Here is a 57,807-nt window from a genome sequence, read left to right on the forward strand (position 1 = left end):
ACCATCCAGCCATATTTTCGAAATTGATGATCAAACGTACAAAAAAACAGTTTATTATTATTATTATTATTATTATTATTATTATGAAATTAATTTATTATATATATATATATATATATATGGTTTTGGCAGGTTTCCGGCAGCCCCTGATGGCTTGCTGCGGCCACGGGGGTGCGCCGTTGAATTACGACAGCCGCATTTCGTGCGGGCAGAGTATAGTCCTGAACGGAAGTCGAGTGACGGCTGCGGGTTGCGAAGCGGACCGGAAATATGTGAACTGGGATGGGATTCATTACACTGAGGCTGCAAATTGGTACGTTGCTTCCCAGATTCTTACCGGCAAATACTCTGATTCGCCACTTCTACATAAAATGCCTTAGGAAGAAACTATGTACGGTCTATTTGGTTGTCGATTGTTTATTTTTATCTCAATTATTTTGTTTTATTTTATTTTTCAAATTTATTCAAAATGGAACCACATGTAGCGATAGTGCTTATATTTATATGTTCATTTCGTACTGCAAAAAATTATGTAGGTTTTATTTGGCAGAGACATTAAAAAATAATATTATTTTAATATTGTACTCCCTCCGTCCTAAATACCATGTCCATGTTGCCGTTTCTATTAGTCTCACGTACCATGTCACTTTTCTTTTTTGGAAAATAATTACACACTTTAATCTCATTTTAAATTTTTAAAATTTTTTTTTTTTTTATTTTAATTAAACTAATTAGTTATCTTAATCTTAATTTATAATTATTTATATTATAAGATAATTATTTTCACTAATACATTCTTAATTATCTACTAATTACACCTCTCATAAAATACCGTGTCTACAATGTAACAAACACGGTATCTAAGACAAGTGAGTAATAAAGTAGGTGAATAGTAAAAATGATATTATAGAAATTCATTAATAAATTATTAAGTAAAGGGAGTAATAAAGTAGGTGAATAGTAAAAATGATATTATAGAAATTCATTAATAAATTATTGAGTAAGTAAAAAGAAACAGTGACAAATTGATTATTATACGTTAAAATATGAATAATAAAATTGTAAGTCGATAAAGTTGTTTATTTTAAATAAATTGTGTATAAATTTAATGAAAAAAAAAACAATGACATAATTTTAGTATGAAAATTTTATTTAAAAACTATTTCATAAAAAGAAATCAAATTTAAAATATAATAAAAAGGAAAAATAAAAAACAAATCATGTATCTAATATCAAAAGAATTTCATTCAATACATAATACTGTATTTGAGTTTGTATTTTATACATCTTATCTTTCTTTTTTTTTTTTTCTTTTTTTTTTTTTTTATATGTTGGGTGGACTTGATAAAAGAATTTTAAGAGAAAGATAATACTATTACATTATAAAATTACTATAAGAAATATATAGTAAATTGAATAATAATATAGCCAAGGGTCACATTCAAAAGCAAATTTTACTTGGTACATAAATTTATGGATTCTTTCTATTTGATTCCGTCTCATGTATCCTTTCATTTTTCGATAATATAATTATTTATTTTAATCATATTTAAAAAATTCATAATTTATAATTTTTTATTTTAATTAAAGTATTTTTTTGTCATCTTAATTTTAATATATAATTATTTTTATCATATCATAATTATTTTTACTAATATACTTCTCAATTATTGCCTTAGTTAATATGGGCAAATTAGCTGGAAGGAGTATACTCTATTGAATATATATATTTTTTTTATAACGTGGAAACCCGAAACGACTACTTCTCGAGTGCGCTTTTGTAACCCAATTGAACTTAATAATATGCAAACTAAGCGCCACAAGATAAGTGTGTTTTAGATAAGACAGTACCCCGGAGGTTTCAAAATAATGTTTATACATATAAAAGAGGATATGTATTTGTTGTCAAACAATTTTATTATTTTAATTATGATATTTACAAATAACAAATTACAGTAGTTATATATTATAAATAAATATTTTTATATTAACTAATCGTTTTTCATTGAAGAATAAAATGCAGTCTTAAATTTTAATATTTTGTATTTATTGTAATAATTATTTTATATATATATATATATCAGCCTCCCTTTGCCATAGTGTCAGTCCGTCTTAGGTTCCTTTCACTAGAAGATTGTCATTTACTTTTGGCACATTATTATTTTGTATATTAATATTATATTAATGGATCTTACAAAATAGTCAGAAATGACAAAAATACCCTTAAGTTATTCAAGTGTTAGAAAGTAAACTAATATTAATTAATGCAAACAATAATCTAATTTTAAAATATACATTACTAAATACATAATTAATTCAGCAGACGTAATTTTAATATATATATTTGTTTAATACAAATATGTATAATGCACTTAAGCTATGCAAAACACCATTTTTTCACAAACATGCACTTTTTGGCGGCCACGGACAATAAACACAGCAACAATTACATCATCTTCTTATATTTTTCACTTGCAAAAAAGAACATGCAATTGCTTTTGAGTTTCCCTCTTAACAAAAGTTTAATATCCCTCCAAATTACAATTTTCTTTCCCTCTGTAACTTCATCTATAAATACATCATTAAAAGCAATGAAGTTGAAGGTAGATATAAAACTCATTACCTCAAATGATGAGAACGAAGAATCTAACGAGCGAGGAACTCAACAATATAGCGCAATTTTTGTTAGAAAACAGCAAAAATCGAAGGCCCACACATGAAAAGATCAATGAAGCAAGAACCAAATTTGGTGTTTCACGCAATGTAATATGTAGAATATGAAAAAGAGCCATGCAACAACAAGAATTAGGTATGTCAATCAATTTAAATTCAATTATGGATGTGCTAACTTGCTATGTTTTGTACCGAAACTTTTGACATTCTCAGATTATCAAATCATCACCGAGTGTAGAGCATTATAATTTTCCAGGACATCTTGTTTAAATTTTTGTCTTGTTCATGATTAATGGGTAATTTAGGGACACGGGACTTTCGCTCTCAAATTATAAAATCATCATCGAGTACACGGGACAACATTAAAACATTCTTTCAAAGTATAGATCATTGAATGCTTGAACTTAATACATTGTTAAGAAATGTATTAAATCAAATAAGGGACCATGCTCACGTTGAACGGGCGATGACTTTATACTAGGTATAAGTCTCCAAAAAACTCGTTTTTATGCAACAGTGAGACACCTACTGATTCGAGTCACCAGTGGCTTAACAATTTCATCATTTAAGGATAGTCACACCAAAAATCAACAATGACTTGCCACACAGATTTTGTATACACACAATTAGGGACAATCAAGTAAGCCATGATTTTTTGTAACAAGTATATCGATTTATACCTCAGTTGTAGAGATCAAACCATCCAACATGTAGGATAGTAAATCATTTACCCAAGTGATTTTTAGTTTTGCTTACAAACAACAAGAGACGAAGATTAGTAAGTTTATTAACAAAAATCAACAAGCTACATTCAAAAGAAAGTTTTAGAACAACATTTTCATACTTTGAAAGAAAATGAAATCTACTAACCTCTGTAACGATACTCCAGTGGCTCGACGGCGAGAGGGCAGAATATACGAAACATATCGACGACAACTCCACGGATAGAAGAGCAACTCAATGGAGCTGCTTCGATCCTACCCTGGGTCAACGAAGAAGGCCTCTGAAATAGCGATCGCTTGGCTCGAACAAGGGCAACGCTGGAATCAACCTCCGGCTCCGAATCAAGGACGAATCCATAGAGCACCATGGAATTAGTGTTCGAAGTTGTAGATCCAGAGAAATGAGGGGCAGAAAAGTCATCGACGACAGCCGATTCGGATAAATCGTCAAAATCGCTAAAAAACTCCGAAAATCCATCGACATACCGTAAACGATTACTCTCGAGGGGGAAACGGCCCTCCACGGCTGCAGGGGAGTGTGGGACGAACGACATCACCGGCGAAATGAGTCGGAAAAGAAGGGGCGATAGCGATAGTGAAGAGGTGCGCAAGCATTACAAACTCTAATTGAAATGATGAGTGAAAGTGGGGTGGGTAGATATATAGGTAGGTAAGTGATATATGAATGAATGGGTGGGTATTAAATGTGAATTATTTTTGTTATTTGTGTAAATATGTAAAAGGGTATTTTTGTAATAAAATATAAAGATAGGATATTTGTTATTTTAGGTGTATGTAAAAGTTACTAAAAATAGGAAATGACAACGTTGTAATGAGACGGATAAAAATAGAAAGTGACAATCTTGCTGCGGGACGGAAAGAGTATTTTAAATTTATTTTAATTATGTACTCATATTAATTTTATTTTGAAATTATAATAATACTTTCTCCGTCCACTTACAATGTTTACATTTACTTTTGGCGCGGTGTTTAAGAAAAAATATTAATATTTTAATTATAGTGAATAGTTAAAAGTAGTGTAATGACATTTTTGCCTTACTTTTTTTTTGTAAAAATAATGATGTGATGTAAAGTAAGAATATTTGTGTAAAAAAAGTAGGGTATTTAATAAAATGTTAACTTTGTAATTGGACATTCCAAAATAAAAATATGTAAACATTGTAAGTGAACGAAAAAAATATTATTTATACCAAAATATAATGAAATAATACTAATAAGTCACTGTTACTTTCTTAATCATCTAAATTTATTTATATTTTTATAAAATATTATTTGTATTATTTTATTTTTATTTTTTAAATTCGTATCTTATCAAATGAGTACGAGAAGAACAAGGAAAGGAAGGGAAAAAGTATTAATTAATTATATTTTATTGATTTAAATATAAATTTTGTTTTTTTAATATTTTTTCACATAATTATTTTAATAAATTAATAAATTACAGTTTTTCAAGTAAAAAAAATATTATTTTTAATAATTTTACAATACAAACACACCTATTTCAAATCAAATGAGATAGCAGTATTTACGCAATTATATATTTATATTATTATGTTTTAAAATTTATATTAATAATTATATTCGATTTTATTTTGATTTGAATATTTAAAATATTTGTAAATATTTTTATTTAATTAAAATTTAATTATTTTTTAATATTTAAATTTAAATTCGATTCGAATTATTTGCTAATACTACAAATATTTTAAATAAATCAAAATTTTCGAGTCGATACGCAGTTTCGACCCGAATAGTGGCAATTCCAAATCCGCGTCGCAGAGGATCAGCGCTGCCGTCCATGACTAGTCAGCCCTCTTTCTCTTCCTGTGTCTATGTCTATGTCCCAACCAACAGCAGCAGATCTTCGAACGAAACCCGCGTCGCGTCTCAATTCCGCCTTCTTCACCTTCCCTGCCCCTGCCCTCTCTCTCCATCAAACGGACAATTCCAATTCAATTTACTCGCTCCCCTTTCAGATATATTCTACATCGGAGATTTTCATTTTCTCCTGCCGCCATGGTACTTCAGTAGGCAGCGGTTGCGGAGCTTTTGGTTTTCTCTTTGATTTTTATTTTACTGTTTGTTTAATTTTGAAGATCTTGGATGGAGGCAGCTGGAACGCATCGGCAATCGTTCGGTCAAACGGAGATTAATTGGGACAAGTAAGTTGGATTGATTTCGTTCTGCGGTTTGTTAATGTTTCCTTAGCGTCGATCGATTATTTGATGGATGGATGGATTTGGTAATTAGGTTTATTTGAATGGATGGAAATTGGTGAGTTTGGAGAATTAATGATGGAAAATGGTGGTGTTTATGTGCTTAGGATGGATTAATTTGTTGTTAATTACTTCTTCTGAGTGATTTCCAGCATTGAGAATGGAGGATTTTCTGTTCTTGTTTGTTTGTTATTAGGTAAGTTTCTGTTTATCACAATATAAGATTTTTATCTTCGTTCCTATCAAACTTCCATTCCATTTCTTTACCATTCTGGATGAGAATCATTACTATTATGTGTTTTTGAAATGTTTTGTATTGATATAGAAGTATATATATATTTAAAATAATATTTTATTTGAATATGTTTTGAAGAAATGATAAAATCTTATATTTGAAATTTGTGACAATTGTTTATATGATGTTTATTTGATTCTTTTTTACATTTTGATATTTTTGAGATGAATTATTGGTTCAATGTGCTGTTTTGGATTGAAAATGGACTTGAAGGAAAATTGTGAAATTGGATATTAAACTAAAAAAGAAAGCAAAGCCAAACTCTAATTGAACACACCACAAGTAAACAAAATATTTTATGTTGTTTTGGATTGTAATATACTTTGAAATGTGTTGAATATGAATGTTTTAAGTATTTTCTTCCAAAAAAAAGGTCCTTGAAAAATTGGAAATCATTACTTATCATAAGTAGAAAATTCTAAACATTGCGGACGTGTAGTTAACGACCTAAAGTTGAAATAAATTAAATTGGAATATGGATGGAGTTTGTCATACTCTATTAATCTGTTGGTGCTTTGGTGTGCATTTCAAAATTGTTTTCCTTTTTTCATATAAAGTTCGAGTAAAAATGTGTTTTGCTACATGATTCTACCTAATGTGTTTAGTATCTACTATCATTTGTTTATTTCATATTATGATGCAGTTTAATCAACAATTGATCGGTGAATTTTCTTATATTTGAAAATTTGCATCGATCTCCTTTCCTTTCCTTCTCTTCGAAAGGAAGAAAAAGTGTGAAATTCCCAAATTTAGGTGCTGTATTTAATGTGTGTTTGTATTTATATTATGTGTTTTGATGTGTTCGGTATGTGTATATAATGTATGTTTGGTTTGTGTTTGTATTTATATGTGTTTGGATGTGTTCGGTATGTATGAGTTTTGTCTTTGTGTGATTTGTTTCCAGAGTAATTAGATGTGGTGTTTTGTGAAATAAAATAATATATTTTCATAGAAAATTGTAGGTAGGGATGGTATACTAAAGAATTTGAAAAGAATCTTAAAAAACACATAGCCTTTGTGTTTTGTTTTAAATAATCGGCTGATGGATGTATTATGAGAGAAAATAATGCATTTTAAAGAAATTGTGGGGATTGCATTGAAAAAAAAAAAAAAAAAATCTTAAAGAGAACATAACCATTAAAATCTAACAAGATTAAAATTATGTCCTCAGTTTGTTGCTTCTTCCATGTTTTTTTCCCAAAAGCTTTTTAGGACAAATTTTGAATGAAAAATGGTTTATAAATACCACCTTTGAGTGAAAACTAAATTAATGTGATGATTTGAATGTAAAGTAAATTTTAAATATGATATATATATATATATATCTCTTTTATATATTTTGGACATTTCTCCCTGCAGGCTCGACAAAACCAAGTTCTATATAGTTGGAGCCGGGATTTTTTCCGGGGTTACAGTAGCCCTCTTCCCCATAACCGTAGTGAAAACCCGGCTACAAGTTGCCTCACACAACACCTCAGAAAGAGGTGTGTTTTCAGTTGCCAGAGGCATCTTGAAGACCGATGGGATTCGTGGTTTCTACAGAGGTTTTGGCACCGTTGTCACGGGAGCAATACCTACACGTGCTCTATACCTCACTGCTCTAGAGACGACAAAATCAGCCGTTCTGGAAGTGCTGGAGCCCTTCAAGCTGTCGGAACCTACACAGGCTGCTATGGCCAATGGGGTCGCCGGCATGACGGCATCTGTCTGTTCTCAAGCTGTATTTGTCCCGGTCGATGTGGTACGTATGCTTTCTTGATCACTTACTTTTAGCCTTTATATGATTCAGTTTCTTTTCTTGGCAATATTGATGGAGGAAATCATTACTAGGAAATACCACTCTTATTGGTTTCCTTTTAGGTGTTTTATTTCATGTCTACATTTATTTGATTGTCGTAGCATGACATGGATAAAAGTTTATGTTTGTTTGCGGGTTTGAGAGTTTGAGTTTGGATTTGGGTTTAGATATTAAAATTTTGAATTGAAATAATTGTTTGATATAATATAAATAAATTTTACGTGATATTTAGAATATAAAATTGATTTTAGAGTAATAAAAAAATAGTAAAGATTTTATAGACATCATCTATAAAATGTTAATGCGTGTTTCATGCCATTTGTGATTGTTTTCTTTTGTGTAAATTTTTGGTACTTAAATAATGGAGTTCGACATATTTTATAACATAATTAAGCAAATTTATTGATATTCAATAGATTTGTAACATAATTTAATAGTTGTTTTTTTTAGGACTAGATTAATAGATTTATATTATAGTTTAGTAGCTTCTTATCATTCAATATATGAATGTCAACATATCTACACTATAGTTCAAAAGTTTATCATTGTATCGATGTTTTATACCTTTCAATATCACAATAAATCAATTTAAACCAAATTCAATACATGAACCACTCCTAGTTCCAAGTTTATATTAGTTGTAGCCCTAGAAATTTTTCGTGTTACACCATTGTTTGTGTGTTTTAGTCAATACTTACGCGTAATCTTTAGCAGCCATAAATAAAAACTGACATTATCGGGGACTGATTTTGAATTGCGGGACTGTTCTAAATTTCACTACATTGCAAAAGGAACATAGATAATTATAATTGCAATATTGTGTCGAATGTTGTTCATTTCTTTTAATAAATGCTAAAAAGCTAAAGAATTTTGGTGTTTGTCAAAAGGTTAGCCAAAGGCTGATGGTGCAAGGATATTCAGGCCACGCGACGTATAAGGGCGGCGTGGATGTCTTGCGTAAAGTTGTGAAATCGGAAGGGATTCGTGGATTGTATCGCGGATTTGGTCTCTCCGTCGCCACCTATTCACCATCTAGTGGCGTTTGGTGGGCAAGTTATGGCGCCAGCCAACGCTTCATATGGAGGTACTTTTAATTTATTGTTGGTACCGAGCATGAATCAATTCTATGGCGAAAATATTCGCAACCAATGAAAATCTTATAGTAGGGTTTAAATTCCACAAGTTTTTACAGGTTCATTCTGGTTGTCACTTTATTAATTAATTTTTTTTATCGAACATTTCAAACAGAATATTGGATGATCGCAATGCGCCTCCAAGCGAAGCAGAACTGATGTTAGTACAAGCTGCCGGAGGGGTATTCGCCGGCGCTACAGCAGCATGCATAACAAATCCATTAGACACAATCAAGACGCGGTTACAGGTAAGGCTCTATTTATTTTCCAAATATGCTTTTTAGGCCTAAATTTGCTTCTTCGCTTCGATATGGAATTTAGCAATAGAGTAGCTAAATAGATCATTCAATTCCATTGCGTAGATTATATGTTTTTGGAGAAAAAATAAAAATAACTATTTTGGGTATATATATGCTAAATAATTTATTATGGAGATGAAAAACGATATAAAATGCCTATTGTATCCTCCTCAAGGTAATGAAGCACGATACAAGACCTACCGCGAGGCAAGTAGTTAGAAATTTGATAGCGGATGATGGATATAGTGGATTTTTTCGAGGGCTCGGGCCAAGATTTTTCAGCATGTCAGCTTGGGGAACCTCGATGATTCTAGCCTACGAATATCTGAGTAATTTCTCCTAACTAATTTATTTGATACTTCATTAATTGCCGAGCATCATCTATTCGTAAGTTCATAGTATTCTCTTTAGTACTCGTGTATTCTTTCATCAATGTGTCAAACTCCTAGTCTAGTTTAAAATCGAGCAAAAAAACCATGTCTACTCCCTATCAATTAAGTCATCTAAATATTATCCTAGAATCATCAAGCTTGAGTCTATTTATATATGAGAACTATTAACCCAATACGAGACTAATTATTACGATGGTTTTTGGATACGCAGAGCGCATGTGCGCAAAAGGCGAAGAGGCTTGAACAACAATGCTCGTGAAGGATTATTAGAGACGAACAAGGTAACCAAAATAAATGAAGCCATTCTTTAGAGATGTCGACAAACTCAGCATATAGAATTTGATTATTTGGCAAAACAATTGCCATGATTCTTTTTAACACTCTGTATTCGTAGAAACTATCCGATTGTGTAATTGTTCTATAGAATGTGCAATAATTCTATTCTACACTCGATAATGTTCAGTTATGATCCATAATGTTCTCTTCATGATCACTACTTATTTGTCATGTGTTTATCTATAAGAAATGAATCCCACATGTTTTCTACGCTTCAAGTTACACATGAAAATCAATTTAAATAGAAAACCAGAATGAACTAATAATCTAATCATATGTTGGGACAAAAAAAATCACAATACAACACAACACATCAAAGGTCGGAGACTATATTGTCTAGTTCTAAAATATTCGTGAATCTTTCTATCAAACATCGAAGCAAAAACAAGAAATCTTACTTAACCAAAACTGTCCCTTAAAAAAAAAGACTTACCCAACAATGTGAGGCTCATCCTTATCACTACAATCATCCCTGCTTAATTCCGCATACTCTTCCAGAGTCGAAGCAGTGAATATATCGCCAACCTTACTATTATCATTGGTTGGAGGTGTAGCTGAGCTTTGAGTTGTTCCTTTGTTCATCTGTGTCATGTAGATACGATAGTGAGAAGAAAATGATTCACCGGAATTATATCATTCAACAGATACAAGAAGTTGACATTATTCAATAAGATTCCAATCTGCAACTAAAAACGGTGGCTTCCATTTGTGCTCCTCATCTAATTCAAGATTTCTATTTTTCCCCAATTTTCAAGAACACTTGTTAGATATATAAATACATGTAAATATCTTTAGATTTCTACATTAGCCCACAAATCCTCTTAGCTTAAGATTCGCACATGTAAATACATGGACATCTGGTAATGAATAGTTCTTCGAATGTATTCCATTAGCCTCATTTTCACCCGAAAATCTAAAATAAAAACCTATCCTGGTTCAAACACAGGTACACAAAATACTAAAATTTGGCATATACCCAAGAACTAGTTTTGCTCTATCAGCTACACTATGATCCAGCCTCTTAATATAGATAACAAATAAATAGCATTCGAATTGCCATTACAATAGCAAAGAACTTCAATTCTATCTATAAAAAACCCCAAAACAAAAACTACAAAATCAATATTAATAAAGAATCGTTAGATGGCGTTCAATGAATAAAACTTACAGCTCGGAGCAACGTTCTCCTCTCCCTTTCCCTAGCATTCTTGATCGCCTAAAGCAATTAACAAATTCTTAAACTTAACATGCAACAATGTGATCGCCATGTAAATATTTAGAAGTTTCATCAGAAATTAAACGAGGAGAAAGTATGTAACAACACCATATGACCATAAACAATATGCTAACCTCTTCCAATGTCTTCTGCTCAGCTTCAACTTCTGAAATATCCCTGCAAGTAAAGAAATAACTCTATATGTTAAATATCCTTTAATGTCAATCACACTTCACAAATATTACATATGATTCAATTCAATTATGTTTCAAATCCTTCAATTTAGCTAATGTGATAGCAGAAGAAAAGTTATACCTCCCAACTATCTGGTCCACGCGACATGAACACTTTGCACAGACATTGTGCTCCTTAGCACAACCTACAATGGGGATTGATCATGATCAATTGCAGAGGAAGAAGAAAAACACACCACAATTATCATATTTGGTGCATTAGAAATTCCAGAAGAGAAATCAATTTACAACATACATAATGAAGATAAATAAAGCAATTACTGACAACTAACCAGAGCAAAGATTGTGGTAAGCTTGGCGAACATTCCTCTTCGAACACCTCTGACTACAATAAGTTTTTCAATAAATCAAAAAAAGGAGCAACATCGTCAATGCAATCTATCTACCGGATAATATCACAGAAAATATCCAAAACAGAAGAGTAAGTAATCACCATTTTGCAGGTTCAGTAAGGGGCTTATATTTTCCGTATCTCCGTTTCCATTCAATTTGGTCTTTGCAGCGAGGGCAGACGCCTGTTACGTCGGAAAGCGGCCTGAATCTCCCCCCTACCTCCTGCGATAATCGATTGGATTGGATTCAGAAACGAAGAAGCGAGTTTGTCTTAGGGAGAGGATTGATTGATTGATTGATTGATAGCAGGACTACGTACCGTAGGGTTGATCTTGTGGCCGGAGTTGGGCTTCCAGGCAAACTTGTTCTGGTGCTTCGGTGGCCCTCTTTGCTTGCCGCTCATCTCTCCCTCGCTGTTCTGATCTCTCTCTCTCTCTCTCTCTCTCTCTCTAAACCTAGCCAGTATATACAATAATTATATACGTATTATATCCAACAAAAATTAATCAATAATTTTATTTTATTTTTTGTAATATTATCCAAAAATTAATATATAGATATATTAACTTAATACCAAATTTATTTTCAGTTATCAATAATTTTTTTTTTGTAATATTATACAAAAATTAAAATATAGATATATTAACTTAATACCAAATTTATTTTCAGTTTTCTCCGTCCACTAAATTTATCTCATTACTAGTTTAATTATTACCCTTCATTCAACACCGCTTATTACCCTTCATCATAACACTTATTTACAACAAATACCACTTAATTTATTATATTAACTTTCTTCATTTACTTTAGTTTTAAATTAAATTTCTAAAAATACCTCAAACTACTTGTCGTTTTTTTAATAAAATATTCATTTTTTTTTATTCCGGTGGCAGGCCCAAATGAACTAATTTTAATGGACGAATAGAGTAATATTTTATTTATTTAAAAAATGAGCAAAAATCAATTTTGGGACAATTTAATACCATAGTTATCAATTTTGATCCCATTAATTTTTATTATTATTTTTTTTTCGACTTAAATGAAACTTTATCAATTTTAGTTTCATGATGGATGACTGAGACTGAACACGGCTTTGTTAGATGACTCAAAAGGATGACTGAGCGTCCCAGACAGTCAACACGGCCGTGTTGATTACCCAGCACTGAACACTGTTCTGAAAAAGACCGTGTTCCTATCCGTATTCATGCCGTGTTCTAAACACAGCCATGTTCATGATCATGCTCTCAACGTAGTCATGTTCTAGGCCATAGACTATATTCACGACCATATTTTCAATATAGTCCTATTAGGTCATATTTATTAGTATTATTTTCACTTCTTTATTAAATTTATTTGATATGTATTTATAATTCGACAAATATATTTTTTGTAATTATTTTTTAAAATATTAAAAATTATTATTTTTTATATATATTATGAAATAATTGTAAAAAAAATAACAATAATATATTTATATATTTTTTAATAATCATAATTATGATATCATAATTTACCTAGTATGATTTGTGTTGTCGAACCTAATTTGCAGACTATTAGGTTCGATCAGGAATTTACCCAGAGCGTAGCGAAGAATAGCAACTTTGGATTCCCACGTTATAAAATATATATATATATAGGCTAAATTGCATAAAATCCACCCGTGGTTTCATGAAATTGCACCAAATCTCCTATACTTCTAAAACTGCGCCGAACTCCCTTGTGGTTTCATAAACTTTGAGTCTAACCCCCTCAGTGGTCCTTATTTAACGGTATTTGACCTAAATGCGCTCAAATTACGAATAAATTTTAGAATATCAATTTATAAACCCCTAAATTTACAAATATATTTATTTTTTTAAAAAAATACTTCTTCCGCCAAACAATAAGTATATATTTATTTTTGGCGCGGAATTTAAGAAATAATAATATTTTAGTTATAGTAGGTAGGTAAAAGTAGTGTAACGACATTTTTGTCCTTATTTTTTTATATAAAAGTAGTTATGCGATGTAAAGTAAAGGTATTTAATGAAATAGTTACTTTGTAATTGGACATTCCAAAATAAAAATATATATACTTTGTAGCTGGACGAATGAAATATATTTTTTATTCTTATAAAATATCCCATCAAACATTATTTCCTACTCATGCATTTCTGTATATATATTTTTTAAAGGCGCCGAAAATCGTATTGGTTATAGCTTCTGAAGTTATTAAAATATATACTCTTTTAGTTTTAACTCCAAAAAAATTATATTTAAAGACCAAAATATTTTTATTTTTTACATAAACTTTATTTCTTTTGTAATTTGAAGAGCAAAAATATTAAAATATACATATTTACATACTTAATTTTTTCGCAAATCAATAAGATATTACTCCCTCCGTTCCAAACACATTACAACATTTCCTTTTTGGTATGTCTCAACACCCTGCAACATTTCTAAATTAAGAAATAATTAATTATATTTAATATATATTCTCACACTTTATCTCGTCACATCATCCTAATAAAAAAAATATACTATTCTTTCTCCATTACATCACCTAATTACTCAATTATCCTGCTTAATATTTCTCACATAAAATTTCGTGTCCAACTTAAATATAGCACCTTGTTTAAGACGGAGGGAGTATTATTTTATAATATATTGAATTGAATAGCATATTACTTGACATATGTAATTTGATAAATTATAACTAAAAATATTACTCCCTCCGTCCACAAACTAATGTCTTACTTTCCTATTTGGGACGTCCAACAACTATTTTCCTATTTTTTTTTAAACATAAATTTTACAATTTTTACCTTCATTCATTTATTACTTTTAATCTCTATCATACACTTAAAAAGACAAATTTGTTCATTCATAACAAAAAGGCAATCACCTAAAAACAGAACAATAGAAAATAGACATAGGGAATATTATTTTACCAAAAATTAAATAAATATTACTCCATATAATTTACTTGGTATTTCTTCGAAATTTGGCTTGAATATAGAATTTTAAAATTTTTAGTTAAATAATATTAAATGCAATATTTTGCAATAAAAATAAATAAATTTTCTAAGTCCAAGCCCATATTAACTTAAAATTAGACAGGCTGTCAATCGGATCAAACATACAATATGCAGAAATAGCTCAGACAACCCATGGCCCAGCGGGCTATGGCCATTTTTTTATTTAAATTTTTTTTTTATATAATTTTATTATCCTTATTTTACCGCATAGTAATAATTTTGCTATTATTTTTTTCTACTTAACACCATATTTATATCGATTCATAATAAATTTCTTATAATATTTTCACCCTACTTTTTACTCATATCACTTTAACATTATAATATTATTATCTTTTTAATTTTCTTGATCAACCAAAATTACATATAATTTGTCCAAAGAATATTTTAGAAGGAATTGAACATCCAAGAAGATGACAGATCCAATTGAACCCACGTTGAAACCCTAAATTAGGTCAATTTAAATATATTCATCTATTACTACCTCTATCCTAATAATATATCCACATTAATATAAATACAAATTTAAATAAAATACTATAATTAATAAATAAATTTTAAAAATATATTAATAAAAATAATTATAAATTAAAATTAAAATAACTATATACTATAATTAAAATTATAAAAAATATATAAAAATTATAAAATTTAAACTATAACTTAAATATATAATCGTATTTTCACTACACAAGACATTATGTAAAATGAACAAAAATCGAAAAAATTATGTGTGGCATATGTGTTTGTTCGGGGGATTTTAATCCAAATTCACTATTCATCCAATTTTTTTTTCCCAAAAATATCAAATCAAACACCTATTTTTTATTTTTTATATTATACTAAAATTCAATTTTACATTAAAAAAAATCACATTTATTTCGCACATCATACAACTATTCAAGTTCAAAATTTTCACTAATCAAATCCCAATTCAAAATCCAAACTCCCAAACAAACTTGCTTACAAATCTATTGCAGCCATACCAAAATTTTATTTAATATACACTTAAAAAATGATTCAAATTTGGCTCGGTAGCACACAAGTTGCATAGTAGGGGAGGAATATTCTTCAACTCAGGGGTATATGGGAAAGGCAAGTATTAATATATCATGTGCATACAAACAATATAACACAGAAAAGACACCAATATAGCCTTCCAAAATCAAAATTGTATGACTGTCAAAGACTCTAAAAAATACATTAATACTAATGATAATAAGATTCTTAACATTCTACTTAGGAACAATCGAGATTTACCTCAACGAATGGCCAGACCTTGCACTGCTTGAGTGGTGTCTTCCACAATCTTGTTAGCTTGTATGGTGTTAATAACATTCGCAATGTTTCCCTGAAAATATTCGGCACAAAACGTTATAAATGATAATAATAATATAAATAAATGAATTAAGAGCCACTTTAAAATTTCAAGCAATCTACTGTTATGTCTCATGTCAGGTGGGGATGACTTTAAAGTTCAGTCATACAATTGGGCATCAGGTATCGGGAATCCAAGTTACAAGACCAGTCCATGGTAGATAAAGAATAAAAACTCATGTATCATGTAGAACAACATTTTTCTTTTTTTCCTACGACTAATGACAAATTGGACACATTAGATGTCCGTCAAGTGTCAAATAATGCAACGATGGATAAATGCATGATTAAATTTTGATAGTTCTAGCAAGTTTAACTTGTGAGTTTTGATCGAGCAGGCCACATTGAGGCATCAAGATCTTTAGCGGCAAACATAATGAATGATATCTAAAATGACACAACAGAAGGTATTAGAGATGATGAATAGAAAATCATTACCCTCCAAGAAGCGAGCTTTGCCCGAAGGGAATCCCATTCGTGAATCCCAAACACACGCTGTGTGCAGCGGCTGTACCATAAGCAAAAAGAGTGTAGCTTTAGAAGTTATACCACATGGGATCAAATACAATATCAACATGACATTCTTACCTGATGATGACAACTTGGTTGATCTGATCGATTCTGCAATCTATTAGTTTGGCTGTAGTAGCCTTCACAACCCATGACTCCACCTCATCTTCGTTGATCTAAACAACCATGAAGATTAGAAAGGCCGATTAAGACATAATGCTGAAATGGAAATGACATTGAGAAAGAGAAAGGTTCCAAACCTGGAGTGTATCCTTAATCAAAGAGTAAGGAATTTGATTTGACCCATCCGCACCTAGATCTACCAAGGATAGCAACCTCATCTTAGAAACACATTCCTCATGCACAAGGCCTGCAGCATTCCAATGGAATTGCGTTAGTAAATTACTTTTTAAACATTCAAAAAATCCATTAAGCAAGATTACTGTTGTACCATAGTTCTTCAATAAATTAGAATTTGATGAATGGAACTCCAAATATGCATCAAGCCTCTGTGTCAGGAAGATTTTCAGAAGCTGGTATACAGGAGCATGTGTGCTGTCTTTCTCAAGTTGGGTAATGGCAGGCAACTCTAGTAATTCACCCTGTCCGGCAGAAATACGTAATCAGTTTATGACAGCATTAGATAGACTCAAAGTAATACAGAAACCACAGTCATATCTTACCTGAAACATGTCAGCAGCCTTAACAAATTCAATAATGGCATGGACAGCTTCTTCCTTAGCTTCAGCCACGACTGATGCGTCCTCACCGTTAAAAGTTTCCAGGTACTTGACAAGAAAATTGAAGGACTCTTTTGCAGAGCTGAAATTCACATTCGGTATACCAATTATAACACAATCAATCAGCCTTGTATCAACACCAACTCATACATAAAAATATTCAATATGTATAAGCACACACCAAAATAAATAAATAAATAAATACTAATCATCATGAATAGTTTTCACCTCTTGGTATCCCTCAAAATATGAGCAACCGCAAGAAACAGATCCCTCTTATCCTTGGTCCCAATATTCCACTCCCTCAAGAGGTTATCTATCTTCTTAAAAGTTGGTATAATATGCTCGGTGACCTTTCCATTAGCTGCCAAGTTCAGAGCCTTCATGTACACAAAGAACTGGCTATACGGATTCTCCAACAGGTTGTAGAGATTAAACAAGCTACAGAATAGAACATCACTGTAAGACACAATTCACAATTTTGTGTGCCCTCAAAGGTTAACAAGTGCTATGATGACTTACATCTTTAAACGCAGTGCTGGCTTTTCATTAGGCTGTTGGGTAACCTTTGTGGCTATAAGCTCTGCCATCTCATGCACTTGATCAAGGTTCTCAAGCCTCTTAACAAGGGAGCCGATAACAGTGTAAACACATTCAAGGTCTGCAATAAGCCATCAGATAAAATGACAAGTAGAAATTACAATAGAAGCTTATCCAGAAAACTACAATTTTTTGGGTGTATGATTCAGAACAGGTGGGATAGCAAATCAAGTACACCATGTAGAAAGGCCCAAATAAATTTTAAACAGCAAAACTTATGAATTAGAAAATCTAAATTTTTCAATGTAAACAAATCCAATATCGAAAGTTGATTAACAAACAAAATGTACTTATCAATGGGAAAATGGAACAAAAGATGATCAAACTATAGTACAACAAGTTATTTCTTTGAAAAATCAACCTGGTTTGCATACTAAATTGAGTGGTATTGACATCAAAAAATATTTTACAATTGAAAAGAAAGAATATATTCATCTTTGCTAGTAACTCAGCAAATATATGACCAGAAAGTTAGAGAAAACCTCAAATATTAAGTCCGTAGTTATTGAGTCACATAAGAATGATAAATTGTAAATAATTAATAAAGAATACCCTTCTCAGAAGCTTTAGAGAAAACAACATCCGCAGATGCAAGCATCAAAGAAGCTAAATCCAACCACCTATTCTGAACCATACACTCTTGAGCTTCCACAAACAATCTATTCACCTGCCCCTCGGCTACCTAACAACATCATAAACCAAACATTCACATGATATCTTGTCATAAATTTAACATAATAATCACTCAAATAAAAAGAAGATTCAAGCAAGACTAGTATAAAATTATCCATCAAATTTATCGATACAAAATAAAACCCATACCCATGCAAAAACTAAAACAATTACCTCAGGACCTGCATCCGCCCAGGACAACTCGGCAGTGAACCGGACAACAGCGAGCACAGGATCTTCTTCGGTAGTGGGCACAACAGTCGTCATTGTTAAGCTTAACAAGAAAAACAACAGAAATCCCTCCAACTGACTGACTGTTTATTTGGTTGGCAAGCAGAGAATTCAGCTGCTGTGAGAAGACCGCATTGTAGCAAGAGGCAGAGCGTAGATGAATAAAAAGGGTTAAGCTAATAGTGTTTTGCATCATATCTCCATAGCTCATAAATTATGAAATGATTGAATATAAATGCCAATAAACTAAATAATATTGAAAGTAAATTTAATAAAAGTGAAGAAATCACAGAGACTTAAATTCGTCATAAACCGGTAAAGGTGGGCACAAATTAAATTGCAAGATGAAGCAGATGACGGCATATATCAAATAAGACTGACAATTTCAAATTATACACTAAGTAGGTGTGATGGAAGTGATATGTCGAGCCAGTGCAAATTGTGTTCTTAACAATATAGGGCAACAGGAAGGCTAGGAACTAACCGCTAATTTTAAACTTGCAAAGAATGTTTATACGCCTGATATAATTGCAGCATCGAACAGCATGAAGTAATTACTTTCAGAGTATTTCGATCCGAACGGATTGGAACGATGCGATTGTGTTTGTAAAAGTCGAAAACCAGTGTTTGAATTTAAAGGTGGGGAATCATAGAAATTTTACCAAATCACCATGCAAAGCTGTTTATTCATCGAAAATGAGAAGATCTCTTTACCTACCGGAGGAAGGGGCGGAGATAGAATTCGACCAAATCGGCGAGAGACGGGAAGTGTTCTACTGATCGCCGGATGAAGAAATTCGATTAGGGTTTCTCATCGTGAAACCCTTAAACACAACGGGCCCAAAGGCCCATTTAACAATGGGCCACATTATTGGCCCATTTCGATTGGACTGAGGGAGTATTATCTTTTTAAGTGTGAGTATGGTCTTTGTTGCCTTTATTATTGTTTTTAAAATTTTTACTCCCTTCATTTCAATTTTGAGTCTATTAGATAATTAAGAAGTGTATCAGTAGAAATAATTATTATTTAGTAATAATAATTATAAATTAAAATTAAAATAAATAAATAATTTAATTAAAATTAAAAAAATTATAAAATTTTAAATTTAAAATATAATTAAAATGAATAATCATATTCTTTTTTTAAAAAAGGACAAGTTATGTCGGACGAAAGAAAAAAAAAAGGACAAATTATGTGGAAGATAGAGTACTATTTAAATAGTTACATTTCTTATTATTTTTAGTAAGGAAATATAGCTATTATTATTATTATTATTATTATTATTATTATTATTATTATGTTTTTGTTAGTTTTCTAAAAAATCGGTTATTCTTAATAAAATAAAAAAAGTAATTACATATTATTCAAAGTTTTTTGAAATTTTAATTTTTAAAATTTAACTGGAATTATCTATAAATATTGATTTATTTTGAATTATTTTAATTTTTAAAATAGTAAATGATATGTTTTAATATATTAAAATTTATATAGATTAATATTTAAAAATTAAAATATTATTATATACAATTTTATTCAATAATAAAATTATACATAGAAATAAGTAAAAATAAATAAATTATATATATTATGTAATATATATACATCTAAATAAATGAATTATTGTGATCCTATAATATGCTGTGATAAAAATAATAATTTAAATATTGAAATAAATATAATATAGATAAAAAATATAAAAATAATAATTAAATAAAATTAATGACAGCCAACAAATGCTCTTACACAATAAAAAATAATAGTAATAATAATAATAATAACTATCAACGGTGTGAGATACTTCACAAAGAGAATGCATATAATTTCATTAATAAATAAATATTATTTTTATTTTTTAAATTCAATTTATTACTATATTTTATTTTATTCATTTTACATAAAAAGTTTTTTTTTTTTTCATTTTAGTACGTTCTACGTAATTAGTCATTTTTTAAAATATAATTATATATTTTTATTGTATTTTAAAAAAATTTAAAATTTATATTATTTTTAATTTTTATTAAATTATTAAATTATTTAACTTATAATTATTTTTGTTATAAATTAATTATTTTTATTAATATATTTCTTAATTATTTATTATTTATATTTTACTTAAATGATAATATCTACAATAATAATAATAATAATAATAATATTATGAACAGGACTATGTGAATATTTCGCTATGTTATATATATATATATATATATTTACTATTTTTTAATTTCATTATCTTTATTCAATTTAATTTAGTATCGCTACCACTAATTTATTACAGTTTTCTTTTTTGCATTGTCCGTAATTTTATAATTCTTAGAATATTTTTTAAATTTTATTATATTTTATTTTAGATTGAATACAAATAATATCGTAACATTAAAAAATCAAGTGTTAATTTTGTAACATTATTTAGAACATATAAATTTAAAATATTATCGACAAGTGCTAAATTTGATTTTTTTTTCCTTAATAGTAATTTTAAATTTCAAAAGAGTCAATATGACATATAAGTTGAGTGGATAAAGAAAAAAAAAAAAAAAAGGGATATATTTTGTTGGCGGTGCTGCTAAGAATTGTGGTTGTCTAGAATGTTTGGATTTTGATTTAAATAATAAAAGTTTTAAATTTGAATAGCTATATAACGTGATACAAATAAATAAATATTGATGTGATATTTAAATATTAAATTAATTTTTTTAGTGAATTAAAAAATATTAATATTAATTTTATTGGTCAGTGAAAATACATAAGATAATTTTAATATTTTTCTAGATACATTTGAAACAATTTGGGTTTTTATGTTGAATATAAATATTTGAGTGTGTTTGGTTCCTAATTGGATTTTAATTTCAAAAGTTTGGTTAAAATAATTTATTTAATTAAATTTTTAATAAAAGATTATATAATTTAAAAATAAAATAAAACACGTATTTAAACATTTTAAAAATTATTTCAGTGAAAACATATACTAACATAAATAGAGAACACACCCTAACTGTTGGGTTTGGCTAAAACTTGATAATGTTATTCAAAATACTCCTTCCATCCCACTTACCATGTCGTCGTTTCTATTTGTCTCATGTCACTTTTATTTTTTGGAAAATGAATTACCCATCTTAATTTTATTTTAAATTTTTAAATTTAATTTTTTTTAATTTTAATTAAACTGATTAGTTATTTTAATTTTAATCTATAATAATTTATATTATAAGTTAATTATTTTTATTAATACATTTTTAATTATCTACTAATTATAATTATCCTAAATTTTCGTAATAAAGACACCTAACGTGGGACGGATGCAGTATCTTTTAGTAAAGTTTGACAAGTGAAGATTGTGGCCCATAATTTTTATTGCATCATTTTTTGTTTTGTGGCTATTTTATGATAACGAAAGGGTTCAATCTCTTAAGTTACACTTAGCTATTATTTCATTAACATATTGATTTATTAAATTATTCACAAAATTTGGAATAAAAAAAGAAAAAGTAAATTGCATGAGTGATATTTTTCAATTAAGAAAAATATAGCGACAAGAATACTCAAATCCAATTATAAATATAAACACTATGTAAAGAATATAGTAGAGCATCAACAAACATGTGTTAGAACTGTGCTAAATTTTATTATAAACAGCGTATATGAAATAGACCGGTAAAATAAACGAATAGTTCGCGAACTCAATTCGATTTGGATCGTTGAGTTAAACGAGCCGAACGCGAACATAAATTTTAGCTCGTTATGTTCACGAACGAGATCGAGATTGTTCGCGAATGTTCGATAGTATTTATTAGAAAACTAAATTAATAATTTTATATTTAATAAGTATATATATCTTTATAAATATTATATTTCATTCTATTTTTTTATTTAAATTTATTAATAAAATTATAGTTATTATTAACTAAATTTAATTTTTTTTAAAGATCAAATAAATAAAATAAAATTTCTCTTAACGAACCGAGCCATGTCGAACATGAAAAAAAAAATTGTTAAATGAGCAAATTCAAACAAAAATTTCAACTCGTATCTAACGAACGAACACAAGCTGAGCTCAAACATGATAAGCTCGGCTTTGTTCAGTTCGTTTACAACTCTAATGCACATTATGACACACATGAGATGTTTTATATATAGTGATAAATACACAATAATAATAAAAAATAGATCTAATACACTATTTTAGCACATAAAATATATAAAAATGATATATATATATATATATATCAATTGTTGAAATAGTGTAGTGCATTGGAATAAAACAAACAATACCCATGGAATAAGGCAAAAACCTATGCTAACAAATTACACACCCGATACACTTCAATTCAAGAACAACAATCATTGAAGCTTTAACACATTTTTTCTTAGTAAAGTATTCTATAACAATGTCCATTGTAAGTTTTCTATCGATGTAACAAGTATACACTGTCCACGTTCTTGCGATGCATGAAGTCAAAAGACATATGCTGAATGCAATGCAAAACTAGTTAGGCGCGTCACAATTTGGATAGTGCAGAGAAAATATAAAAATAAAAAGGAGTACACAATCAATGCATGTTGACAGTGCGCCGAGCACTCAACATTTCATTCTTCTGAATCTTAATGTACAGATTATTTAGGCCATCTATAAATTTGTCCGTAATTAACCCTACGCAGTTGAAGCGATTCACATTCATTTTCTTCTTTTGAAACTCTATATATGCATAATGAACTCTAGGGTGCGATGTTGGTGCTAGCAAAGTACATATAGTATAAAGCACGCAAAATCTCTAGCATGTCTTCTTTCCCCTTCAGAAGTGCTTTAAGTTTACTATCGTCTATATATTTCTTCTCTTTGTTTATGAGTTTGTACTCCCTAGCGAACTCATTGGCATATGGATAACACTTGTTAGATTTATTAGTTATAATTAGGAAACGTTTGGCACCACGTTGGATACTGTAAACATGAGCAATATCTTTGTTTGAAATGTACCATTCACCTCCATCTGGTAATATAAAACACTGTTTCTCCTCACCTCAAAAACTAATTAACTATAGTATTGGTCTATTGGAATTGAGTGGAAATTGACAAGAAGGAGGTCATTGTTGATTAATGTTGTTGATCCTTCTCGGAACACATGAAAACTACACGTACGATTCTCACGACTTGGATGTCTTCACCTTCTTCATCATTTTTTGTGTAGCAACAATGATGATGGAAAATATTGAACAAATAACAGGACACACATGGAAAAAGATGATAGCGAAGAATGGACAAGAAACAACAGACATGAAGAAAATGAATCGAAAATTGACAGAGAAATAAAATAATATAAAATAATTTAACTTCCGTAAATAAATAAAAAAAAGGCTAATAAAATCTTTTTACTTATTTAAACCAACGAAATACAATAATTATCATACATTCCCTGTTAGCATAATTTTGGTGTATAAAAAGATATGATTGTATGCTTAAAAATCCGTCAGCGATTGTTGATTTCATCGTTCAAACATAGCTCGTCCTCAGTAGTCGCGTTGTTTGAAAATTGGAAATATTGAGTTTAAAATAAAAATTCAAAACTAATCTATGTTAAGAAAATGAAATAATCGTTGATGTGGTAATTATCCATCAGTATCCGATTTATGAGATTTGAATTGTCATTTTATCATAATAACCCTGAAAAACGATAGCTTTAGGATGCTCTTTGATGACGATCTAATGGTCGTTGAGTTTGTAGAATATTGACGCAGTAAGACATCAAGACTCTAACCGTCATCACTATAGTAGATTTGAAGTGTTATATATTTTTAATAGAAATTGAATATCAATAATTATTTAGTGTGTTATTTGTGTGATTCTGAATTTTGAGCTATACAAATTTATATTGAAACTATTGTTTGATTTAATATAAATATATAAAAATATAATATTTTAAGTATAAACTTCAATTTTAATACATATTTTATTCATTAAACATTTTTAATTAATACTAATTTTTTATGAATAATATTAAAAATATAATATATAATATATATACGTTATATTAGCTCATAAAAAAATTATAATTTAATAAAAAAATTATTTATTATATTATCATTCAATGTCTAATATATATGTAACATTTATATAGAATACTGTACAAACACGCCCTAATATAAGAAATATAAAACAAAAAGTTAATTAAATATTTTTAATATATATTCATTTCATCCTAATTTAATATATATATTTTTAATAATTTTTGCCCTTGAAAATACTAACAAAATAAATATTTTTTTAAAAAAAATTAGGCATATTTTACTATTTAAATATGATTACTTTAACTATAATTGGAAAAAAAATATTTTTGAATGAAATATACAAAGATGATAAAAAGATAAATTGAGTTGGTACAAAAAATATATTTTTTTTATAATAATAAAAACTTATGTAAAAATCAACAAATACATAGAGCCATTAAATTCAAACAAATTGTCCCTTCAATTAAACATTAATACAATCTACACAAAATCGTTGTTTCGTTAAATCACGTTTCTCTTCAAGTATGATAATACGTCCGGATAGACTTGAGACCCGACCAGGTCCATTCCCGACATATCGAGGCTCGAGACAAAACCTTTAAAAGGGGCCCTAATAAATATTTATTTGCTTAAAAGTATACACAATTTTATTATCGAAAAATTAAATGTAACATTTACCAATTTTGAACAAATTTAATTGAAAAGAAAATTAAAAAATAAACAATAAAAATACAACTAAAAAAATTTACATCAACCCAACATTTGAGATCATCTCATCAAATTCATTCGTGTTATACACATTTTGTAGCAACACACTACCACCATTTTTTTTATATTTGGCTTGATTGCCACTTTTGTTACTGAGCTTCATTACAAAAGCTACTTCCACACTGCATGCCTACAAAATATAAATACAAACACATAAAATTTTACATAAATGACTTCTCATAGCATTTTTAGATGCAAAATCATTAATATATATCAACAAAAGTAATTTCTAGCATTTTTTTTCCCAATAGATAGCATAGTTAAACTATTTATTTTTTCTTAGAGACAAAATTGACCTCAAATAGTTTTCAATAATTTTAATTTAGAAAAACTTATGCTACTGTTACAGAAATTGTCAATAAAATTTGATAAACAATTGAAATATTTGAATACGAATTAATGACTCTACAAATTTAAGAATTTCAATAGATTAATTAAAGTTATTCGGTAAAGTAACTTGTATAACTATTATTTTAGTAATAAAATCTTCTAAATCAACACCGCATAAATCATTATGAGATAAAATAGTTAAAAAACAACACAATATTTTCCAAACTCATCATCATTTAAAGATTTAATTTTTTTTATAATTAAACAAAACCCCAAAAATACTACTATTAAGTTTATATAATTGTTCAAATATGCTATTTAAGAATGCAAATAGCCACATCTACCGTAACTAAAAATAATTAATTTTAAATTGTTTGATTGCATTCCACATTCATTTTCATTTTAATCAAATTGTTTATTTTTGTAAATATGACAATTTTTTAGGAATTTATATTCAACATCCATATGAAAAACAACTTTCTTGGCCATTTTCAAACTGGAGTCAAATCTCATATGTTTATAACTTTTGAAATATTTTTTACCATGTTATATTTGCTTATGACAATATCAACACAAATTGATTCAAATTGCAATATTAATTACAAAAAAAATGTCATACCAAACTATCATACCAAATAAAAATTTATAGGACTCGTTAAACTTTCAACTTCACTTTTTGATTTGGCATCATCATAAGAATTATATAAATCCACTAAAGCTAATCAAATATGAAGATTTTGAAATCTATTAGTTTTACCACTTTTAGTTTGATTCTACTATTGAGTATTTGACAAGGATTTTACAGTAATTAAATCAGACATATTATCAAGCAAAATTTTTTATATTTTTATAAAACTTGAAAATAGTATATATATATATACATTGTATAACTCCAAAAAAGGGCATGTTTCTTTAGCTTGAGTTTCTAAAATTTTACTGTGGAAACACTATAGAATGACTTTTTGGCGCGAGACCGAACCTTGGGGACAACATCTGCAACCTATATTTTCAGGATTTGACCAACAATTTCTTCCTATACATGAAAATCCAATTCCCCTCTCTCCTTCAATTTACAACTAAATCGTTGTTACTGCACCCATGTCGCATGAGAAGTATTGGTCGACGGCCGTAAAACAGACTCACCGGAAAGCGCTGTTACTGGCTAGGCTATCGAACGGAGTAGTACATTGGGTGGAGGCAATTTCGAGCTATTTTCCGACAGTGGGAGTTTATAAGAAAAAAATTAGAGGAGGAACAAGAAGAAAGAAGAAGAAAGAAGGAAGAAGGAGAAGAAGAAATAGGAATAAGATGATGATGCGAATGAAGGGAGGGGTGACGGCTGTACCAGAAATTGTAAAAAATGTTATTTTTTTTAAATTTTTTTAATATTATTATAATTGAAAATAATATACTATATTATTAATAAAAATTTCAATCTATTTAATCTAACACAATTATTACTTACCAAGTAAATACACATCAAAATCTTCAAAACCCAAATCAAATATATAAACTCAAAGGAACACATAATTCAAACATATTATAAAATTCAAATTCAATTTAAACTCAAATTCAAAATTTTCAAACTCACTCAAAATAAACATATCCTTAGACTATAATAAGCACATGATATGTATAATGTCATAACATTGATGTCAAGTATTTATTTTTGAACTCCTTGGTGCTTACCTTTTATGTTAGAATCATTATCATAACTTTATCCTATAATATTATCAAAATCAAGAGATTTAAGTACTTTTACTAATTTATTAGAAACTTTTAGCCCACTAGTATTATCTACTTTTAAAAATTCTAAAAAATAATCTTCATTTTTATCTTGTTATGTGACATACTCACTCAACATATAATCAAACTTATTTACTCACATAAGAGGTACAATTAAGAATAATTAAAAGATATTTTGATTCTTTAATATTTTTATGATTGAATTTCTAATGCTAGTAGCTCATAATAAAATTAATTTATTTTGAATTTTAGGGCCGAGACAATGATAATGAATTTTTTTATTTTGAATTCTTCTAACATGATATTGAATTATTAAATCAAATTCAACAATCATTTCAATTAATCCTAAAAAATTGTCATTACTACTATGATTAAGTTTTGCATTTGATGATCGAAAAATTAAATCATTTTTAGCACGATATTTGACAACATAAATAATTCTTATTAAAACTTGTGTTCAACATAGTCTTTTTCATTCATAATTTCTCGTTGCAATTTTTTATCAATTGTTTAATTATTTGGTAATCTTATTGTTACTTCATTTTAAGTGTTCATATTAATAATATGTTCAAAACTATTCTCATGTGATTTAAATTTATCTCCAAAATATTTTCAATCACTTAATTCATTATATGTTAAGTAACTTTTATTATTATTATATTTAAATAATTTCCAACAAAAATAATATATTTCATCTTTATATTTAGAATAGATTAGTTACTCAATTTCACTATTTTTCAAAATTTTAAAGTAATAAATATATGAAAAATGTCTATAAATATTATTAAAAAGAAATGTGAAATTTAATTTCCTTATTGGTTCTTTTTTTTTTTTTTTAATTATCAAAATTATTCTAATATCTAAGATTATAAAGAAACAAATTTCATCTAAAATATTATAAAGATGAACTTTAATAAATTTAATAAGCAAAAAACAAAATCAATATTATCATATAAAAAAACAAATATAACCATTCGGGTACCATAAATTCCAAAATATATTTGATAATTTTATTAAGCTGGACGAATTGATAAATATTATTTAAATACTCAGTCAAAATAGCACACCACAAAAACAAGAAAATTCACAATCAGATTGCCACTTAGGATTGAATTTAGGAGGTATTAAATAAACTAAAAAACAAACTTATAAAATTTATAAATCACTTGAAGAAGAATTGTGGAAAGTGTGAAAAAAAATGAGAGACAATATAAATTATGAAATTGATTAATTCAATTGATAGAAGAGATGAATTGTGTGATAAAAATACTCATAAGCATATTGCTATATAGTATATATCTTGCAACGGCAAGTGTGAAAATCTAAGAATCGTATTATTTTACAATGGTATACGCTGAAGTAGCTAAATTGATGATAGATGGCGGCAGCGACAGCTTCGGGAGAGACGAATGGCCTTGACATTAAAATAGATTGAGAATTTTTTGTTTATCTCTAACAATTCTATTTTATTTTTATATATACAATTTTTTTAATATAGTACTAATATCAACAACACCTATATATATATATATATATCAACAACACCTATAAATGAAATATTTGTACCAATGACTATTTTAAAAGTCTATATGCCCTTAGTAAGTGGCTTTCTTTGATCTTATTTAGATGTTTATGTAGAATTATTATTTTATAAGTTGATGGTAGTAAAAATGCAAATTAAGTGAGAACTTGTTATTTGCACCTAATTGCTTCCTCATATATATATATATATATATTTTAATTTTACATGTTACTTTTTTTCTTTTTTTTATGTTCATATATTTTTCTTTTTAAAATAAATTACAAATATAAAACAGTATCAACGTATATTTATATATATCATTTTATAGAGAATAATTATTTAAATAATATAAAAAAAAGTAAACTAAAAAATATAAAATATAAAAAAATATTTTTTTTAAAAAAATGGATTTTTTAAAACAATGATTGTTTGCACCGTTATAAAAAAAATATTTATATAATTCATTTATTCTATTTCTCTCATTCTCTCGGGTGACCAATTCGTTCAATCCATATCTTTTTTTTTCGTTTTCTCTCTCAAAATATATTTATATATAACATTTTCTCTATTTATTTTTTATTTTTTTTTCTCTCTTGTATCACTAATTGAGTCAACACATTCTCTTTTTTTATATACTTTGACCAAATCTCATTCCCTCTCTTTCTCTTCATCATGCCTTTATCAATTTGGTTATTGGTTCAACCGCTTCTTTCCCCCTCGCCCAATATATCACTTTAGTCAAACTAATCTCCTACGACTATGGACGGAGCAATTGTTGATTCTTCCATTAAAGAATTGAACATAACAAATGAAGCATCGATCTCCGAGAAGGGGAACCTTGGCTGGAACCTTGACTGGAGCGTCCAAATCCGGTCTTTAGTTACCGAATCACATACAGTCAATTTCGGACAAATTTTCTACTCCCTCCGTCCCAAATACCACGTCCACATTGTCGTTTCTATCCGTTCCACATACCGTGTCTACAGTGTAGCAGACACGGTATTTGGGACGGAGGGAATATTTTATTTGGTGAAATCGGGTACACAAAAATTTTGAGTGATTAGGGATTGAGTGTTGAACGGTTTTCAAGTGCAACCGGAATTGGGAGTGATTGGATTTGGGTGCCAGCCGAAATCGACCAGACTTTTGGGAAGTTTCGGGTTGTTCTTGCGGGTAATGGGGGAATTCGGCTCGCTTCCGAATTTGTTGGTATGCTGAATTTAAGGAGTGTGATCAGGGGAAAAATTGTCTTAAAAATAATTACGTGTAATTATATTAATTAATTATATAAATTTTAAAATACAAATTTTAAGCATTCATCGGATGTGTTGAATTTAAGTTTTCAACATTTAATCCATTCCTTTAACTATATATATGAAAAATAGAACTTTACTAATTTTATTTTATTTTTTCATTTTTGACTTTTTTAGTAAAATAAATTTATATTAAATATTCATAATAAGTATACTATAATAATATACTTAACTTCAAAAGATATTTTTTAATTAAAAAAAAATTAGAAATATATTACTGACAATCTTGATATTATATTATTAATAATCTTCTTTTTGTTTTTCTCTTTCTCCCAACCAATTCCGTAAAGAAAACAAAAACTTTTTTATTCTCTTTCTCTTCCAATTCAGTCATAGTCACATTTTATTTCTCTCATCTCCCAACTAGCAAATCCTTTTTTTTTTTTATTTTTTTTATTTTTCTCTTCCTCTTCCTCTTCCTCTCCCACGACTACAGTATAGAAGGAAGAGCGATTGTTGATTCCGCTTTTCACGAATCAAACAGATCAAATCAAGCATTGATTTATTCGATCATTCCCTCGATCTTTTAGAGGGTGTGGGGGAGCATTGAAAGGGTGGTTTAAGAAAAATTGCAGGAAAATGTTGATGATCGTGGACTTACGTCGATAGGCTTTCTATTTCTCCATGCTCTTTTTTTCGAGAAGGGTGCTTGGAGACAATGTGAACTGTCCTTAAGAAATTTAGATATAACAATAAAATAAGACTCCGTGATGATCAATTATTGCCGCCAATTAAAAAATATCCTGAACAAGTAACTTTGCAGTTAATCCTCATTGCTTCAACACATCAATAATATTGTCATGAACCACGAGAGTTAGAATTCACTTTTGTCCCCAACCCATATTTGTTATTGATTCCAAAATTAATGTGCTTGTAATGACATATGGTGTTTGAATCAATTATTTATTTATTTTTTATTTTTTTTTTAACGTGAGAATCCGCAGTTACTTGAAAATGCGCACTGAATAAACCCTCGACCAAACCTAATACCCTGTAATCATATCACTTGAATTTTGTTTATTGTATATTCGTAGTTCAGTTTAATGAAATAGATATGTTGTTTTTAGTTGATGTTTTATTACTACTTTGTCATGCTAGCAATTGTTATGAACCGATAATGTACAAAGTAGTGCATTTTTAATTGATATTTGTGTTAAAATTATCTATTATAATATGTGAAGTTTGAAAGACCAGTTAGATCTATATACAATTATCAATAGAATATTGAACTGCTGTAGTTTGATTTCAATCTTAAAGATCAATTATAATTAATTCTTTTTTATTTTCAGCAGCCGTAAAGTACCTTTAATGTATCCGATTAAATTTTGTACAAGGCCTCAATTTTTGTTTATTTTTCTTGTAGTTAATACTTTTATTTCATTCAAGAGATCATGATCGAAGATCCGACAATGATTATGTCCGATTGGTATAATGTCGATCCAGAGTCTTTTGGATGGTTGGACATTAGTTGTTTGGTAAATGAAGGTTATATTGTAAAGATATAAAATCATCTTTTGATTTCTTTCACCACATTTTTTAATTTTTAGACACGGACAATATTAATTCTTTTTAATATAGAAAATCACACAAATCATAATAAAATAACGATACTTTATGTTACGCAGTGTAGCGCATGCCAAAAGCCTTGGAAATAGCCAAAAGCCTTGGAAATATGGGCTCCTTCCTAGGTTGGGCTCTATGCAGTCGCTTTCATGACCCAGTCCAGGGATGGACTTGGATTCGATTCGAATTCAACTTATTTATTTAAAATCGAGTTTAATTATTTTGATATCATATCGGACATATGTTGAATATCGTATACTAATATTTTTTTCGACACGATTCCAATATATATATTTTATACTCTTGTAGAAATCAACATTCGATTTAATATATTATTTTATATATTAACTATATACTCTTCTATACTTCATATAACATGATTCTTCAAATCAAAACACTAAACAAACAAACCCAATAATTTTTAACAATATAATTATATTTAAAATATAATTTTAGTTTTATTCATTTATTATAATTCTATTATAATATTTTTAAATAAAACATATAAGTTTTAAAATATGGTGGATTCGAATAAGAGCAAAATTCAATTTTGAGTTAGATTTATAAAAATGATAAGAAGATGTTTGGTAGAGGAAAATGATTTTTTTTTTTTTTAATTAGCCAGCAATATAGCTTATTCTCATTTTTACATTTTCAAATATGAATTTTTTATTATATCAAATAAAAAATTAATTTTTATTCTCTAATTAATTATTTTTTTCTCATCTTCTACTCAAATTTTCTCTTCTACTATTATATTCTTTACTATCATTTTTTTACATTTCCATTATCTGTACCAAATGTATTTCGGATTACTCGATCCATGGATCTTATTTTGTATAGCTTAGGTCCGATTCGATCCTATTCAAGTTTCGGATCTAAAAATATTTATTGGAGTCGGGTCAAGGTCCGGCGGGCGACCCATACCCGACCATTGCCATCTCCTCTTCTCTTCCATTTCTCGTCGTCGGTTCGAATTCGAAAGCAGCACACTCGTCAAAACCCTAAACCTGTCAAAATTCCGAACGGCCAAAAGTCTTGCGCAAACGTGGCAACGCGACGCCGTAGCCTCAGTTCATGGTGCGCTCCTAACATTTCATTGTAATGTAACACAACTACGAGCCATTTTACTGGCCATGTACTCCTAATTTTACACTTCGAAGTTTCTTTGTATTGATATATAAACGCTATGTATGACGTCCTGCAGTTTGCTTTGTTTATATTTGGTGTGTTTTTCTTCGCAAAAGGTTGGTTCAGTTTCGTTTGTTTTGATGATGGTTGGAATGAGGGTTTTTGTTCGCTTGACTAGTTAGAGTTAATGTGCTTGTGAATATGAAGAAGGAAAGATACACCATGTGAATATAAGGTCACAGTGTGTAAAAATTAGGGATAAATCCTGCGATATCCTGGGGAATTTAGGGTTTAGGCTTTAGGACCAATTTGAATCTCACAAGGGTAAATGCTTTAGTTACACAGAGTAAGAGATTCTTCCAATGTAAAACTAAAACCTTAAATATGTACATTAGTAAAATTTTAGGGTAGACATGTGTTGTCCATGTTGATTGGTATAAACGAACGAAAACTTGAGGCTCCTGCCGAGTTGAGTACTTGTGTTGATTGGTAATTTTTCACGAATGCTGGTTTTATTGTTATCCTCTTGCATGGAAAAAAAATTATGTTAGGTGATGTTACTAAGTTTGCCAGCGATTTATAGACTTAAAGAAATAGTAGTTACTTTGTTGGTGAGCTCTGTGATCAATCCCCCCTTGCCATGGCCTGAGAAAGTCAAAACAACTGCTAAACATATACATGAACAAGAAGAGAGAAGGTTATCATTCTTAATTTCAAAAGTGGAGCTTTCCTTCTGTTGCTTTGTTCTTGTCTGTCTCTGGCACTGCTTTCTCGGGTTTGGTAATGCTCGAATATTTCTCTTAAGACTGCACTGGCATAGAACATGGCAACAGAATTTTCACGGTTGTTTTTAGTTTAACCTATTTTATATAGTGAGCTGTGTAATTTCTTTTTCTATAACCATTTTTTGTGTTTTGGTGGAAAATATAATCCAAAAAATGCGGGATTTGTTGTTGTCTACATCAGTAGGTGTGCTCCCCTGAATTTGTGCTTTGTATTTATGTTTATGGTTAATCACAGTATGCACTCATGTGTGTTGAAGTGATCTTTTACAATCTGAGGTTTGGGGGCTATTTCTTAATATTGCCATAACAGTGATATATTCTTACTACATGGACTTTTTTCTGATTCTATTTGTATGGTTCATGCCCTAAAATGCATTTGACTGAAATTGAAACATTATTAATCATGGAAAAATGTTTGTTGCAAAGTCCAGATGCTGACAATGCTGAGCGGAGTAAAAGGCTAAGGAGAGAAGATCAAAGAGGTTGGCCAGGGAAAAGAATGATAGATTGTGGAGTAGCTGGGTAAAAATCCTAATGTTGATGGAGATTTTACCGAAAGTGAAACACATAGAGGAGAAGAATAAAGATGACAAGAGGAATAGGAAGACTACAAGTAAAGATGAAGCTCAAGGCACAGTTCAGGGAAAAATAGGTGCAGGTTTTACAGCATATCCTTTAGAAGTAAAAGAAACTATTGAAACAAAAATGAAGCCTGGAATTAGTGAGATGGCAGAAAGTAAAGTAGATGTGCAAAGCATGGATCTGAGTAAAATGGATGCACAGTCGACGGAAAATCTTGTTGACAGAAATATAGCTGGCAAAAGAAAACGGAAGAAGAAAAGGAGAAAAAAGAGTCTCAACAATATGACAATTGGCAATGACGTCCAAACCATGGTGCAGAATACAATAGATGTAGCGCTAACAGAAAATATCACCAAAGGGAATGTGACTGGGAGAGAAGGGATGGATGGAATTGTTGGGAAGTCAACAGTTAAAGAAGTCGGAAATATGGGAGAGCATAAACTGGATACTGGGGTAACCGAAAATCTTGCTGCAGGGGATGTGACAAGCATGAAGAAAAAGAAAAGGAAACGAAAGGCAAAGAGTAAAAGCAAAGCTGAAAGTGCAAATCAGATTCAAATGCATGAGGAGTCAATGGATATTCTCACAGAAGGAACTGTCTCTGGCAAACGGAAAAGGAAGAAGCGAAGGAAGACAAAAGGTAAAGATGAAGTTCAAAGCATGGATCCGATTACAATGGATACAAGCTTAGTAGAAAATCTCACCGAAGGAAATGAATCTGGCATAAAAAATGAAACGATCAGCACAAAGGCAACAATAAAAGATGAAGTCAATTTGCACAATAATCAAATGGGTACAATGGCAGTTGGAAATTTTGCTTTAGGTAATCCAATATCCACTAGGAAAAGGAAAAGAAGAGGCAAGAAAAGGACCCCGGGCCCAGATGAGCATGAATCAATGTTGACTGGTGAAATGACGTTTGAACCCCCAACTCAGCTCTCGGAGCTGCGAATGAAGTGTTTTCCCAGTGGAAATCATTCTCCTAATATTCCTGTTCCTTCAGCTCGAAGAAAACTTCTTGTCCTTGATGTAAATGGTCTCCTTGCTGATGTCGTGAAACCACCCCTAAAAGATTGCAGAGGGGATAGACGCATATCTGGGCGGGCAAGTGAGGATTAGAGTTTCATGTTGTATATAAACTTATATATACCAACTATAGGATGAAATCATCTGATTGAATATGACTGCTAATTGCTTCCCTTTTGTAGTTTGCCGGAGACCCTTCTGTGACGACTTTCTGAAGTTTTGCTTTCGGAATTTTGAAGTGGGCATATGGTCATCAATATCCAGGTACTCTCTGAAATGTCATTGTTCATGTCATGTGTTCCTTCTTGCTTCTCTTCACTCTCTCTCTTTGTAGGATCGAACTCCAAAACATATAGTTCTACATCTCTAGAAACTTCTTCAAGTTAGTTCTGCCTTCTATAGCTTGTGTTGCTGATCTTGGAATACGGATTTGATATTTAATATACAGGGACATCATTCGTAGAATTGTCAAGTATTTACTGGGCGATTTTCAAGAAAAATTAATGTTTTGTTGGGTAAGCTTTCTATAAACCTGCCAAGTATTTTTTGTATGGAATAGAATTTTCGGTTAGTTTTTAGCACTTCTATACTACTGATTCCACATCTTTATCACTTCGATACTACTTGCACAAAAATTGTCTGTATGCTCGACAATTGGCATATTGAAGTGTAGAAATATTAACCATTTACGATTTATTTACACAGAGACAAGCTGGGTTGATGCAGCTTTCCACATAACACATCATTGAGCTTTAGTTTGATGCTTATGACCTTATTTTCTCGATTTTGTATTAGATCAATAATGATCAACTCAAATTGATAATGCAGGACAGGTCACATTGCACGCAAACTGGTTTTAAAACTCTTGAGAATCGTCATAAGCCCCTGGTTTGCAAGGATTTGCGGAAAGTTTGGGAAAATAAGGATCCTAATTCGCCTTGGAAGAAGGGAGCTTATGATGAATCAAACACATTGTTGGTAGACGATTCACCGTATAAGGCCTTGCTCAATCCGGTATACTTTTGTTATTACTTGTGTCTCTAGAAGGATCTAGATCTTTCAATTGTGTCGAGGTTCTTCATTCTCTTAAATTCGGGGTCTTGTTTCAGCTCCACACAGGAATATTCCCGTCTCCATACCACCATGTGGATAAAAATGACAATGCATTAGGTAATATTTGTTTTGCTCTGTTTCAAACACAATTTTCTTTATTCTTGATCTGCGACGATTATTTTATCATTTATTCGGCATTGCAGGCCCAGGGGGTGAGATTCGAGTTTATTTGGAAGAATTGGCGAAATCTGAAAATGTGCAGATGTTCGTTGCACAACACCCATTTGGTGTAAAAGCTATAGATGAAGAAAGTCCGTGCTGGGAATTTTATGCCAAAGTACTCGACCAAATTCATCGTTCCACAACCTCAAGACAGCGACCCTCGTCGAGATAGTTATCTACGATCTCGGACAGGACAGGTATTATAAGTTCTTGACAATATCTGATAGATTTATAAATGTTGCTAGGGAATAGCATTTTTTGCACTTAATTTGTTTGTGCTTTCAAACTTGCAAAGATATTATTGTGTCCTATAAATTTATGAATATATTTATATCCTAGATTAGATTTACTAATTTATTTATTTATTTGTAACACATCAATTTATGGGGTTCACATATATTCTATTTTCTGCATTGAATGTGTAGGCATTTACTATTTAAACAAAATACAAAAATAAAAGTAGATATGATTTTTCAACACTTTTGAAGGATAGTACAAATTATAAGTGAAGCTTTAGCAAACAAACTTTAATCTGTCTAAAATAAATATTTATTTTTTATTAAAAATATTAACTTAAAAATCTATATGCAAAAATCACTCAATTTTATTCAATTTTTTACTAAATTTTAAAAAACTTCATATCATGTCCAAAATTTTTCCTCCTAAAGTATATCTGGATGGTATTTTAGTTATTGTATTTTTATTGGCAAATTTGTCCCTTAATTGATTAAAAAAAAAAAAAAATAGTTATTGGATGTTCCAAATAAGAAAATTAATTTGTGGATGAAGAGAGTATTATTCTTAAAAAATATTCATATTAAAATTTAGATTTATATATATATATCTAATTTTAAAATACAAAAAAAAGGTAAAAAATTAAGTAAAAAATATATATATTTTAGTATTTAGTTGATAGTTACTTAAAAAAAATTTGATTTGTAGAAACTAAAATGACAAAATAAAAAATTTATTTATGAAAAATTCACCAAAATATCATTCCTCCCCACTTGTTATTATATATAGAGCCGGCAGTGAGGTGATTTGTGTCTGGAATTCGTGTCGGATTGAATATTTTAAACTGACAATCAGCTTATTACTGTGTTGACTTATGTTGACCTTTAAAAATAAAAAATTTTAATTCAAATTAAATTATTTTTTGTCCATATTTTCGAATTAGATTAGTTTTTATTGATTCAAGTATTACGCTAATACAAAGCTTTGCTATATATCAATACATCTGAACTCAAGCCAGATTGAAAATTTTGGAAAAATGTCTTAACAATGAATCAACTATAAATTATTTATGCAACCAAAAGCAGCAAATGAATGTAAGAAACTACCAAGAACAGAGATTTTGATTCCATTCATGAAATATATATATATATCGATAACAAAACTTTGATAAATAAACCAAAAACTACCTGCCTAAAGAGCTTATCAAAAATAAGAACACAGAGAGATTCTACCCTCAAATAAGAACAAACATCGAACAAAAATTCACTTAGATAATTAAAACATCTAACCCGACGAGGACATGCTTTCGCTAGACTCCTTGTATTTCACAAAAGAACCCTCTCGGTTTCATCCTCCTCTAATCAATTCCATCTTCATAGTCGCCAAACCAGAGAGAAATTTTCTCAATGCCGGCAAGTTTTTTAGGTTCCCTAAACTTAAAATGTACACCAGGCCTTCCATTCAATATAACATTACCCTTATCACTTCCATTGGCAGACGGCTCCGATTGTAAAACAAGATTCTCTGTAACTTCACAACTTCGATGGTATTCCGTATCCTCATCCACAAGCTTACTCGGGACAACAGGCAAAGAAACCTCCATTACTCCAAACGGAAGTGGCTTAGCAAGAAAGGGATTGCTCGAGCCCCAATCTTCCACACTGCCTTCTTTAGATCCGTTAAAGTTCTTCTGATTTTTACGATGGCCATTCGACAGGTCAATTTTGCTAACCATGTCTACATCCGAGGCATTCCCTTTTCCGGGACTTAAAAAGGCCTTGCAATCAGAAAACTTGGGCATCCAATGAGGTATATGTTTATCGTACCGAATTTCCTCTACTCGTGCAAAAGTTGTGCCGATTTTCCTCTTCTTAACAACCAGAAAAGATGTAAAAGATGGCACTGAGTGCGCAAACGGAATTTGCTCTGCTTTGAAGACATACCGAATCATGTCCCCAATCACTCCCGACAGCGAAAGGGAATGGCTAACATCCGAACTACCCGGAAAACCTTGTATAGATCCCAAATCCTCCAACCCCTGAATCACATCAAACACATTGCACTCACTCCTGTTAGCCAAATTGGCAGAAGATTGAGCTACTTTCCCGACTTCTGTAATGTACCGAGTTCCAATTTCCGCCAGCGTTTCCAATGCAGTTTGCTGGACGACCTGAAACCCTAAGCTCTTACAAACCTGAGCCACAGCCACTTTGGCAATAGCCTGAGGGTATTCGTTTCTTTGTTCCCTCTTTGATTCGGAGTTTCCTTTCCCATTCAAGATCTTTGCACTGCTCTTCCCACTTCCATCGCTCATATTCAACAACACTTCATAATCAAGTTATTTTAACCCTAACAGATTTGCCCCCAAAATTCAATTTTCTAGACTTAAACCACACAGAGACAACAATTATAGCATCCAAACAACGAAACCCTAAGGTCTCTCACGAACTCGTAAGCGCAAACGAAACAGTAAATTGAATCGGAATTATTCAGGCAAACAAAATTCCAAAATCAAATTTCAATAAACCGCGCGCTTACCTGAGACACCTAGGGTTCGTTCAATCGAACAAAATTGGGTCCAATCCAATCAATCTTCGGAATAATTATCAACGCCCGAGTTCCTCCAAAGAACACTATGAAAATCTTCGCGGGAATCAAATTGAAGAAGCAGTATTCGGAATCCAAAAACCTTCCCAAGAACAACGATGAATGTGGCGGCGAGAGATGGAAAAAAGTCCTATTAATAACCTCCTAGCAGCACCCACTTACCTCAACTAATTTTATTATTAATGTTATTAATAATAATTATTAATATTACTATCTAATTTAATCTAACATAATCTAACAATATCCGGAGGCTTTTGGCAAATAGCTTTTTTAAGAGCTGTTTGGCAAATTAGTTTTTTCAATAGCTTTTTGGATTCAAACGTTTTGAAATAGCTTTTCTGTAAAAAAATTTTTATTCCTTATATGTCCTTAAAAATTTATTATGCATTTTACACAAATAAATATATTTTAATTATTTATTAATTATATTAGAATATTTTATTATATTATTATTTTACTTTTATTTAAATTTAAAATAATTAATTTTTATATAAAAATTATTTTAATTATAAAATATATAAATTTATTAAAATCAATATAAATAAAATAGAAAATATAAATATTAATAATTTATTTTCATATTAAAATTACATTATATAAATTTTATACTAAAAATAAATTAAATTTATTGAAAATTATAAATATAATGAACTAATCGATAACTAATATAATAAATATATACACGGAAAATTTATTATTTTATATTTTACGTCATTTTCAATAGAAAAAACTATTTATATATTTCAATAAAAATAGATTATTTTTTAAATCTAACTATAATAAAAATAAATACTTTTATAATACTTTTACAATTTTCAATAACTAATAACAAAAAACTTCAAACATTCTAAACTTAAAAGAACATAATTGAATATATTAGAAACAAAAATAAAATAGAAATATCATCAATTGTCATTTTACGTATAAACAGCTAATATCAAACAGTTGCTTTAACAAACATTTTAATACAAATAGCTAATCAAATCAGCTAGTCAAACCAGCTAATTGAATCAGCTAACAGCTAACCGTTATCAGCTAATTGCCAAACACGCCCCTAATCTAATCTAATATAGTACTCCTTCGTTAGATTCATTTTCCTTTTCTGTCCGTTCCTTATTTTCATTTCTGTTAAATACTCCATCCGTCCCGCTAAAAAGTATACATATTTCTATCTTGGGACGTCCAATTATAAAGTAAACATTTCATTAAATACCTCATTTTTTTTCCACAAATATCCTTACTTTACGTCACATCATTACTTTTACACCAAAAAAACAAGGACAAAAATATCATTTTACTACTTTTAACTACCCACTATAATTAAAATACTATTATTTCTTAAATACCGCATCGAAAATAAATGTTTACTTTGTGTGTGGACGGAGTGAGTATATATTTAACAATCTTAAAATATATTTAACAAATTTAAAATAATTTAATTAAATTTCTAACTTAAGTATTCACTTAAAACCTTTGTTCTATATCTCTCGTCAATTAACAAATATTTTTATTTATTTTTAAAACTCTCAGTTGTTTTTTATAAAATTAATTTAAGGTAATAGTAAATAAATAAATATATTCTCTCCTTCCGTCCCGTAAGAATAATACTATTTTCTATTTTTGTTCATATTAAAATAAGGTATTATTTTTTAATTTAGTAATTGTTCTACAATACATACGTAACCTAATAAATACTCTTACAGCTTAAAAATATATTACACAAATACCATTACATTTATATTACACCGTACTAATAAGGACATTTTTATTTTTTTTACTACAAATTAATATAATATTAATACTTAAAATTCTACGTAAAAAAAGCAAATGATGTTCTCGTTGCGGGACAAAAGTAGTTATTTTTATTTATTTGTATTATATAAAATTTTATTCTCTACAAAATGATATTCGTATTGTATATATTTAATTGAAATTTAATGTTAAGAATATTTAAACACATGCTTTAATTTTTTTAAATCATTAAATAACTCATTTTTACTATCTAAATAATTAATCTATACTATTTGGAGTAGAAAATGTTCCACCATGTGCCACACTTTGTTAGAGATACTATATTTTAGATAGTGTAGATTAGAAAATTATTAATAGTAAATTATGATATTATATTATCATTTTTTACATGAGTAGTATTGATGGTATTTTAAATATTTTAAAATTATATTTCAAATAAAATATATATAATATGGATATCATTTAATATATAATAAAATTTTTTAGGATTATATTTCAAATAAAATATATACAATATGAATATCATTGTATAAATAATAAAATTTTATATAATACAAATAAATAAAAAAATATATTTATTTATTTATAATTAATTCAAAACTAATTTTATATATAAAAATAATATTTAAATATAGATAAAAACATTTAATTATTGAGAAAAATATAAAAATAAATGAATTTTGAGTTGGGACATGACTCCGCCAATGTGGCCTAAACTAGGCGGCCACTGTCCGCTATTGTTCTGCCAATGTGGCCTAAACTAGGCGGCCATTGTCCGCTATTGTTCTGCCAATGTGGCTGACAATGGCCTAGACTGGGCAATCACCGTCGGCCACTGCTCCACCAATGTGGCCTAGATTGGGCGGCCACTGTCTGCCACTGCTCCGCCTAAGTGGCCTAGACTGCGCGGCCACCGTCTGCCACTGTTCCGCCAATGTGGCTAAGCTGCGCGGCCACCGTCGGGGCTAGTTGATTCGGAAGGTTAGTTGTCGGCGACATTATGTTGGACGACGGGTCGCACGATAGCGCTCGAGCCGGGGGACGGTGGCCGAGCAGTGGCAGACGGGAATTTACCTCCTGTGTTGGCTTCTTGCTAGTCAGGCCGTGATAGGCGTCGGACGATCGGGACATGTCGGACCGTCGGGTGCCCGGCATAGGAATGGATGAAATACATCGGAAATTGTTGTGTCCAACCTTTATCGAACCGAAAAAATAAATTTGTTAAAATATTTTGGTACGTTGGCATCATTTCGGTACGACATCGATATGACTTGAAGGGAACTAAAGATGATAGCATGAACAAATATTTGGAACGACGTTGGTACAAATTTCACTCGGGCTTAGGGTAACGACGTGGTTGAGCGCTAGGCACGTTGGGTGACGGGACGTGTCAGGGTGGCCTAGACGTTTTCAGACAGCGTATACCCGGTGCTCGGCCACTGGGCGCCCTGTGATTGACAGTTGCTTAGATTAGGCAGCCACCGTCTGCCACAGCTCGGCCACCGTCTGCCATTGTGGCCGACAATATCCTAGACTGGGAAGCCATCGTCTGCCACTGCTCCGCCAATGTGGCTGACAGTGGCCTAAAGCCGAACGTGTCAGGATTAGATTACATGTCAGGATTAGGTTGGCCCCGTAGGTCAACATAGTTTTTCCGGTGCGTTTCTATCCTCACTCACACGCTCCTTGCAAGACTTTCCAGGGGTCACCAATTCCTCTAGGGCAACCGTGCTTAACTTTAAAGTTCTTTTCAATAAGGCTGCTCCTAAAAGGAAATGTATACATTATTAACCTGAATAGTATATGCAATCCATTTAATCTTTAATCAACTTTGAATGGTCTAATACCGGCTCATCTACATATGAGAGTTGGCCAAGCAACAACATAATTTCGGGGGTATCACAACAATCCTTTGTTTGAATTGTCGATTTTCATTTCTAAATTTATTATTATTATTATTATTATTTTTATGTATTCTTTCGGAACAATTGATTTCATTTTCACTACTGATAAAGTAAATGATGTTTAATTAATTAATAATAGTGAGGTATGATATTATTTTTTAAATTTTTATGTGATTAATAATATTAATAGTTTTAAGATAAATTTAATATATATGATTACAAATTTTTAGAATTTATATTTAAATATTCTAAAAATTATATTACAATAAAAAATATATGCAATATATATATTATTTTATAGAGAATAAAATTTCATATAATACAAGTAAATAAAAAAAAATAGATTTTTTTATTTATAATTAATATAAACTAATTTATAAAAGAAGTGGAATGTTAAATATATATAAAAATATTTATTTTTTAAAGCGAGGGATAAAAATAAAATGATTTTGAATGAGTCTATATGACGTATGATGTTATATGATATATAGTTAATTAAGTTGATTTATATTTGTTAAATATGTTTTAATTTAGTAAATTTTACCCAAAATTAAAATAAATCAATTAAAGTGAAATAGATAAAACTGAAAAATTGTATCAATTGAAATAAGACATATGAAGTATATATAAATAAAACTAGTATGATGTTTAAATGAAAAGATAATATTAAATGGAACATAATGATGTATATATGGCTGAGATATAATTTTTTTAATACTTAAATATATATTCTATTTTTCTATTTTTTTAAATGATATATGTTCATTCTAAAGTTAGAAGTTAGACCATCTCCCGATCCAATATTTTAATTTCTTCAATTGTTTTTTTTATCTAAATTTTAATTTCACTCTACTTCATTCTATATTTTTTTTTTTCTAAAAAAAAACATTTCATACATATTCTTTATTTTAAATAATTAAATAATTTTTGTTTAAACATATTAACTTCGAATATTTTTTTATAAATTCATGTTCACAGTATAGGTAACCAAAATTTTTTAACACATTTTTTTTACGAAAATTAATATATTACACACATTTTATTTTTAAATTAGATCATAATTCTTCACACTCCCCATAAAAAAAAAATATCTGTCAAATCAAAATATTTTCTCCGTGTCCCAGCTAAATTGTTCTATTTAACTTAAGCATAGAGTTCAATTATTGTCTAATTAGTAAGTAATTAAGAAGTCTATTACTGAAAACAATTATGATTTAATAAAAATAATTATAAATTAAGATTAAAATGACTAAATAGTTTAATTAAAATAAAATAATTATAAATTTTAAAATGTGATTAAAGTGTATAATTATATTTTCAAAAAATAAAAAAATAAATTGTGGGCTGAACAAAAATTAAAGTATGAGATAAATTAAGTGGGACGAAGGTAGTACAAAACAAACACACCTTTTGGATTTGGAGAGTTTGTCATCCAAAAGTGAGAGAGAGAGAGGGGTAAAATGTTAGCTATGTTTAATTGAGATTTTTATTTTTATTTTTAAAAAAAATAAACTTGAATATACTAATTTTCTAATAAAATTTAATATTAAATCTATTATTTAAACAACAAATCAATATTATACCAAAAATATGGATAAAAGAAAGGTGACGGTTACAATGTTGTACTTGAGAAATTAATACATAGTAAAAGCCCCTTAGTACGCGATATAAATACATATTTATTTAATATATTGAATAGCTACGAGCGATATTGAATAAAGATATTGAAGATGATTTTATTATTTTGTTATTACTTTGAATAGCTACAAACAATAATAAGAAAAATTTATAGTTATTTTCGTTACTTATGTTGTGAAATTTGATTTTAAAAAGTCACAGAAATTATACTATGATAATATCTGTAATAATTTAAAATGTTGAAAATATTTTGGTTATTTTTGCCGCAACTTAAAATAGTCAAGAAAAAATTTCGTGACAATTTTTGTGACGAAATAATCAAAAGACACGGAATAGAAATATCTTGGACATTTTCATTACACAAGCTGTTATTTTAAATAGTCACAAAAAGTTGTTTGTAGCTTTTTCAGCAAATATTATTTACGGAATAGTCAAAACAAAAAGTTATGACATAAATTTGTTACGAAATTACTTTCCGTGACTTTTAATTGTCATAGATTAAAATTTGCGACAAATTTCCGCAATTATCAACATTTTTTCTAGTAGTGATACAAATATAAAACAAAATGTTAAATAAAAGTATGTAATTGTGCTATATGAATGCAATATTGATCGGTCGTACATGTGTTGCATTTGTATTTCTTCTAACATATCCCACTACAAAAAAATAGTATATTTGTAATGGAATTCCGTCACTAAAGATCACGTAGCTAACGTAATTTCATCATTAATTCCGTCTTTAATATCATTAGTAGCGGAAAAAATGAATTTAAAGACGAAAAAATTTCGTTACAAAAATAATATTTTCTTGTAGTGCACATCATAGTCAAATACTATATATTTTATAATTGAATTCAACGCAAGTAATATTTATACAACACAATTACGTATATTTATTTATTTATTTTGACGAGTGACGTTTTTTTATTCAACACAACATGTGTTGTGTTAAATACAAATTTGTATTGTTTCTATATTTTGAATGTGATAATGACAATATCATAACACACACTTGTGATGTTTTTATATTTTGAATGTATTGAACTATGAAATCAAATCAATGTTAGTATTGATTTCTCTTACTAAGCAATGAAGCCAATTTGCTTAAAGAAATACTCCCTCCGTCTAGTTAGAAAACATATACTCTCTTCGTCTCAAAAAAGTTGTTTTATTTTTTTATTTTCGTTTGTCCCAAAATAATTGTCTCGTTTTCCTTATTTAGTAACTGTGGTCTCCACCTTATAATAAAATTATTCATACTTTTCCAAATTACCCATAATTATTACTCTAATCTACTTTTAAAAATCCTTCAAAAATCAAAGCCATTTTAATGTTTTACATTCTACTTTATACTCACTTTCAATTAAATACTACTCCCTCCGTCCCAAACACCCTGCAACATTTCCTTTTTGGTATGTCTCAAACACCATGCAACATTTTTAAAATAAGAAATAATTAATTATACATAATCTCTACCCCACACTTTATCCCCTCACATCATCTAAATAAAATAATAAAATATATATTTCTCTCTCCATCACATCACCTAATTTCTAAATTATCCTACTTAATATTACCCACCTAAAAACCCGTGCCAAAAGCAAATGTTGCACTTTGTTTGGGACGGAGGGAGTATTATTCATTAATTCCCGTGCCAACACCCAATAAGACGTCTCTTTTGGGATGGAGGGAGTATATTTTTATTTTGAAACGTGTAATTACAAAGTAAACATTTCATTAAATACATCACTTTTTTTCCACAAATACCCCTATTTTATATCACACAATTACTTTTACACAAAAAAACAAGGGCAAAAATGTCATTACATTACTTTTAACTACCCATTATAATTAAAATACTATTATTTTTTAAAAACCGCATCAAAAGTAATTGTTTACTTTATGTGTGAACGGAGAAAGTATACGGTACGTTCACTCAGCGTTTTTATTAATGGATTTGTTTTTTTTATGAATAGTATGCAAAATTGTATAAAAAATATAAAATAGTATATTATTTTAAGTTGAATATTCGACTTTTTGCCTTTTTTGTATAGATATTTTTGAATTTTTCTTTGACTTTGTATAAAATATTTAACGTTATTTATTATTATCTTTTGGAAATAGCCATTAAAAAATAGGCATGGGTGAACAAAGGGATGACAATATTACATAATTATAGTGTTAAAACATTCATGAAAAATAATGATATTGTATTATTGATCGTCAAAATAAGTAGCATATATTGGCAATATAAAACAGACTCGATAGATTCAAATCTAACTACTTTAAATATAATTTACTAAGGGTTTGTTCGATTGAAGGATTTTACCAAAATCCTACTATTCATCCAAAATTTTTCCCCCAAAAATATCACATCAAACACCTATTTTTTATTTTTTATATTATACTAAAAATTAATTTTACATTCAAAACATCACATCACACAACTATTCAAATTCAAAAATTTTACTATTTAAATTCAAAAATTTTACTATTCAAATCCTAACTCAAAATTCAAATCCCCAAACAAACACACCCTAAATCTAAAATTAAATATTTAAAATATCTCAACAAATAGTAAAAACCATAAACGAGTAACGATTTTTTATTTTAAAATATATTTTAAAAAGCGTGTGAATGGAATAGTGTAAGTTTTATTTAAAATAAAAAAACAAACACACCCCAAAAATTTAAAATATATATATATATATATTATTACAATAATACAATTATATATGAACAACCTCGTTACCTTATTCCATATTTCCAGATAAATATTACTACTATTACATTATTATCATTATATATATATATATATAAATACCCTTTTATATAAACCCTAGCCACTTCATCAATTTCAATGAATTCCATCGTCATTAACAAAACCCTAATTAATTTCATCAATGGCGTCCACCTTCATTTCAGTGGCTCTTCTTCTTCTCTGCGCCTCTTCCGTCCATTCGCAGAGACTCAGCGACGCTCAGAACGCAGTCGGTAAGTCGATGGGCGCAGTTCAGGTCATCATCAACGCGGCGCGGTCGGCCGGCTGGCGGCGGCGACAAGAAGAAAGTGGCGGCGTGTGTAGCCGCGCTGAACAAGTCCCTCACCGAACTGGAGAGCATCTCCATCGCACTCAAACAAAAATAGGGTTTCTGACGCACGTGCCAAGGCGACTGCGGCTCTCGGCGACGTCAGCACGTGCGACCGCCAGTTTGGAGGCTCCGCGCCGGCGCCGGCGCCGGTCAAGTCGGCATTGGCCGGCGCAGAGAAAACCATAAATCAGATTATTGCTGCTCTCAGTCTACAGTGAAGGGGACCCGATCCGATCGGACCCGGCCGGACCGGACCGGCCGGACCGAGATAGAATTAGTGCTTTAAGAAATATTTTTCACTGCCATTATTGTCCACCTACTAAATTTGCTTAAACCTAGAGCCGACAAAAACTGACCCAACACGATAATTCGACACGAAATAATTGAGTTTGAGTCAAAGATTTCGACCCAATTATGTATACGGGTTGACACGAACCCGACACGATAATAAACGGGTCGAGTTCAACTCGAACTCGATACGCCAACCCGATTATAATATATTAATATTGATTAATATATTTATTATATATATGTAAAATAATTATAATTTATTAATTTTTTTATAAATTAATTTAAACTAAGTTCAATTTTAAATAATTTAACATAATTTACGTTCAAACCAATAAAAACTAACATAACATGACAACACAATAAAAAATTATTTAATTTGAATAAAGAAATTCGACTTAATTATGTATACGAGTCAACATGAGTCAACCCGAACCCGACACGATAATAAACGGGTCAATACGAACCCGATACGATAATAATCGGGTTGGGCTAGGGTTGAATAATTTAACCAGTTTAAAGTATTTAACCCGATACAAACCCGACATAAATCGATCCATTGCCGACTCTACTTAAAACATATGTTGAATAAAAGAAAATTTTCTTAGGCTGTGTTTGTTTTGTGATATTGTAGGAAAGAAAAAAAATTTTATGTGAGGTATAAAAAATTGTGTATGGAATATAAAAATAATAAATGTGTATAGTATATTAATTTTTTTAAAAAAAACTTGTGAGAAGAAAAAAAGAGAACAAAGCCAGTTACTCCATCTTTTAAAAAATTTATTCAAATTTTTATTTATTTCAATGCAAAATTTACTATTTAAAATCAAAACATAAAAAATAAACACAACATTTGTTTTGGATTTTTATAAGATTTTAACTACTATTTATGATTATTTTTCTCAAAAATTTGTTTGGGAGACTTTCCACTATTTATCAAAAAAAATTTCTTCTAAAAATATCGAATCAATACCTATTTTCATTTTTTTACATTATATTAAAATTTATTTTTATATTTAAAACATCAAATCAACTTCTATTTATATCACATTATACAATTATTCCAATTCAAAATTTTTACTATTCAAATCTCAACTCAAAATCCAAACTCCCAGACAAATACACCCTAAATATATATTTTTTATTATATGAATATTAAAAATTAATTTTATATTCAAACATGTCAACATCTATTTATATCATAAGAAAAATTACAATAAATATCTTGTATATATTTTTAATTATAAAATAATTATTATTCCCTTTCTACTACGTACAATCTTAAATTCTTGTATCTAAAGTAATATGGACTTATTTAGTGACAGAGAGAGTAATATTTTTAAATACAAAATATCAACTAAATTAATATTATATTTAAAAGTGCATTATAATTTAAATATTACTCATTTTGTTTCATATATTATATCACGATTTTCATTTTCGTCCGCTTCAAATGTTATTTTTAGAAAAAGTTATACGTTTTAATCGCATTTTAAATTTTATAATTTTAATTAAATTAATTAAATATTTTTTTCTTAATTTATAATTATTGGTATTATATTGTAATTAATTCTACTAATATAATTTTAGTTATTTAATAATCATACTTTTTTTTTTTTTTTTCCCTAAAATCTCGTATTTAAAGTAACTTTGACATTATATATTTAGAGTTGAGAAAGTAGCATAATTTTTTAAAAATATAACAGATAAATTTGGGTTATGGTAGTAGTTTTCTCGGAAAAGATTAGTTTGAAATAAATTTTTACGACTAACAGCAAAATATAAATGAATTTTGTTGAAGTTTTTATTTTTTTTTATTTTTTTATTTTGTATTATGCAATTTCATAATTATATATATATATAACACGTATTTTACATGTAAAGTTCATATTTAATAACAATTTCATTAAAAATCAAAATATAAATAAAAAATAAAAAAACTATAAATAATTAATTATATTCCCATTTAATTTTGTATATTTTATAATAAAATATAGAAAGAAATTTACAAGGTGCTTTTTTCTTAAAATAATACTCCCACCGTCCCAGATACCGTGTCTGGTAGACACGGTATTTTAGGAGTGATGTAATTAGTAGATAATTAAGAATATATTAGTGAAAATACTTATCTTATAATATAATAATTATAAATTAAGATTAAGATAACTAATTAATTTAATTAAAATTAAAAAAAATTAAAAATTTAAAATGAGATTAAAGTGACATAGTATGTTGCACGGATAAAAACGGCAATGTGGACATGGTATCTGAGACGGAGGAAATAATAATAATTCTAAAAGTTCAAGGTTTTCTCTCTTTTTTTTTTTTTTTTTTATGGATTGATTGATTGATTTGTTCTTATTTAGATTATTAAATGTAAAAAATAATTTTTAAATAAAATGTTTTAAAATTAAAACAGAAAATCTAAAATATAAATCAAATTATATTTTGGGCTTATTAGGCAAATTATTTTATAATTATATATATAAAGGCAAATTGTGGAGTTTCCAAATGGTGCCAAAAACAAACACACACCACCATTAATATACATACAAAAATGATAAACACAAAACCCTAATTTCAATTTCGTAGATGACCTATCCTTTTCTTCTTCTTCTTTAGTTTTATCCTTTATTTATTTATTAATTTATTTATTATTTTCTCTATTTGATTAGGACCACACAGCAGTACTGTTGAATCCATCAACAATTCCTTAAACATTACTCTTTCACTAACTAATGTATTTTGTGATAATGTTGAATATATATAATTAATTGATTTATGTGTATATTAAATACTATTTTATTATTATTATTATTATTATTATAAGGAAAACAATTATTTTTGGTTCCAATATAATCAAAATTCATCAATTTTGGTCTCAACATGAAAATCTTATCAATTTTGGTCTCAATATAACCAAAACTCATCATTTTTTGTTCCAATATAACCAAAACTCATCATTTTTTGTCTTAATATAATTTTTTTTTTATCTATTTTAGTCCCAATATAATCAGAACTCATCATTTTTTGTCCAAATATAATCAAACCTTATCTTTTTTGCTCCCACCATCAACAAACCAATGAAAAATGCTAACGTGGACTTGCATAATTGTACAATTTCTTCAATATAAATATAAGATTTGATTTCTTTTCACGTCAATATTTTCCGTCGGTTTGTTGACGGTGAGATAAAAAAAGATAAGGTTTGATTATATTGGGACAAAAAATGATAAGTTTTGGTTATATTTGGACTAAAATTGAGAAAAATTTTACATTGAGACAAAAAATGATGATTTTTAGTTATATTAGGACAAAAATGATGAGTTTTGGTTATATTGAGACCAAAATTGATAAGATTTTTATATTTGGACCAAAATTGATAAATTTTGATTATATGGGGACAAAAAATAATTTTTTCCCTTATTATTATCATTATTATAGGAAACATTTTGGAGTAATTAATTTGTGGTTTTAAAACAAAATGTAATAGCTTTTATAGCCCCCTCTATTTTTCACTAAAACCATGTAACAGAGGGATGTGAACGGGGCGGGTTCGGGACGGGTTTTGCAGGCTCCGAGACCCGCCCCGATAGAAAATATTAAAACCAAAGACCCGTCCCGCCCCGTTTCAATCCGGCCTCAGGATCCGTCCCGTCCCGAATCTTTTAGGTCGGAGCCAATCCGACAAATCCGTTTTTTTTTTAAAGAAAAAAATATAATTTTTTAAAAATAATTTAATACTAAATAAAAGTATGCGTCAAAGTAAAAAAAAAAATTATAGTTTTAAAAATAAGAACAATCAAATATTGACAATAGTCGAGAGTGATAGCGGTTAGCAGTAGTCTTGATTATAAATAGAATTTTACGAGAAACAAATGCGAAAATAAATTTGATATAGAATTAAGATTCTATTTTATATTTAAAACTTTTTAAATAAATAAATAATACAATTTATATTGTATAAAAATTTTAATAAATTAGAATAATTATTAGAGTATCCGGTTTCGGTTCGGAAGGACGGGTTTTTAATAGAACCCATAACCCGCCTTAAACCTGGCCGGATCTAAAACTCAAAATCTACAACCCGCTATGAACCTGCCCTATTAAGACCCGGTCTGGGACGGTCAGGGGCTAACCCGCCCCGACATTGCTAATGTAATATATCTTTCTGAAGTTCTTCATTAGGATTTACAATATGCAACATTCTCCAATGTGATTTAGAAACTGTACTATTTCTCATATTTTAAAAAATATTGCATATAATTTTTTAAAAATTGCGCGAGACGCTTTCGTGGTTTTGAAAATATTGCACAAAATTCTTAAAATGAGAATTTTGTGCAATGTTTATTAAAACATGAGAAAGTTTCATGCCATTTTTAAATCACGAAAGAGTATGATGTAGAATTTTCAAAATCCAAGTGAGTTACGAACAATTATATCTATATATTTTTTAAATTATCCTTGCAAGCTTAAAATATGGTGTGTTTGGCTATGATTTGAGTTTTTTTATTTAAATAATATTAATTGTGATATTTTTATTGAAATATATGTATGATGAATAGTGTTGGTTTCAGTTTAAAATTACGATCAAACACACTCATAATTTACACGAAGTATCAATAATATATGATTTTCAGCTGGCATGCTCACATACACATATGGGTGTGTTTGTTTGGAGGATTGGATTTAAATTCAATTATTCATCCAATTTTTTCTCCCCAAAAATATCAAATCAAACACCTATTTTTCATTTTTTATATTATATTAAAAATCAATTTTACATTCAAAATATCACATCAAATACCTATTTATATTACATCATACAACTATTCAAATTTAAAATTTTTACTATTCAAATCTCAATCCAAAATCCAAACCCCCAAACAACCACACCCATATAGTACAATCACATAATCTTGTTCTTTAAAATTTCACAATGTATAACAAATAATTAATTTATATGACATTAATCAAGCTCAAGTTCAAACAAAACAATTGAATTACAATAAGTATATATTTATTCTAAACTATGATATATTAGAAAATCTAAACTATGATACATTCGAACATCTATTTTTTAAATTTTGAGCAACTAAAGAATGAAATTATGTGTTGTAATGTTTACTAACTGAGGCTTTGTTTAGATTACAAGTTTCAAACATTGGCACTATTAATTCTTTTAAAAATATCATATCAATTTTTATTTTATTTTTTTCACAAAATATCACATCAAATATTAATTGTTTACTTTTTTTAAAATTTTCAAAACTCCCAAAAATCTTGTCTAAATGGAGCCCAAATCTTTGAAATTTTAGGTTATTTTATAAAATGATACTAATATAGTCTAAATAATTAATTATTGAACTATATAAAAAAGTGAACAAATTATTTGATATTCTAAACTTTGCTTTTAGCTAATATATACTCCTTCTGTCATCCGAGCTCATTTGACCGAACACGAATTTTAAAAAAATTGATAAAAAGAGATTTTTTTTGCTTTTTAAGATAAAAAAAAATGGTATTTGCAAAAATAAATTTAAATGACAATAAAAAATGAAAATTAACAATAAATTTGAATTACAATAGTACATATATATATATATGTACGTATCATATATATAGGGAACATGATAAAATCATCACTAGGATCATATATATAAAGTATACTATAAGCTTCTGTCTAGGATCTGTTCTCATCACCAACATACATTCAATGGAAAATTCGAAAATATATATATATTAACAAATACAATATATAAATCCTATAAATATACATATGAACCCAATACACACACAGTGTGTATATATATATATATGCATATGTATATTGTGTACCTAGATCAAGAAACCTGATTAACCAATGGATCCCGAAATTGATTAAACATCGAAAAAAGAGGAATTATTGCCTTTGTTTTGTTGGATTTCTGAGTGCTTCTGTGCAGGAAGAATATTGCAGGAAGATATGGTGAAAGGAGAAGCCCTGAGAATGGCTGCCGCCGCCGTCTGATTATAAACCGGCAACGGAAAAGAATTCGACCATGATGAAAAGCTCATTTCCAGTTCATCATCACGAGTGTATCCGAAGATCTGCGCAGGCGAATTCGGATTGGGATTGATCTGGACCGTCGATTCTAGGGTTTGTGAGGGAGGGCAAATTAGGGCTAAATTAGGGTTCACGAATGGATTACTGTGGAGGATTAAGGAAGACGAATTCGGAATCGGTCTGGTTTCTTCACGATTTTCAGTCACTTGATCTGAATTTTTGTTGTTAATGTCGTCGTGATCGGTAATTAGGCTGAGGGTGGCGCGGCCGGCGGCGGCGGCGGCGGGGGGGTGCTTGGTGGTGGCTCTGGAATGTTGTAGAAGGGTCTGGAATGGGCGGGTGAAGAAGCCGTGGGGGACTTGGAGCGGCGGCAGCTCGTCGACGGCATGGTGGGCGGCGGCGAGGAGCCAGTCGACGACCTTGCTGGGCTGGGTGAGGCCGAGGCGGTCCTGGAGGTCGTAGAGCTGTATGGCGGTGGGGACGGAGAGGCGGACGCGGCGGTCGCGGAGGCCGCGGATTGTGAAGACCTTGCTGTGGCGGTCTTTGCCGCCGAGGGTTGGCGGCGCGCGAACGATCCGTGGGTCCCGTCGGGCGGCGGTCCAGCTGGGAGGCCGCGCTGCAGTGGTGGCGGAGGATGAGGAAGACGATGGGTTGTCTGAGGCTCTTGGTATCATGATTTGTGTGTGTTGAGAATCGACGGCTGAGATTGAAGGATATATGTATGGATGTTGATGATGATCTGATGAATGATCTAGAATTGGCTGAATTCTTGAATATATATATATATATGGATTTGGAAATAAGCCCTAAATGTGTTGGGGAGATTGATTGAAATGAAAATGGAAGGTTCTTTTCATACATATAGGTGGAGAGGCGGCCGGTTAATTTTAGTTAGTAAAAGTAATTATATATTAATATCAAAATACATTTAATATTTACTTAAATTATAAATATATCATTATATATAAAGTCAAATGACAGAAATATCAAAATTTTTTACACTTTTACTTACTAATAAAATATTATTATTTTTTAATTTACTGTATAATTTTAAAGGGCTCCTTTAAAATGGAACAGAGGAAATAGTATATAATAATTTTAGTTATAAGCATTGGTATAGATTTTATATATTTGAATTTTGGATTTTGAATGATGCTTGTACAATAAGCACTTGGCCAAATTACAAACATAGATAATTGTTGTTATTTGATACTTCTTCTATATTTGTTATGGCTTTTTTTTTTTTTTTTTTTTTTTTCTTGTTCATCGAAAAAAATATTTATGTTTTTTTTATTAGTAAAAAAATACTACTTTTTGTTTACTATAAAAAGAAATTATTTACATTTTCATTCACTTTTCTTAAAATTTGGCTTCCGGTCAAATGTGTATAAATTTTGATAACGGAGGAAGTATACGTTATGGTTATGGTTATGGTTATTTGTATTTGTATTTTTATTTTTAACTGAAAAGGTTAGAGTATAATAATTTATATAGACTGTTATGTATTTTTTTTTTAAAAAAATAATAATAATATTCTCTTCGTTCGGAATAATTATGCTATTTTTTTCTTTTTAATTATCAGTTAAAATTATACATAATCTATTTATGTAAATAATTTTATGTATTCATAATTTCACTACCCATACTTTAATAAATAATACTCCCTCCATCCTATAACAAAGTATCTATTTTTCCATTTTAGTCCGTCCCATAACAAAATATCCATTTTTTTTAATAACTGTACTATCTGCCTAAATTACAAATACCCTTACAACTTACAATATATTACACAAATGTCATTATCTTTATATCACACATACTAACAAGGTTATTTTAGTCATTTCGATTTTATTCCCACTATATCTCAATATAATACTAATATTTCTAAAACTACTGTGCAAAAAGCAAATGAATACTTTTTTGGAGGAGGGAGTAACTAATTTACTACTATTTATACTTACCATATTATTTTATTATTAATCTCTTTAATAAATTTTTTTCTAATACTCTCACTTGCTTTTTATCTACTCTATTTTTATTAAAATATTAGTATTATTTTTTAATTTTTATATTTGAACAATAATTAGTCGAGACGAGGGAATAATATTTTATTTGTAAACGTGTGTGCAAAGATTTTAAAGTTTTTGCTCTTTATATTTTATGTTAATAATGTGTGATAGTAGATTTATAATCTAGGTAAAACTTAAAAATATTTTGATATTAATATTATAGAATTTTTTTGTTTGCTTATGGTTTGATCTGATTTGAAATTACTGTTGAGTTGAATTTTTATTCAAATAATATTTTAATGTGATATTTTGTGAAAAAAAAAAAAATTTCCGTCCCACATAATTTGTCTAAATTTTTTATTTTTGTTCGTTTCACATTTTTTTTTTAAATATGATTATATATTTTAATCATATTTTAAATTTCATAATTTATAATTTTTTTTAATTTTAATTAAACTATTTAGTTATCTTAATCATAATATATAATCATTTTTATTATACAATAGTTATTTTTATCAATACATTCTTTAATTACTTATAATTATACTTTACTTAAATTCTCGTATCTAAGCCTAAATTAAGAATTGTATAGAATGAATAATATTGATTTTGATTTGTATATAAATTTGATAGTTTCTTTTATTACTTCATCCGTCCAGCTACAAAGTATACATATTTCTATTTTGGGACGTCCAATTACAAAGTAACAATTTCATTAAATACCTCATTTTTTTTTTCACAAATACCCTTATTTTACATCACATTATTACTTTTATACCAAAAAGTAAGGACAAAAATGTCATTACACTACTTTTACCTACCCCACTATAATTAAAATACTATTATTTCTTAAACTTCGCACCAAAAGTAAATAAATACTTATTGTGTGAAAGGAGGGAATTTTATTTTTGCAATTATAAATTATTAGGTTTTTTTTTTTTTCTAACACAGCAATATAAAGTTATATGAACATATGGCTTAAAGTATGTTTGGTATTTATTTCAAATAAATAAATAAATAAAATATACTGTTTGTGAAATATAGTAATTCTTCAAACAAAATATTATACTCCTTCCGTCCCAGGTTGCCATTTTCTATTTCCATCCGTCTCAAAACAAGGTTACCATTTCATAATTTAGTAATTGTACTACCTACCTCACATAATAAATACCCTTCTAACTTACACTATATTACACAAATGTCGTTACTTTTATATTACACAATACTAAAGGAGTATTTTCATTTTTTTTACTACAACTCATTATAATACTAATATTTAAAAATATACATGCAAACAGTAAATGATAATCTTGCACCGGGATGGAGGGAGTATCAATATATTAAATCTATTTCT

At 29.1% G+C, this 57,807-nt stretch overlaps 7 protein-coding genes across 20 annotated transcripts in view; 3 read left to right on the forward strand and 4 right to left on the reverse strand.

Annotated features, from left to right (window-relative positions):
- LOC127240759 (GDSL esterase/lipase At1g54790-like) overlaps positions 1–610 on the forward strand; it is a 5,060-nt gene extending 4,450 nt beyond the window's left edge. Inside the window, exon 5 of the mRNA XM_051259605.1 lies at positions 133–610. Coding sequence (XP_051115562.1) covers positions 133–380 — 248 coding nt within the window. The 3' untranslated portion in view covers positions 381–610. The remainder of the gene's footprint in view (positions 1–132) is intronic.
- Positions 611–5,246: 4,636 nt separating this feature from the next.
- Positions 5,247–10,042, forward strand: LOC127240425 (uncharacterized). Of its 2 annotated transcripts, XM_051259117.1 has the most exons (7): positions 5,247–5,435; positions 5,513–5,578; positions 7,287–7,668; positions 8,613–8,809; positions 8,974–9,106; positions 9,333–9,486; positions 9,761–10,042. In XM_051259117.1, exons 2-7 carry the CDS (start codon positions 5,520–5,522, stop codon positions 9,790–9,792), a joined length of 957 nt encoding a protein of 318 aa, XP_051115074.1. In that variant the 5' UTR covers positions 5,247–5,435; positions 5,513–5,519; the 3' UTR covers positions 9,793–10,042. The 2 variants fall into 2 exon arrangements, with proteins under 2 accessions (XP_051115074.1, XP_051115073.1); XM_051259116.1 differs by having other exon boundaries at positions 5,247–5,578.
- A 103-nt stretch (positions 10,043–10,145) lies between these two features.
- Positions 10,146–12,147, reverse strand: LOC127240427 (uncharacterized). The gene is made up of 7 exons (XM_051259118.1): positions 12,008–12,147; positions 11,789–11,910; positions 11,628–11,680; positions 11,417–11,480; positions 11,236–11,278; positions 11,054–11,101; positions 10,146–10,467 (listed from the first exon to the last, which is right to left on the reverse strand). Exons 1-7 carry the CDS (start codon positions 12,089–12,091, stop codon positions 10,315–10,317), a joined length of 567 nt encoding a protein of 188 aa, XP_051115075.1. The 5' UTR covers positions 12,092–12,147; the 3' UTR covers positions 10,146–10,314.
- A 3,646-nt stretch (positions 12,148–15,793) lies between these two features.
- On the reverse strand, positions 15,794–19,682 carry LOC127240638 (uncharacterized). Of its 9 annotated transcripts, none has more exons than XM_051259424.1 (11): positions 19,557–19,682; positions 18,782–18,956; positions 18,488–18,617; positions 17,858–17,996; positions 17,564–17,776; positions 17,279–17,417; positions 17,047–17,197; positions 16,856–16,965; positions 16,674–16,771; positions 16,524–16,593; positions 15,794–16,059 (listed from the first exon to the last, which is right to left on the reverse strand). In XM_051259424.1, the coding sequence occupies exons 2-11, from the start codon at positions 18,872–18,874 to the stop codon at positions 15,970–15,972; spliced, it is 1,233 nt and encodes a 410-aa protein (XP_051115381.1). In that variant the 5' UTR covers positions 18,875–18,956; positions 19,557–19,682; the 3' UTR covers positions 15,794–15,969. The 9 variants fall into 9 exon arrangements, with proteins under 9 accessions (XP_051115381.1, XP_051115386.1, XP_051115385.1 ...); XM_051259429.1 differs by having other exon boundaries at positions 18,782–18,921; positions 19,557–19,655; XM_051259428.1 differs by having other exon boundaries at positions 18,782–18,953; positions 19,553–19,653.
- A 13,334-nt stretch (positions 19,683–33,016) lies between these two features.
- On the forward strand, positions 33,017–37,240 carry LOC127240391 (uncharacterized). Of its 5 annotated transcripts, none has more exons than XM_051259058.1 (7): positions 33,019–33,185; positions 34,427–35,690; positions 35,791–35,872; positions 36,057–36,123; positions 36,437–36,622; positions 36,718–36,778; positions 36,865–37,240. In XM_051259058.1, exons 2-7 carry the CDS (start codon positions 34,535–34,537, stop codon positions 37,053–37,055), a joined length of 1,743 nt encoding a protein of 580 aa, XP_051115015.1. In that variant the 5' UTR covers positions 33,019–33,185; positions 34,427–34,534; the 3' UTR covers positions 37,056–37,240. The 5 variants fall into 5 exon arrangements, with proteins under 5 accessions (XP_051115016.1, XP_051115015.1, XP_051115014.1 ...); XM_051259057.1 differs by having other exon boundaries at positions 34,432–35,690; XM_051259056.1 differs by having other exon boundaries at positions 33,019–33,164.
- A 980-nt stretch (positions 37,241–38,220) lies between these two features.
- Positions 38,221–39,850, reverse strand: LOC127240392 (transcription initiation factor TFIID subunit 8-like). The gene is made up of 2 exons (XM_051259060.1): positions 39,656–39,850; positions 38,221–39,466 (listed from the first exon to the last, which is right to left on the reverse strand). Exon 2 carries the CDS (start codon positions 39,429–39,431, stop codon positions 38,475–38,477), a length of 957 nt encoding a protein of 318 aa, XP_051115017.1. The 5' UTR covers positions 39,432–39,466; positions 39,656–39,850; the 3' UTR covers positions 38,221–38,474.
- Positions 39,851–54,236: 14,386 nt separating this feature from the next.
- LOC127240511 (transcription factor TCP17-like) lies at positions 54,237–55,118 on the reverse strand. The gene is made up of 2 exons (XM_051259230.1): positions 54,308–55,118; positions 54,237–54,250 (listed from the first exon to the last, which is right to left on the reverse strand). Exons 1-2 carry the CDS (start codon positions 55,116–55,118, stop codon positions 54,237–54,239), a joined length of 825 nt encoding a protein of 274 aa, XP_051115187.1.
- Between the last annotated feature and the right edge of the window lie 2,689 nt (positions 55,119–57,807).

This window comes from Andrographis paniculata, unplaced genomic scaffold (assembly GCF_009805555.1).
Source record: "Andrographis paniculata isolate CXL003 unplaced genomic scaffold, ASM980555v1 Contig79END, whole genome shotgun sequence".
In the NCBI taxonomy this organism is placed as follows: Eukaryota; Viridiplantae; Streptophyta; class Magnoliopsida; order Lamiales; family Acanthaceae; genus Andrographis; species Andrographis paniculata.

Bases quoted from the DNA above. Each gene is read 5' to 3' on its own strand.
- LOC127240425 (XM_051259116.1), top strand. From the start codon at position 5,520: ATGGAGGCAGCTGGAACGCATCGGCAATCGTTCGGTCAAACGGAGATT. The intron at 8,810-8,973 runs GTACTTTTAATT...CATTTCAAACAG, and splicing joins AGCCAACGCTTCATATGGAG to AATATTGGATGATCGCAATG. The intron at 9,487-9,760 runs GTAATTTCTCCT...TTGGATACGCAG, and splicing joins TCTAGCCTACGAATATCTGA to AGCGCATGTGCGCAAAAGGC.
- LOC127240427 (XM_051259118.1), bottom strand. From the start codon at position 12,091: ATGAGCGGCAAGCAAAGAGGGCCACCGAAGCACCAGAACAAGTTTGCC. The intron at 11,481-11,627 runs GTTAGTTGTCAG...TCCCCATTGTAG, and splicing joins TTACCACAATCTTTGCTCTG to GTTGTGCTAAGGAGCACAAT. The intron at 10,468-11,053 runs GTAAGTTTTATT...TACATGACACAG, and splicing joins GGAGAACGTTGCTCCGAGCT to ATGAACAAAGGAACAACTCA.
- LOC127240638 (XM_051259424.1), bottom strand. From the start codon at position 18,874: ATGACGACTGTTGTGCCCACTACCGAAGAAGATCCTGTGCTCGCTGTT. The intron at 17,997-18,487 runs GTATTCTTTATT...GGCTTATTGCAG, and splicing joins CTCTAAAGCTTCTGAGAAGG to ACCTTGAATGTGTTTACACT. The intron at 16,772-16,855 runs GTTTGGAACCTT...ATGGTTGTTTAG, and splicing joins TGATTAAGGATACACTCCAG to ATCAACGAAGATGAGGTGGA.
- LOC127240391 (XM_051259058.1), top strand. From the start codon at position 34,535: ATGTTGATGGAGATTTTACCGAAAGTGAAACACATAGAGGAGAAGAAT. The intron at 35,691-35,790 runs GTGAGGATTAGA...TCCCTTTTGTAG, and splicing joins ACGCATATCTGGGCGGGCAA to TTTGCCGGAGACCCTTCTGT. The intron at 36,779-36,864 runs GTAATATTTGTT...TCGGCATTGCAG, and splicing joins TAAAAATGACAATGCATTAG to GCCCAGGGGGTGAGATTCGA.
- LOC127240392 (XM_051259060.1), bottom strand. From the start codon at position 39,431: ATGAGCGATGGAAGTGGGAAGAGCAGTGCAAAGATCTTGAATGGGAAA.
- LOC127240511 (XM_051259230.1), bottom strand. From the start codon at position 55,118: ATGATACCAAGAGCCTCAGACAACCCATCGTCTTCCTCATCCTCCGCC.